At 41.5% G+C, this 72,089-nt stretch overlaps 1 protein-coding gene across 5 annotated transcripts; it reads right to left on the bottom strand.

Moving 5' to 3' along the window:
* Window positions 1-27,945: 27,945 nt before the first annotated feature.
* On the bottom strand, window positions 27,946-69,946 carry ABCB5 (ATP binding cassette subfamily B member 5). 5 transcript variants are annotated; one of them, XM_063324986.1, is made up of 30 exons: window positions 69,816-69,930; window positions 69,576-69,633; window positions 69,064-69,158; window positions 67,595-67,682; window positions 67,434-67,482; window positions 66,137-66,290; window positions 65,618-65,684; window positions 65,205-65,396; window positions 63,940-64,111; window positions 62,833-62,957; window positions 60,281-60,455; window positions 59,230-59,343; window positions 58,265-58,375; window positions 55,753-55,878; window positions 54,333-54,536; window positions 52,915-53,085; window positions 50,165-50,326; window positions 49,437-49,676; window positions 47,819-47,965; window positions 47,281-47,385; window positions 46,424-46,501; window positions 45,230-45,313; window positions 43,152-43,355; window positions 42,246-42,346; window positions 40,745-40,885; window positions 40,101-40,257; window positions 38,271-38,468; window positions 37,179-37,385; window positions 36,028-36,174; window positions 33,156-35,505 (listed from the first exon to the last, which is right to left on the bottom strand). In XM_063324986.1, exons 3-30 carry the CDS (start codon window positions 69,110-69,112, stop codon window positions 35,308-35,310), a joined length of 3,966 nt encoding a protein of 1,321 aa, XP_063181056.1. In that variant the 5' UTR covers window positions 69,113-69,158; window positions 69,576-69,633; window positions 69,816-69,930; the 3' UTR covers window positions 33,156-35,307. The 5 variants fall into 5 exon arrangements, 4 of the variants coding, with proteins under 4 accessions (XP_063181057.1, XP_063181056.1, XP_063181055.1 ...); XM_063324987.1 differs by lacking the exons at window positions 33,156-35,505; window positions 69,576-69,633 and adding an exon at window positions 27,946-33,132 and having other exon boundaries at window positions 69,816-69,946; XM_063324985.1 differs by lacking the exon at window positions 69,576-69,633 and having other exon boundaries at window positions 69,816-69,946.
* Between the last annotated feature and the right edge of the window lie 2,143 nt (window positions 69,947-72,089).

Below are 72,089 nucleotides of genomic sequence, written 5' to 3'. Positions count from 1 at the left end.
ATTTAAAAAAAAAAACGTAAAAAGGAAAGAAAAAATAATACTGATTTAGTAACTCACTAAAGAGTGCTGTAGTTGATGAATTTTATACAGTTCTTAGCCACAGTCTTGAAGGCGGAATAGAGAAGGGAGGAAAATACTATAGGAACAATTATTTCCAGCATGGGAATGAAGGTTCAGTGCAAAATTTTCCAAGGCAGTTGTGTTGTAAGCTCTGTAAAAGCCATTGGGATTTAATGTGCATTTTGAAAGAACACCATCAATGTGACAATATGGACTTTGTTAGTTCCAACTGCAACTGTGGAAATAAATTTGTGTCGAAGACACAGTTTAACTTCACTATAACAAATCACCACTGGGCTGGATAAATATTCATGATATCAAACTGTTCACTGTAATAGGGTCTGGCTGTTCGCTGCATTAGAAAAATGGAGAAACTTGCAATTTGAATTAAACATTTATACGTAGTACTTTTATGGAAATTGTTTCACACAGATCAATATTTAGATGAAATCTTAAAATGAAGCACAAATTAAATGAGAATGGAAATGAAAAGGACTTTTCCAGATCACGTACAACAAGAATTGGGGATTTTCTTTTAAGTTTATATTAACTTGACTTTTTTTCTAAAAGACTGATCAATAAAATAAATTCACTTTTGCTGATAGGAGTATTAAAGCAGGAGGTTCTGAGGAAGTCAGGATGTGGATTTTGGAAACAGATTGTGTTTACATGGAATATTTCCATAGAAAAAAAGTGATAGAAATAAATTATATTTCTTATTTTTTTGTTCAAAAACATGGTCATTATAGGTTTGCTTAGATCTGTCAGGATTATTTCCACTATTCAAATCTAAGTCTAACTTGTGCTTGTCTACACTGAATACATATATTTGAAATGCACCTAGAGGTACGTATTTCAGCCACACATAGAAAAACTGTTTATGCACATATTTTTTTGGAATATGCTTGTACGATTTCTTAACTTTGTCTTTAATTGTCCAATGCAAGACTGGTTTATGGACAGTTTTCAGATTCTGGCTACTGTCTCACCTGTCTTCCTTATTCTATAAGTGCTATTCTATAAGTCCCTGAGAATCCTGGTGGACGACATGGTGGACATGATGAGCAGCGTGTCCTTGCAGCAAAGAAGGACGACACAGCCTGGGGGGCTGTTGGTGAAGGAGTGTAGCCAGCAGGTGGAAGGAAGCAATTATTCTCCTCTATTTAGGAACTGAGACTGTGTCAGGAGTACTGTGCTTTGTGCTACAAAAAGAGATGTTGACGTACTGAAGTGAGTCTGGCAGAAGGCTATGAAGATAAAGGTAGCTTTGGAGCGCACTGTGTATGAGAACCTACTGAGATACTGAGACAAATCAGTTTGGAAAAAAGAACTATAACAATTCATGTCTACAACTATGTACTGGGAAGATACAGACAAGATGAAATCAGATTCTTCTGAGTTGCTGTCACAGTTTGGGCCAAGTTGGCCAATGACAAGACAGACAACAGATGCTCTCCCCCACCTCTTGCTCCAAGGAGAAGAAGAGATATAAAGAGATTTATGAGTTTAGAAAAAACCCTAAGCTACTTTAATGAAATATTAATAATAAAATAAAAAGGATATAATGAAATAGATGCAATATAAATAAATATATACAAAACCAGACCAAGTTCCTAGGAAGACGTCACTGGCAGGCACTGGGAAAGTTCCAGACTGGACTCAGTGACAAATGGGAACTGGAACACACGGACTACAACCAAAAGGCAGGTGAGCTGAGGGGGTCCTCCTCAGATGTCAGCCATTGATGAAAGAGAGCCATTGACAAAAAGCCAACCTGGCCTCTTTGATCCCTCAGCTTTTATACTGAGCATGGCAGATAGGATGGATCACCTGATTGGTCAGTTGGGGTCACCTGGCCTGTCCATTCCTCCCCAGAGGTGTGACCCCTCCATGGGGTACACACCCAGGGCAGTGGACCCTGGTTGTCACAGCAACAGGTAAGAGCAGGAGCCTCTCTCACTGAACAGAAAGTTGGCTCTGCTCCAACCCAAACCAGGACAGTTGCACAGCAGAAGGATGAGGGGTAAAAGACACTAGCTACAGAAAGAAAATTCTGACCACATATTAGGAGTATATTCTTGAGAGTGAGGTGGGAAGCACTAGCACAGGATGCCCAGAGAGGCTGTGGGTTTGCCATCCCTGGGGCTATCCAGGACTTACCTGGACAAGACCCTGGGCAACCTGACCTAGCTTCACAGTTAGCTCTGCTTTGAGGTTGGATCAGAATCACAGAATAGTTTAGGTTGGAGCTATGAATCTATTTCTGTTCAGAAATACTTCAATTTGCACTAGGGGATGATAGAAAAAGACATAACTTAGCGATGTAAACACAAGAATCAGGAGTTAGAGACTTCAAGAATTCACCTATAGGAGTAAATAAAATAAGGAAAAGCCTCATAGGTTTCTGAGGCATAACAAAGTGTACTCCTGGGAAAATTTCTTGACAAATAAATGTACTGTGAATGCTCAGTCATTAATTTTACATGCCTAGCTTTCCAAAGTGTTAGGGATCACATTACTATGGAGAAATTATGTCAAGAACAACTATTTTGAACAGTAGAACTCGGATGCTCTTTACCTGAACCAAGCATGACCGCATTCAGGAACATTTTAGAAACCAAAATATTTGTTAAATTGGGGGGTTAAAGATCAGAGAAGTGATGGCCATAATGGCAATAAAGGATCAGTTTAAGAAACAATTCTAGGTGATGTTTCCTCGTGGTGTGGAGAATCAAAAACTGCCAAAGGTACTGACCAGGTTACTTCAATTAATTTATTTTTACAATAAATTATAGGGAGAAAAATCACTTTGCTTATCCCTACAGTTTCAGCAAGCATGATGTAAAAGAAGGAACCAAGCACTCTTCAAACTGTGGCCCTATAAAACAGAAATAAGAAATCAAAACAATTGAAATTGCAATTGTTTCTGCTTTTTAAAGGAAAACTTCTCTGAATGTTGTCTTCAGCACATACAATGTGCTGATTCTTCTGAATCAAACAGAAGAATCCTGAAACAGCAGAGAACAATATAGTTGGCAAGAGTGAGGAAACGGATCTGAACCGTTCCATAGTACTCCTCCAGCACCACAGGTAACAACAAAAGTCAGCTTAATCACTGTGTTGAATCCATGGCACTAATTTTAGAAGAAGGAAACTGTCCTCCTGACCGCTACAGAAATAGTCTGGTGCATTCTTCTGAAGAAGTGATGTCAATATGAAAGGGGAAGTGATGTGCAAGAGATATCATTAGCTTTCATAGATTCACAGAACCTTATCGGTTGGAAGGGATCTCCAGAGGTCATCGAGTCCAACTTGTGCTCAGAGCCGGCCACTCAGGGCTTTGCTACTTGAGTCTTCATTGACTCCAAGGATGGAGATTCCACAGCTCCACTGTTTGACAAATGTTTTTCCTCTTCATGCTAGGTATTTTAGAATTCAGTGAGAGCCCTGCACCTATTTAGCCAGTGTAAATCAATACCTTTTGAGTGGTTGATTCTTCTTCTTCATCTTCTTATCATGGGGCATGATTTCTGATTTGCTCTATTGGGTTTCAAGCTGTTGATGCTGAATGCGTCCTTAGGACCTTCTGTGGTTATTATTACCTCTACTATCACTCATTCAAACTACATCAAAGAATACAAGACAAGAAAAAAATTTAATCACAAATGTATCATGTTGGTCACTGTGGCTGCAAAAAGTAGAGTAGTTTCTGTTAGTAGTTTCACATAAGTACTCTAGTATTCTGTTTTAGATTTATTCATCTGACAAAATTGACTACATTTCTCAAATCTATTGCTGTGTAAGGTTATAAACATTTCCTGTAGTCATTAGGGAATCTACATATAGTCTACTGTATAATAAAGGGTGAACATGTTATTTCAAGCCCTAGGAAAACTAGACTTGTTTTCCCTCAGAGAGGTTAATTCTTTGCAATTTTGAAAGGTTCCTGCAAGCATCCATTGGCTACAGTGACAGATGTAATTACTCACCATCTCTTCAAATGGCAAAGTTTGCAAGCAAACAATAGATTCCTACATGTACTGACAACTTTTAATTCCATTTTTTGAATACTTTGGCAAACTCTCGAGGAAATGTGTTTGGTGGCTGCTGTAATTTGTGGGTGCATCTTTGTCAGCGTCTACAGTTTAACAAGGCTACCATTAAGGTCAAGAAGGGCAAGATTTCACCCTTAAAATTTTTCAGTCATTTCCTTCGTGAGTCCTTCTAGTTCCAGTCATGTCCTTTCTAAGCAAATAGCTAAGTTAGCTAATTCTAGATAGTATGCCTGAAAGACTCCCTGGCCACAGCATACTGCCAGCCATGGCAGAACCACACCTACCAAATGGCTTACATGGCATTCTTGGGCAGGGTGAGATAAGTTTATATTTCAAAGACATTTTCCAGAACCCAGCTTTTAAACTGTGCTTTAGTAACCCCTGGGAATCCAGTCCCGCTACTTTTACAATCCATTTCAACTTGGTTGTGATAAGGAGTGTCTCAAGTTATACTGCTATGTATGTGAACTGACAATATGCTAGGTCAAGACTTTGTCTCTCCTATCACACTGCCAGCACTTTTCTGCCTGTCAGTGTTGACAATTGCTCCAGCCTGATTAGATGTCATGGTGGAGAACCTGCCCACATCTGGCCTCCCTCTGCCTTTCCTATGCTTTCATTTCTACTTTTCATTTTGCTGATGGACGTAGACCAGCATGGGAAAAATAGCCTGAGCTGTTAATATATCTGCACAAAAAAGTGCTGCCTGGCAGCGTTGGGGATTTGTGTGTCCCCCTATTGCTTTTGTTTTTAGTTTGGCTCCAACAGCACAGGTAGGGTGCAGAGTTACAGCCTAAGCTACCGCTCTTGTCTTTACAGTCCACTCTGAACTGTGGAAACCTTCACCTACACTTCTACCTGGGAATACAGGCATGGGAATACAGGCGTAGTTGCTGCCAGGAGACTGCAGATGAGCAATATGGACAGGTGTGTCCTTTTTTGGAGGTGAGTTGGTTTTGGAGATGTCTCAGTGCCTGGCAGCACTGGCAGCACAGCATCAAAGGGGTTTCCCACTGGAGGCCACAGTCTGGCTCTTAGGTCACTGGGTGCTTCTGCATCTGTACTTAAGCGTTACTTTAAAGCATATGCCAAATCAGGCATGAGTCATGAGCTAAGCTGTCTTTTAAAGATCATCTGAGACATTCACAAATAAACAAACTCATTACGGTGCATAAAATAAACCAGCATTTGTAAAATCGCTGAGTAACAAATGCATCTATGCATGGTCATATTTCCAGCTCTCACCTCTAAAACTATGCTCAGTGGGGATTTGGTCCATGATATATCATCCCGCATACTCTGATTACACTACTAATAATAGCAATAATAATAAACACACCTGTGAGGCTGGAAGTGAATAATATGGCTCCTTTTTCTCCATCAGCTCTGTGTGTGTTCCCATTTCAACCACTGCACTATCCACAATGCCCACTATTACATCTGCAGTCTGAGCAGTGGAAAGCTGATGAGCAATAATAATAGTAGTTTGACCTCGCCTGGCCTGTAAACAAAATACCAAACTGTAATTCATGTCCCCTGTTGCTTGGCCGTTTAGAGTAATTCCTCTAATTTGTCATATTGATACTGCTGTTACATCCCATTGATCTCATTTGCTGAACATCCGTATAATCCATGATTCGCTCACAACTGACTTTGAAACTACAACCTTTTCCTTTCCGCAGCAGGCTGGAGTCATAACCTGCTTTCTGGTTTGGCTTATTTGGCTGCTTCTGCTTTTCTTGGAGTATCTCTTGTTTTTTAAAATGCTATTGAAAAGCCCAGCCATGAAGTACAAAGTTGGGAGCATTTCCACAGAGACTGGTTCACTGGCAGAGGCCACGTGTCTCTGTTTTGCTCCCTGGGTCCCACCAATTCTAACAGCATGACACCAGTGATTTGCTACTGGTAAACGTTGCTCAGCATTGTCTGGCTGAAGGCAATGTGTTTGCCTTAAATAAACAGCTTTGGGCCTCTGTTGCCACACAAAAAACCATAGGGTTTATAATTTGGTAATTTATGGAGGAAAGCTATTCATATCGCCTAAGGGCAGACGCCCGATTTCCAGGAATAAACAAACATACAGTTTAGTACCCGCAGCCTGCCTATATAACCGAAGAAGAGAGACAGAGGCTTCTTCTGAAAAGCCTCTGAATCAGGTTCCTTCTGAGTTAACTGTTGCCGGTCAAACAGCCAGAACAGTTAAGCTGTCTGGAGTGTTACAGCGAGGGCTCGTCTGCTCAGATGGCTATTGCAGGGTGCCAGCCCCCAGCTAGATGAACCAAGCGGAAATCATTGTTTCAGTGGTGGCGAGGCAGAAGATGTGAGAATATTGCCACAGAAAAACAGTGGGCAGCTTTTTGCCATGAATGGGGAAATAGTCCTCCTCCTTGTTACAAATCTGTCATGGAAAATTATAACAGTCACTTGTGCCTGTCTTCTCCCTGAATTTAAATTAAATGCAGGATTCGAGAAAAGAGAAAGGGTTATATCAATGACAAAGCACTTACTTTTCCTAGTCCAAAGTGAACTAGCATCTTGCTTTCTGTGTCTAGAGCCGATGCAGTGTCATCTAATAAGATAATTTTAGGACTGCACTCTACAGCTCAGTCAACAGCCATTCCTGGTTTCTGACCCCGATTTCTGCAGATTTACCCTTTCAACCACATTGGTAGCATTTTTTTTGAAAAGTACAAGATCTATCATTTTTTGCATTGTGAACAAAGAATTTTTAATAGGATCTGACTGAGATAAATGGAAATGAGGTAAATGGAAAGATCCCCTTTGATTTCCGTAGAGTTCAAACTGCAAAGAAACGGGATCTAAAAGTAATGTTTTCTCGCTACATGTCATTTCCTCCTAGAAACTGAGTCCCAGTGCAAATCCACCCGAATTCAGAGTGTTTGCCCACTGGTAAAACTCAACACACGTAAGCAGGTCTCCTGGCGACAGCAGCGACATCATCGATGAGCCTCAAGTCACGCTCGCGTCAAGCATCTTGCCTGAAGCAGGGCGCTGCGCGTAGAAAAACACGGGGCTTGAAAGCTGCAATTTCCATTTGCGACACAAGGTGGCTGCAGAAAATCAGTGTTCGCTTTAAATTTAGTTTCCCCCCCCCACCCCCGCCGCCCATCCACATCCCGGTGTTTTGCTGGTTTTGCAGCGGGGCAGGTGCGACCCATTTGGGACTGGCATATAAAACTCCCCTCCTCCCGCCCCGAGATGTCAGTCCGACTTTTCAGCTGCATTTACATTCACACAGGCACCTTAGAGCTTTCGACCTTGTTCTTTACACTCATTACCCTCTTGAGCTCTAGTTCTCTCTTCTCATTGTTTTTCTGCATAAGGCCTTTGGTTTTCATTTCAGGGAGTTTAGAGATAAATTAAATTTTAGACATAAACAGTTTTATAGGTAAGCACACAAAACTCTGCCACATAGATGAAAAAAGCAGCTTCTATTCAATACTGAACTGTGAATCTATTCATTTCCAAGGAAGAAAGATATTTGAATACCCCAACAGGAAATCCCCTGGGTTAACATACATATTTTCTTCCTTTGTTACAGTTAAAACTTCTTCATTGGTTACATTTTCTTTACTGTATCTTACACCCGTTCTAATTGTCATCCTAAAAGGATGGCTGCCTGGCTGACCGTGCCCACGAATTCTCAGAAACCTCTTAAGTTAAATGATTTTTGCGTCATGTTCTTCCAGGGTGATCTACAGAAAACACCACACCCTCCAGCAGAGTGCATGAGTGTATTTTATGGCCTTTCGTCTCTGCATCAGACTGACATATAGGGCAATCTGATACCAGATTAACGAGGTGGGTGTGCAAAATGTCTGCGGATTCTTTGGGTAACAACTAGAAAGTGATTGTCTACATAAACATACACATACATAGATGTATATGTCAAGTGGTCACAGAGCTGAACACGGCCTCGTGCATTTTCATGGAACAGTACGTGGCGCTGGAGTTTAGGCTTGAGCGTATTTTGCCACTTTATAGATTGATCTGGAGAGAGAATATACATGACTTAATGGCGTCAACTCTATATACTTAATCCCACCTATAGGAGCGTTACCCCAAGTGACAGCATTTTCCATTCTTTCATTTAGCCTTTCTGAAGGCATCTTTGTCTTCCCTCTGTTGATTACAAAGGGAGACTAGATGATTAGCTTAGGCTAGACATTAAAATTTTAGAGGGTTAAAAACGGGTAAAATAATGACCATAAGAAACGTAAAGATAATTAAGTTTAGATTAAGTTTAAACTTAGAATGCTTTAGCGGCTGAAATGTTAGCAACTTATGAATGGGCTGTTCTCAATGTCACTCATCTCCTGTGGAGAAACAATGATTATCACAAAAAGAAAACAACGAGGTATTTCTGAACTATTCATTGGTTTAACATAAGTAGTTATTGTTATATCAAGTTTTACAGAAAACTTGCAGCCTCCTGTAGTCTACGCAGGGAGAAGTTTTTAGCTGGCCACATTGTAAACATCACTATTTCATGTATGATCTTGCGGCGAGTAGCAAATCAAGCTTCATTTATCTCTGTGTATCCAAAATGCTCAGCTCTACCCAGCAGAACGCTGTTCAGAGGAAAGGCAAACTGAACTTTGGTTAGGCTTTAGTAACGACGTGATGTTTAGGTGAGTCGGTATTTTGTGATGAATACTCCGAGAATACTCTCATCTTCTGCTATTGGGATGTCCCTATATAGCTTATGATGTTCTCTATTTAGGTATTTGAAACTAGAAATTAAATTTTCCATGAAGTTACATGATGTAGCCTACGGTCCCCAGTTAAATAAATATCTCACAAGTCATATTTTTGGCTTTAATGGGTCTAGAAAGTGAATTTTACTGTCACCTCTCACACATATTTTAAGCCATTTAAATTCTACTAGCACCATATTTACACCAGACAGGGAAATATACATTTTGGTATGGTTAAGGTTGCTTTTCTTTCCTGTCATACTTCAGTTCTACTTGTTGGCTAACTGAGGTAAGAACAGTTAAAGGTGGTGCCGGTGGGGCCCTTCCCTGATCTCATTTAAACTGGGGATTGAGTAATTCCAGTGGAGTAAATCTGTCTACAGCAGCAGCAAAGAGAACACTAACACCATTAGCCGGTCTCAGTATCGGCTCTGAAGATTTAGGAAGAAAATGTTAGGGAGTGCTTTTCAGACAGGTGAGCTCCTGAAGAAAAAAAGTCAATCAGATCAGGGTAATAATAAACCTACTTACCACAGGCATCCATATGATCCTTGAATATTTTTGTGCTGGTGGTTTTTTTCCCTGTCATCATGTCTATGGACTATTTATTCTGCAAAAATATAGTAATCTTGAGATTATTATTTACTGGAAAATCTTTTAATTGGTAAAGAACACATTTTGTGTTGGTGTGGCAGCTATAAGAAATTATGAAAAGATACAACTTTACATGTAATATCCTACGAGCTTTTCTATTCTGCCAGTTCTGATCCCTATTTCTTATAGTGTCCCTGCTCTCAGCTACACTTGGAGTGAAAGGAACAATTGTTGAAAACCAGGGGATGAGGAAATCTATTACAGAAACAGGTGAAAAAAAGCTTGGGAGTATTTCACCTGGAAGAGACTGGAAAGGGCATGATTTGTATGTAGGGTACACAGAAAAGAGATTGCAAACGTCTTTGTAGCTCTCTGTGCAAGACCAATAGCATAATTTCAATATCTAGAAACAAAATAACTGTCCATCTGGAATGCAACAAGAACATTATATCTGTTTTCAAAAATTGTTCAAAAATACAAGCCTCATGTTCACTACACTAACCTACACTATACCAGGCTGTACGTGTCCTTTTGTTTGACTTTGCCCCCGTTTATCTTTTTAAAACATCCAAGAGAGAAGAATTTACAAGCCTGGATGCAAGTTCCCCGTTTTGGGATGCACTTCCTTTATTTGCTACTCAGAAAGGGGAAATACTATAAATGAGTAATCTGATACAACATGCTCCTTCTACAGCACTCCCATAAAGACAAACGTTTCTTCTGTACCGAAGAGCTACAAGCATGAGAAATCACGCCGCCTCTCCATATATAGGCAGTGCAACACGCAGCTTCAGAGGGTTTTCCAAAGGCGTCCGGAATTGCCTGGGGTGTGTGCAGAAGCTGCGTAGCAAATAGCAGCTCCAGATGATTTCAAGAGAAATATTGGTTCAACTGCAACCAATTTCCTGCCCTTTGCCACGGGAGACTATTTTGCATGAGCCTATTTTTAACTTGGGCTATTATTTCTTAGCTATGTTGTGATAGCTACAGGAGTACTGCTTTCAGTTTATCAAAGCAAATATTAACTTGGAAAACGGACTTATTCAGATACTTTGTAAAGGCAGAAATAATACCTCTGCCCTTTAATTTAGAAGCAAAAATCAGTGCAATAGATCGAAATTTTGAAAATTGATCGAAATATTGAATGCACTGGTGCAAAACTTTATAAAATTAAGGTCTCGGGGACTGATAAGAAAGACATAGAGCAAGCCCATCTGCCTGCCAGCTTCTATGGAAGATGTAGCCTGTTGTGTTAACCACTTCAGGAACTCCCAGCTTAAAGTCCTCCAGCCAAGCCGCTGACTGCATATGGTGGACAAAGGGGCAGTCGCAATGGTTGCTCCTTTGGCCCTGAGCCTCTGCTGCTGACAGCTGTCGAGGGTCTCGCAAGCACCACTGAAGCTGTCCTGTGACATTGTAAGTTTGGGGGTTGAAGTATCGTCTGAAACCAGCCTCTTGAGACCTCTTGCACCTTCAGATCTGCTGTTTCCTACCTCTGTGCTTTGCCTGTAGAAGCAATTAAAACCACAACACAACTACACAGCGTTGTTTTAAAGAGTACGTTTATCGAAACCATGCTAGGAGGCCTGGTGATGCCCCAGCTGGTACAAATGTATGAATGCCTGTAGCAACCATAGCTTTCACAAAGAGCTTCCCAGACTGCTGACAAGAAGAGTCAGAGGTATGGGAGAGGGAAAGGGTAGCAGTATAAAAAAGTAACAAGCAATACAAAGTAAGAAAAACTGGTACACCTATTTGCTTTCAATTATAATGCAGGGAAATGGGGATGGAATGAAATCTCCAAGGCAGTATTTAAAAAGTCGTTGAAGATGTTTTTAAAAATGTATGAGCATAACTAACCTATCAATTTCAGTGTCTAAATACTACAGAACCATCACAACAGAGCAAAGATTTTAGTCTTGAAAAACTTGATTGAACCAATTTTAGGATGGTTGACAACACACAATTAGCAATAGATGGGATATGTTTTTAAAATTGAAAGACAAACAAAACCCTTTACCAGCCATCAGAGTCCATTCTTCCACTGAGTTTGCTACTCATCATGTTAAATGAAAAAGTTTAGTATGAATTTTATTCAGCTGGATTGAATATCCAGTGAAGTCAATTAGGCTGTGAAGCTCAGGGGCTGAATATGGAGGGTGCCTGAAAAGTTCTTCTATTTAGAAGGAGCAAAAGCTACCAAGAATTGAACAGCGTTAGGGCAAATACTCATCTCAGAAAAGATACTACAAATGAGCAAAGAACCTACGAGAAGGGAAAAGTATATTTATCACCAAATTTAGTTGTATTTTACGTGTCAGGAAGCATAAGGATGAAGAGAGAATAACCTCAAATCAAGCAGATTCAGATGCTGCAAAAAATTAAGAATAATATCAGGTAGTTCTCAAGACACATGGATAGAAAATGAAAGAAGCAGCCAGGCCATCGTGTATAATTGCCCCCACCATGACTGCATAATGTAGGCATGACCTAAACCACTAAGTCAACACCTTGTCTCAGCTTTCCAGGAAGCTGATGATGTCATGTATTGTGAAAGGCAGAATCATAATGGGGGCAGACAGCACGGAAATGGAAATGACCACGGTCAGGGAGCTTGTGGGCTCAGCTTGGATAATCTCTGTTCCGGAAAGGAAATGGCATCTGCAGTTCTGCCTGGAGGCAGCCTATCTGAGGCGTTCTGGATGCATCAGAGGCATGTCTCATGCTTTACTTGGAAGAAAAAAACACATTATGAATATTTTTGGATGTGAAGAAACTGGTTAGAAATGACTCTATCGTCTTCTATACTTGTGTGAACAGTTTAGGCCATCTTCACTTTGTTTTACTGAATTGATGGTATGTTTAAGAGAAATCAGGGAAAAGTGTAATTTGTATTTAATTTGATAATTGGTAATTTAATTTAATGAACTCTTCCTATATCAGCAAAAGCTGAATTTTAAACAACCGAGTTAAATAAAGAGAACCTTTCAATATATAACTGAGGACTTATTTAAAGTTTCTAGTGCAAATTTTCCCTGTTACCCCAGAGATTAATATGACCTGCAAATCCAGAAAAAAAATACATTAACTGGTGTAATACAAGGCAAGAGTCACCTCCACCAGAATATTCTATTTACAGGACATTGCAGAATTACATCTGTAACTCTTTAAAATTCTGATAGCATATTACAGTGTACGAAGTTTGTGTTTAAGACTGGTGTTTCACGCCACTACTATTGCATATGAAGCAGAAGCTCAGACCAGAAGTTATTATTTCATTGCTGCCTTTACATGGTATTGGAGCACTTTTGGAACTGCTAATTTATAAATTACACATATGTGAATACATCATCATAAGTGACACAACGGTTACTAAGTGTAGAGCACAGAATCTGATTTGCAAAGGTTGAGCTATGGTTGGAAATATGCTCTTCTGAAAAATGTTTCTGTTTGACATATCTTTCCCTTCACCTTCCTCTGTAGCTCCACTCAGCAGATTTGGTATAATGTATAGATTTTATAAATACTTCTCTAAGGTTAGGATCTGTTGTATTCCTTGCTTTAGGTTCTTACAGCCAAGACGGTTGCTGTCTCCTTTTATTCCAACTAGCAGCGATGTGAGCTGGCCTTGTGCAAAATGCTGCTCGCTGTATTCACAGAGGAAGGGTATGGATGTCCCAGCAGCAAATAAGAGTGGCAATGGCTCTGCAACCTGCGACCTCCCATCCATTCAAACCACTAAAAGACAGCAGTCATCTGAAGCAAGGAAGTTTCTACTGAATTTCTCTTGCAAATGAAACTTTATCCTCCACTGAGGGAGAAGCTGACAGTTAAAAAGATAAACAAGAAACAAGAAAACTGAGAGAAAAAAAAATAAATTGCCTTTTTCCACAAAACATACCAACTATATTCAACTCAAGACCGATGTCTGTCCATTTTATGGGGATTAATGATGCCTTACACAGAGCAAAGTCTGCCATGGGGAGCAAAATTCTGTAAACGACCTTAAAAGTTTCTTTTCAATCGAAGTGATGGACCTACTTACACGGTTTTATAATTTGAAATAAATACTACTACATATTTGTAATATATTTATATATTATATACTTATACCACGTGTAATATATTTGTAATAGATTTGCTGCGGAGACCAGCTTCAGGGCAGGTAAATCTGCTCTGGGGAAGCGATCTGAAGCCAAAAGGGCCGTCAAAAAGCTCTTTTTGGGGCTTTTGAGAAGCCAGGAAAAGCGGTGTGCCTGTGCTGGGGGCTGGCAGCTTGTGAGCGGGCCTGCTGAGCTAGCGTGGGCAGACCCAGCACCACCCACCGTTTATCAGGCTGTAAGATGCCTAATGGCTGCCCACAGAGCACGGGGGGTGGGGGGGCAAGCAAACCAATTGTGGGTGCCCCGGGTGGGGGTGTCCTGGGTGGGGGTGCCGCAGCTGTTTGCAGCTCGTTGGGCAGGACACAAAGTGCTGCACTTCACTCAAGGAGTGATGGTGGCCACTCGGAGGAGGAAGAGTGTGTTCCCCGCACCCACCCGAATGGATATTGGTATTGCCTTTCACTGGCAGCCGGGGACAATGCTGACCATGGCTGTGTGCGGTGTGAGCAGGTTGATGACCTGCTCAGCCGGGTGGCACAGCTCCAAGATGAAGTGATGGAGCTCAGAGAAGAGGTGAGTAGATTGAGGAACATCAGAGAGAGTGAGAGGGAAATTGACCGTTTCCACAATCTAATCTCTACAAAAACGGAATGTGAGGTAACTCTTAGTGGACCAGAGGATTCCATATCCTTTCACCAGCAAGCCCCCGAGCCGTCCTGTAGTAACCCACATGAGCAGGGTCAATGGGAACAGGTCTATGTCTGATGGAACAAAAGAAACAAATGGAGCAAGCGGGTTCCTTTAAGAAGCGCACCACCTACAGTGCCCTTGCAGAACAGGTATGGGACTCTGCCAGAGGAACTGGTCATGAGCAAGGATGAGGGGTCTCAAAGGCCAGAAGAGCCACAAAGGCCAACTCACCTCAGGCCGGCCGTCAAAACTGACCCTGAAAAGAAAAATCGAAGGGTCATTGTTGTAGATGACTCCCTGCTGAGGGGAGCGGAGGGCCCGATACGCAGACCGAACCCGCTGGAGCCCGGGTAAAGGATGTCATAGGTAAACTTCCCACCCTTGTGAGTCCTTCAGATTTTTACCCGCTTCTGGTCTTTTACGTGGGAAGTGATGAGGTAGGAACGAGAGGCTCACAATCATTTAAAAGAGATTTCAGGGCCTTAGGGCAACTGGTAAAGGGATCAGGAGCTCAAGTTGTGTTCTTCTTCATCCCTCTGACATCAGTGATGGACGAGGGCATATATAGAAGGAGTCAACAGGTCAATTCATGGCTCTGGGACTGGTGCCGTCGACAGGGCTTTGGGTTTTACGAGCATGGCTTGGTATATGAGGCCTCAGAGCTGCGAGCAGCTAATGGGATGCACTTATCCCAGAGGGGGAAAAGGATTCTGGGGCAGGAGTTGTCAGGCCTCATTGATAGGGCTTTAAACTAGATTTGAAGGGGGAAGGGGTCAATAATTTCATGCTTGCCTGTGACAAACAGTGGGGCAGCACATCAGGGGCAGAGGGAAGGAGTCCTAGTAAGGGCTCTCAACTTGTTGCCCTGATGCACTGGGACATCCCAAGGGAATCAAGGGGGATTTGCACAAGAGGGTGACACGGCCAGCCCAGCTGAAACGCCTCTATGCGAATGCACGCAGCTTGGGCAATAAACAGGATGAGTTAAGGGCCACTGTGCTGCTGGAAAACCATGACATAGTGGCTATTACTGAAACTTGTTGGGATGATTCCCATGACTGGGATGTAGGGATAGACAGATACAAGCTCTTTAGGAAGGACAGGCAGGGTAGGAGGGGAGTAGGTGTTGCCCTCTACATCAGTGACCAGCTAGAATCGATGGAGCTCCATATGGGGAAGGACAATGAGCTGGTTGAGAGTGTATGGGTTAAGATTAAAGGGAAGACAGGAAGGCGATGTTACAATAGGAGTCTGCTACAGGCCACCTGACCAGCAGAGACAAGCAGATGAGGCCCTCCATAGGCAGATAGAAGTGGCTTCACGTTCACAGGCCCTGGTCCTCGTGGGGGATTTCAGCCACCCTGACATCTGCTGGAGGGACAACACAGCAAGGCACCAGCAATCCAGGATGTTCCTGGAATGCATTGATGACAACTTCCTCCTCCAAATGGTAGAGGAACCAACAAGAAAAGGTGCCATGCTGGACCTTGTTCTCACCAACAGGGAAGGGCTACTGACCAATGTGAGGCTCAGGGATAACCTTGGCTGCAGTGACCACGAAGCAATAGAATTTAAGATCCTCAGGGCAACTAGAAGGATGTATTCCAAGCCTATGACCCTGGACTTTAGGCATGCAGACTTTGGTCGCTTCAGGGATCTGCTGGCCAAAGTGCCGTGGGACAAAGCTCTAGAGGGAAGGGGGGTCCAGTAGATGGTCAGTATTCAAGGATCACCTTCTCCGTGTCCAGGAGCAAACTATACCGACAAAGAGGAAGGCAGGAAAGAATGCTAGGAGACCTGCCTGGATGAACAAGGAGCTCCTGAACACGCTGTCACACAAAAAGAAACTTTATAAGAGAGTGGAAGAAAGGACAGCTGGAATGGGGGACATATAAGGAAGCTGTCTGAGCAGCAAGAGACCTGGTGAGAAATGCTAAAGCTCAGTTAGAATTAAATCTAGCCAAGGAGATCAAGGGAAACAGCAAAAATTCCTATAGGTATATTAATGGTAAGAAGACGACTAGAGAGGGTGTGGGCCCCCTCAGAAAGGAAACGGGGGAGCTGGTGACAAGTGATATGGAGAAGGCCGAGGTTCTCAACGACTTCTTTTCCTCAGTCTTCACTGGCAAGGGCTCCAGCCACACTCCCGGAGTCACAGAAGACAACAGCAGGGGTTGGACAGAACTGCCCATCGTAAGTGAAGATCAGGTTTGTGACCATCTGATGAACCTGAAAGTGAACAAGTCCATGGGACCCGATGGGATACACCCACGGGTACTGAAGGAACTGGCGGATGAGGTTGCTAAACCGCTCTCTATTATATTCCAAAAGTCATGGCAGTCTGGTGAGGTCCCCACTGACTGGAAAAGGGGAAACATAATCTCCATTTTCAAAAAGGGAAAGAAGGATGAACCAGGGAACTATAGGCCAGTCAGTCTCACCTCTGTGCCTGTTAAGATTATGGAGCAGATCCTCCTGGAGGCGCTGCTGAGGCAGAAGAATTACAAAGGGGTGATTGGGTACAATCAACACGGCTTCACCAAGGGCAAATCGTGCCTGACAAACCTGGTGGCCTTCTATGAGAAGGTCACAACATCAATAGACAAGACGAGAGCAACTGACGTCATTTACCTGGACCTGAGCAAAGCCTTTGACACTGTCCCGCATGGCATCCTGGTCTCCAAGCTGGTAAAATATGGGTTTGATGGACTGACAATTCAGTGGATAAAGAACTGGCTTGACGGATGCACCCAAAGAGTGGCTGTCAATGGGTCCATGTCCAAGTGGAGGCCAGTGACAAGTGGAGTCCCTCGAGGATCAGTACTGAGACCAGTCTTCTTTAACATCTTCATCAGTGACATGGACAGTGGCATAGAGTACACCCTCAGCAAGTTTGCCGAGGACACCAAGCTGTGTGGGGCGGCTGACATGCTGGAGGGAAGGGATGCCATCCAGAGGGACCTGGACAGGCTGGAGAGGTGGGCCCGTGGCAACCTCATGAAGTTCAACAAGACCAAGTGCAAGGTCCTCCATCTGGGTTGGGGCAATCCCAAGCACCAATATAGGCTGCACAGTGACTGGCTTGAGAGCAGCCCTGAAGAAAAGGACTTGGGGATGCTGGTAGATGAGAAGCTCAACTTGAGCCATCAGTGTGCACTAGCGGCCCAGAAAGTCAATTGTATCCTGGGCAGGAGAAGCGTGGCCAGCAGGTTGAGGGAGGTGATTCTCCCCCTCTACTCCACTCTCGTGAGACCCCACCTGGAGTACTGCGTCCAATTCTGGAGCCCCTACTACAAGAAAGATATGGACGTGCTGGAATGTGTCCAGAGAAGGGCCACGAGGATGATCAGACGGCTGGAGCACCTCTCCTATGAGGACAGACTGAGAGAGTTGGGGTTGTTCAGTCTGGAGAAAAGAAGGCTCCGAGGAGACCTTATAGTGGCCTACCAGTATCTTAAGGGGGCCTACAAGGAAGCTGGAGAGAGACTTTTTAGGATGTTGGGTAATGGTAGGACCAGAGGGAATGGACTAAAACTAGAGATGGGTCGATTCAGACTGGATGTTAGGAAGAAGTTCTTCACCATGAGCGTGGTGAGACCCTGGAACAGGTTGCCCAGAGAGGTGGTGGAAGCCCCATCCCTGGAAGTTTTTAAGGCCAGGCTGGATGGGGCTCTGAGCAGCCTGATCTAGTGGGAGGTGTCCCTGCCCATGGCAGGGGGGTTGGAACTAGATGATCTTTAAGGTCCCTTCCAACCCTAACGATTCTATGATTCTATATTAAATGTACTAAATGCATCATTGCATCTGATATATACAGTGTGCATGTGTTATAAAATTCATGTTTTCTTCTGGCTGGACATATATGTGTTTCTGTGGAAAGACTACAGAAATTGGGGTTGTATATGGTATTTTCTTCATGAATTAATGAAATCCTTGCTTTTAGAGTATGACGACTTGTTTAAAAAATTGCTGCGATCAGCTTTTCCATGTTGTGTAATTGCATGCTTACAGACCTGCTTTAGGCTTATGAACATTATTGTCTTTTTATATTTTTCCTTTAAAATACCAAAAAAACGATAATTTTTTTCTGAACAGATTCCACCCAGACCTTTCCTTTCTCTGAGATTTACACTCTTGGCTCCTACAGCATTTGAAAATTCTGGCAGCTCCCCAATAGATATGTTGAAAGGCTTTTCTTCTTAGCATTTTATCTGTGTTTCTTGGCTAGATGTTTGGTCCCAAGCATATAATCAATAGTTTGCCAAAACATAAGTTCAGTGGGATAGCTTCTCAATTTTATACAGAAGCTTTTCTGGATTCACACTGTTTTTTTTTCCTGTGACTTAGTGAATTTACAAGAGAATTCTGATGGAAATAAACATCCCCCTGCTGCCAAAAGTGAATATAAAACTTATGGCCATGCACAATAAAAATCAGCTTCCTACTTTAACAAAAAGCTTTAGATGATAAGGAAAATGTGCCTGAGGACAGCATGGAGCTTGGAGCGGGAAGATGTTTGTCTGAAACAGTATAATAATTTATTTTTAAATGACAGGCCTTTTCTCTCCAGAATTATGAAAGTTGTTGTACTTGGATTACGGAAAGATGTGATGCATTTTGGAATAGGCTTTTTATTTAGGGCATTTATTTTGCAATTTGCTTTGATCTCTGCAAAACACATGGGTGAGCACTGCTGGAGGGGGACCTTGTGTTTCAGTCTTATCGAAGTACATTTTTTGTGGAGCATACTGGAAAAAACTAAGGAATTAAAAAAACCCTCCAACAGTGCATGTCTGTCTCTCCTTGCAATAACGTTGTCCGTCTTTAAGACTTGAGTGTCTATGCCAGCTCTCCTAATTCATCACAAGTGTCAGTATCTGCCAGGACTTTGTTTCAGGGACAAAATCACAGGTAAGGATTTCTTCCGCAGTTGAAGCTCAAACCAGTTTTGGTACTCCAGGAAAAGACACGAAGCTGAGTTTGGAACAAAGTAGAAAAGCTGTTGGACTACCCTTTTATTGTGTGTGTTTTGTTTGGGGTTTTTTGTTTTTTTTTTTTTTTTTTTTTTCTTCACCCTCTCCCCCCCCCCCCCCCTTTTTCTCTATGTTAATATTGCTTTAACAGTTCTTTTACTTGCTGGTCCCTCTAATCCATATGCCAGTGAGTGGATGCTTTGGTTGACGTTTCTCCAAGCAATGCTGTGCTGGCCAGCTCTACCAAGGGTGGACACATGTGTAAGAAAGAAGCCAGGGAGGAGACATTCACTGTTTTCCTGAACACCAGCAAATTGTCTCTGCAGCCAGACAGTTGCAGACTTTAAAAAGCCAAGCCTATCTGCAGAACCGATGCAGAAAGTATTGCAATTAGACTGGCATTTTCTACAGAAATGTAGTTCATTTGCAATGTACCCTTCTGACTTTGGCTTCTTCCTTTTGCTTCTTGATGGTTGATCATCTAAGGTGTATGTATCATTTTAGCTCCTAAAACAGTGATTCAGTTTATAATCAGGATCAAGTGTCTCCAGCTTGGAGGTATCTTTTAAACCCAACATGTCTTGATTCACAAATACAGCCAATATATGAGAGCTATAGAAAACACCCAAATAAAAGCGATATTTTAATTTTAAATAGACAAAAAAAGGAAGAAGGTTTTCAATGCTTTGTGTTTTCAAAGCTTTGTGAAAACATCTGTGAATTTGCTTTCCCTTGTCTTCAGCTCTGGCTCCAGGGACTCCTTAGTGAGAATGACACCTAGCAGGATGATTACTGATGAAAAAGGGACAACCTTGTAAACCCCAGGAACATTATCATGTACTGCATGCAGAAACCTGTTCACCCAGGATAGCTCTGATGCCACAGGTTTGCTGACCTGACTGCTCCCTTGGGATTTTCTTGCATTGCTATGTAGGAAAGCTACTCTCTTCTTCTAAAGGCAGAATTTGTCTCTGCTTGTGCTCTGTTTTCTTAGTCATTAGCAGTGAGCGCATCAGCTACCACTTCTCCCTGGGCAATAGCGATGACTATGACCACAAGGGAAACCCAGTTTCCTCACAGTCCCTTCCTTCTCTGCTTTTTTTTACATGAGATTTCATACTGCTCATGATGTGTGATCTTACTCACCTTATGTTTCTTTACAGACAGCTGATTTAGATGTGACAAGGTTTAAAACTCATGAATACAATAAAACTTGACGAGACACCACTTTATTACAAGAAATAGGTAAAATAGAAATTAAAATCCACTTTAAAATCAATTTTATAAGACCTCTTCTGTTTTTTTCCCAGGCTTCTCTGATAGGACAAGGAAAGCAAACCAATGTCTCTTGGTTAAAATACCTCATCCTTTAAGCTGTTCCCTACATCTCTTCAGAACCACATTGTGCTAGGTAAATTGCTCGCAACTGAAATAATCGGAAATAGTTTCACTGAAGGAAGGCTTAAAAAACCTAACAAAACTAACAACACTGGAGATTTAAGTTGGCTTAACAATGCTCCTGCAATACCTGAGCACACTGTATTCCAGGAAACAGGAAAAGATCACCAGGAGTTGATAATAGTTATTGAACCACATACATACTCAGTTAGAAGCATTATTTTGGTGAAGCAATAAGCCGGCAGCTTTAGTTAGAAGCAAACCTCAAAACATTTATACCATGCCACCCCAAATCAGAAAAGGTGAGAAAGCAATGCAATGGTGAATAAAAAAGGATGTAAACTCAGCTGTTTATTGTTCACAGCCAGGCGAGGAGAAGGTGGCAAAGTCTCTAATGCCCACATGTTAATTATTTCCTTGACAGCATCTCACTTACCCTCCCAATACACAGGCTTATTGAAAAATAGATGCGGCAGAGGAACGGACTCTAAAACTCTCTGGGGCTCTGAGGATAATTAGTTATCTTCCTCAGGGAAGTTACTCCTAAGGTCTAAATTTTGTCACATTGAAAGAGATGGGTCTGGCAAGTCAACTGATCTAAAAAAACTAACCCAGGACTTCCAAAATCCATAACTCTGCAATTGCGTCATGGACTGGGAAATCTGGAGCTTGAAGATCCCTGTAGTTCCCTGGGGCCAGACTTAACACACAGCCTCAGGGACTTTACAGCCAAAAAGAATAAACAGTTTTACTAGCAGTCTTGCTTCTACCTGTTTTTTGCCTTGGAGAACGATGGGTTCCCAAGACAGCAGAAATCCTTGCAGTGAATTCTCTTTCCCCTCTTCCCCCAAGCTAACGTCTCAAGACAATGGTTTTGCTGCAAATGAAGGTTTACACAAGTGGAAATGTCTTTAAAAAAAAAGAAAAAAGGGAGTCCACTGTTAATGGGGATTGCAGAAGCATGGCCTACCTGCAGTTTTTACTGTGCAAAGAAAAAAAGGCTGTTCATAGTTGAGACAGACTAAATTTATTTGCATCTTCAGGGCAAGTTATCCAAGAAGCTGTTTACCTACCAGCCCTGCCAGCTTGCAGGGCCTGTGCCCGAGAGCGGAAGGTGCCATCGCAACAGCGTGGGACGCGCGCTCACGGCATTGCTAATGGAGCTAAAAATATTGCAGGAGAATAAACAAGCAGGGATCTGTACGAAGTTTGTGTGCCAATAGGTGTCACTGTTGCATGTCTTATGTGGTTTTATAGTTCTGGCAAATGCTACCCAACCTATCTGTGCCGGAAAAGGTCTGTATATGTGATATATGTGTCCTATTTCATTTCGTAGACTCATGTCTATGCTTTTTTATATATAAGCCTGTCTATATGACAAAGAGCAAGTAAACTGAGGCATCAGCTGGCTCGCGCTTCATCAGTTAGGTAGTTAAAAATAAGTTTTATCTGCCACATAACAGTAACAGCAGACCTTTACTGTTGATCTGTTTGAATTTGCAGGCCTGGCAATTAGCAATACCATCCGCAATACAGTTGATAGTCAGACTTCAGAAAGATAACAGAGGTGAGACCGAGGAGCCTCAGAGCTGCACGTGGCAGCCCACAGCCACTCCGATGCCTCAGTTGGCTCTGAGAGAATATCTGCTCACGTGCCGTGTTCTTGTGGGCACATGTAACTCAGAGCAGGACTTGGCATGGCTTTTTTGGCAACCCCTGTGTCTGACTCATGCTCCGAGAGAAATACCAGAACTCTCCTCTGCTAAAGCACCAGGAAAAGGCGCCTCTTCCACGCCGGACACATCAGCTGGAGACTCCGTTTTGTGGGGAGGAGAAATTTTCAGGGGTTTTTATTCTCTCATGAGGAGTTTGCTTTCCCTGACTTGCCAGATCATTCATCCTGGCCACCTCCTTTCACGCTGCGGCCCTCTCTCATGCTCCTGCGTCTCTGGTTACGTAGCAGGGGAATCACAGAAAATGTTACTATAATTAACATGCCACTGTAGGATCCTGTCCCGCTTGTGCTCTCATTCTTGGCTAATGACTCAGCCCTTCTTTTATTCCCCCTTATGGCAATCAACGTGCATCACTGCCTTTACACCGAATAGCAATGTTTTTATTAAGGACATCGAGCATATCCCCTGCACGGCGATGCCAGGTAGAACACAAGCGGTTTTGATCCTACCAACGTAACCAGAAAAATCCAAAGAGGTTTTTTTGGCCTCATGAATTTCCTGCATCTCATTAGACTGTCCAACGCACATCTGTAACGGCTCACAACCAGGCCTGTCAGCACATGGCTCATTAAAAAGCCATGGCTGCCAGCTTCTTTTGGCCTAAATCCTTCCCTTCGTGGCGTAATACAAATACTGGTCTGTGCACTGAGTACCTTTGTGGGAGTTTGAGGGAAACAAAAGCAATCTCTTATCAAACAGCTCGGTTCCCTGTGGGTGTCAGTGTGTGCTGATGTGCAATAGCCTTTGCAGTCCACAGGATTGTGGAAGTGGAAAATCCCCATGGATGAGACTCTGACCTGAGGAATTTGCCTTGTAAATTACACAGAAAGGTCCAACTGGTGAGAAGGTTTTGGTTTGTCCTCCTGCATTTTTTTTTCATTTCCTCTCCTTCCCCAAGCACTGTATCATATGCAACTTGTAAAGTATATACCTAAAAAAAAAGGGGGGAAATATATGAGGATTTAAATCGGGGATGTTATTTCCAATCCCCTTTTACTCTGTCCTAATTAAAAACCATTTCTGGTAAATTTGTAGAATTTAATTCTTGAAGCATGTGAGCTACTAAACTTATACCAAAAGCCAGAATACCTGAAACGTAAGCTGCCTTGAAACTTTCGTCATCCCAGTAACAAAAGCTGGAGGTACAGCCCAAGTATCATCACCTTGCCCTGCTAATACTGCTCTTCCTCAGGAATCTCAGACATTTCCTGCATTGGGGATCCAGAGAATTTCTCATGAAAACATTGCTCAAGACCTATTTTGGCTAAAACCGTCTTGATTTATGGCAACTTAAAAAAATTAGCGTGTCTGTTGAAGCATTAAAAAGCACTGAAAGTTTTGCAGGCATGTATTAAGGAAGGAGGAAGAGTGGCTTTTTATTTAATACTAGCGAGTTGGGCGTTGGGTCTTTTTTTTAACAGTAAAAAATGTTATAATCAGGTAATCAAACCAAATATGGATGTGAACGTAGGTGACACCTCTCCTTTCTCCTCCAGACCCCATTTGTCCCATGAGTGAGAAGGTCAGAGGGCCGAGGCTTGCTCAGAAGGCCCAAACAGGGCGCGAACAGCATCCCCAGACCCCATCTGTCTCCTGTGGGAGAAGGGGGGTGGAAGAGGGGTCCCACCCGGGACAGGACTTCAGGGGCTGCTGGGGCGGTGCAGGTGGTGGCCATGCTGGGCAGGTGCAGAGTGGCATTGCCATCCTTGTCATGCTGAAACCAGTGTTTGTGTGGCGAGCGCTGGGAGAGGCATAGCGAGGACGGGCAGCAGCCAGAGGTCGGGGTAGTGCTGGACAAAGCATGGGAGAGCAAAAGCTGTGGCTTCCTGTCATTGTCCTCCCTTTCCTCTTCCACACGTCTGTCTCCAGCCATTTTCCATAAATCTTTCTTTCCAGGCCTGCCTCAGCAACCTGGTGAGCGTAGGTGGGGTGACCATCAGGGTGCCAGGCGCTCTGCGGCTCAGCTCGACGAGAAGGGCTCTGCAAAGTGCACAAGCTCTTCCCACGGCCAACTCCAGATGCTGTGGACCCAGCCAGGCCTCCTCAGTGCCAGGAGGCACTTTTCAAGCACTTTCCTCCCTCATCCAGGTTATTAAGCCAAACTCTTTTCCCTGGATGAGGCAGACACAGCTGGGAAGAGAGCTCAGGGTGCGAGATGCCGCTATGCAATGCACTACAGAGTGTAACCAGAACACAAACAGCTTTTGCTTATTTTTGATTAATCTGGTTTTCCTCCCCTCAGCCTCCTTTCCCCAACAGATTCCCCTTGTCACAGATGCCAGAGTTGCATCTCCAGTTTGTTAGCAACAGGACTAGGTGATAGTCTTTGGATATATACTTTATCTAGTAAAAAGGGCAGCAGAGGTTACGTAAAACTAACTATTCACAGCGAAATATGGAAAATGGTTTTAGCCATTTAGCTCTTCATCTCAACAAAACCAGCAAAAGACAAAAGGACAACAAAAAAAGAGTTTTATCTTCAGAAAGTGTTTCTAATCAAGAATTTTAAAAACAGAAACAAAACTTAAAGTTTCTGCTCGAACAGAATGTTCAAAATATTTGGTTCAGCTGAAATTATTCTTTAGTGAATGCATTTTCATTCTGACTTCTCCCAAAACAATCTGGAGTAGAATGTCTTTGCAATGGCTTTGCAATTGCAATTTGCTAGGGAAGAACTTGCCACGGCAGAATTAATGGTGTCAAGTAAGACCCTGAGCTGGTTTTGAAAACCGTCTGATACACATCCCATCACTGATTCTGGCATATCTAACAAAGTAACTGGTCCTGCAGACGTAGCCCCTCCCTGTTGTCTCCTCAAGGCTCTCTTGGTACTGTCTTGGGGGCTGTGACAGACCCTTGTGCTCTGAAACCTGTGACTGAGTGGACACATTGCTCATCTTGTTTGTCACTGAATGGAGAAAATCCCCTGTCTCGAGATCTGAGCATAATGAGGCTTCTTAGAAAAATATGACCTTTTGAAATCTCTACTACTAACCACCCAGAGAGCAGCCATACCCGACAGAAATCCTCTGTCTTTTGTTATTTTCCTGTAGCATCATTACTCACCCCTTCTGGAGTCTGCTTACCCTTTTCATGTGTGGGACTTCTTTGTTTGAGACACTTTATTATTGTTTCATGTGCTTGAAAGTATTCAGGCAGGACCGGAGCTGAACAGTGCTAGTCGTTTCATAAACAACTTGGGGAAATACCTCCCCCTCCCTTGACAGATTTGCCATTTGATCTGAAGCAAGATAGGACAAGTGAATGCGATGAGCTGAAAGAGGGAAGGCCGCATGAAAGATGTATGGCTAATGTCCTTGTAGAACATCACTTACCCCTCGAACCTCAGGAAATATTTCCAGAAAACACACACAACTAGCATTCAATTCAACCTTTAATGGTTGCCAAGTGTTTTGGAAGGTTTAAATAGTGCAGAGTCCCGAGGAAGGCTTTGGAGATGTTTCTGCTTCTGTGTATTCACCAAACCCTGCACTTCGAGGTTAAGGTTAAAGGTTTGGGGTTTTTTCCTGTTTTTTTTTTTTTTTTTTTTTTTTTTCCTAGACTGATCTACTGATCTCATTTGGGGACATGATTCTCCCTGCCTTGTCAGAAAGCAGCTGGCACATTTTAGAGGCAATTGTCTAAATAATAAGTATGGTAACAGTAATAGTAAAGCCCCTTCTGAATTTGACTTGCCATCAAAGAGGTTAAATGAAGTATCTGCCTCAGTGCTTGAAGTTCCTGGACATTTCCAGTTCCAGCAGTCGATCTGGCCATTATCTCCCGCCTCTTACTCCCTCTGCCAGTAAATGAAACACAGCAAGCCACTTTTTGTGTACCTCTGTTTCCAGGGAAACATTATCTCGAGTGACACGGTCTCACCAAGCCTAGTGAAGGACAGAGCTACCGGGGTAACTTAGTTTTGTCCTCTGTGACAGTGTTTGTAGCTGAGACATGGACTAATACGTGGGTCAATCTGAGAAGGAATGAGGGGGGATGACGGAAATTCCATCAGATTTTGGGGAATACAAATAGAACTACTGATGTTAAAAGGTATATATGTTATGCAGTAGGTAGTTTTTAACAATATTCTGGTCTTCACAAATCACACATAATCAAATAACACAACCCGTTATATGCAACATTAAAAAACATTTATCAGTGCCTGTTTTCTTTTTCTTGTGCTTTTGGGTTTTTTTTTTTATTTGTTAAAAAAACCTGAGACAGCTTAAATATGACTTGTCTTAGCACAAGCTTATTATTAACACATGTGAGTGCGCCAGTCCTGGTGGCATTATGATTGAGTGTACGTAACAGGAGAGAGGATAAAATACATTTTTAGATGTATTATACTCCCCATAAAGATGAAACCAAGCTGAAGACGTCATGGCAAAAGCTGAACTTTAACGACATGTTCTTTAAATGCTACTCACGTAATCCAGTTCTTTACTGATGCTCAGCAGTAACTATGTAATGATGACCAGGGTGGGGTAAGCAGTGCTCCTGTTGGTTTGAGATAGTTTTTAAGGACACTCAGTGTGGGGGTGTTGGCCCATGGTGGGTGGCACTTCTAGGCTCCTTCTGTGCTGAGCGTTTTCTTAGGGCTAACTGGGGTTCAGGGCAGCAGCGGGGCACCGCTGCCCCTGTGTTTTTCTGAGAACGGTGGGCAGCTGTGGGATGGGTAGGGGGGAGAATGAAAATAGGAAGCCTTCACAGGAAAGCTATACTTTCTGGAAGAAAGCAAGCCTCTGGGAAAGCAGAGAGATGAGGAGAGGTTTATATTTGCGGTAAGAAGCGTTTTCAGGGAAGCTGGTTCAGGTTGTGTAGCTTTTCATACACCATCTCTCATAGAAGCCAGGAGGCAGCTTCTGGGGTCCGGACAGACCTGCTGTTGCTTTCATAGCATGAGCTGTCTGGGTTTTTCAAGTGCAAGGAGTTTAATTGCTTTCCCAGGACATATGGCTAAAAAGGCCTAAACATAAAAGCTAACAAAGGTTTATCTACTGAAAAATAGAATAAATCTGCGTGAGTAACTAACATCATGTGGGCAAGTGCAGTATGTGAGTCAAGAGTGATGGGTTATGTGTCTGACTAAGCTGAACAGAGAAATTGCATCATCAAAGCCTGATGACTGTGAGAAAAAAAAAGCTACTTTTGACTCCGCAGGACTGAACTAAAATGCTGAAAGCAAATGAAATTTTCCCATGATTCAGTTGATTTTTTACTTGCATTCTTTCCAAACTTCTCAGCATGAAGCACTCTAATGTATTTGAATATATACATAGTTATATATTTTAGAAATTTAAAACTATATATCCGTTTAAGTATACTCATACATATTGCAAAGTGTATGCTTTCCTCTCTTCCATAAGTGGGGCAGATTAGACATTTTCTCTTAGAAAAATCACATCGATAACTGTTCATTTGTGAGATACAATTAAGAACTGATAGATGCAAAAGTTATTTAATGATGGTGGATGCAGACCAATTTATCAGAATCAATACACATTACCACACTGTGTGACTAAACATATCAGTGGGAAATAATTATAGCAAGGTACTAAGATATACCAAAAAAAAAAAAAAAAGAGACAAGGAAAACATTAAAATATAATAGTGGAAGAGTCCCAAAAGTATTGGGTATTGGCATAAATTCATGGAAAAAGTTGCTCCAGGTCTTAAAGTATGTGTGAAATAAGAAATTGAAGAAAATAGTCATGTGAGTCTTTATTGGGAACCCTATTTATTCCAACTAAAACTACATTACTGAATATTAAAAAGTAAATCACATTACAGATGTCTCTTCACATTGCTCTAGCATCATAAAAGTGGTCCATTAAAATTTCATTTTCGTATTCAGTGTTGCTGATATACACTTCATTTACAGTAAATAAAACATATGTACTGGGTTTATAACTAAGACCATTAGTGCTGATAAAGTGATAGTTGTTTGGTTGAGTTTCCACTGAAACTACACATATACTACATTGCCAGGTGTCTGTTCATACGAATAGCAGATGTGAAAATGGGAACTCCACGTACCATTTGTAGTGTGGTTTTATAAAAACCAGGCGATGCATGGGATTGTCAGAGACACCATTTATTTTGATCCCTGAAAACGTTAACTCCCTGTTTAGAATTCCCCTCATGCCATCCAGAGGGAAAAAAATAATCCAGATTCTGCTAATTCGCTCATTATTATAAGCCATTTTGGATGCTTTTGCAATCTGTAATTCTCTTTTCCATCTTACACATTCAGGATAAATAATTCCTGTCTCCTGAATGTTGGTCCTTTGCTCCAACCTTCCTGCACTGCTAAGAACTAGATGAAGAAATTTCACCCTCCTGCACTGCAGATGCCCTTCCCCTTCCTCGAAGTACTCCTTGTCTGCAGAGTGCGCTCCCCAGTGCCTTCCTGGTTAGGACCTCCAAAACGTCTTTGCGGACTGGTAAGTTAACCTAGCTGTCTCTTTAAGAAAGATCAAACATTCAGAGCGGAACTCCCTTCACCTAAGATAAATGTATAATCTGAACAAAACCTGAGACTCCCCATTTAGATTTATGGTAAGAAATAGGCACTTCCCTGGTGTAGTTCACGGTATGCTCAGACAGATATGTGGAAACAGATGAGTCACATCCTAGAGGAGCTTTAAAGGCAATCATCTGATTGATTGCTTCAGCCCTAAATGTCTGCAGTTGAGTGGTAAGTGTCCCACGGTAGTGCCTGTTTCCCCCTTGTTTCCCTCTTGGTAGAATACCATGTGCATTCTCTGCGAATGCTGCCCGTGGTGGATCAAAGGTGGAGGATAGCCTTTTGCAACCAGGGGTGAGCTTCAACAATTATTTCCACAAAAATGGCCATATTCAGGTCATTCTTGCAAACCTCAAGGACCGTAACAAAAGGAACTATTCCAGTGGTGATTGATTAACTGCAAGGTGTTTTTGCTTTGGACTGCATAGGAGAAGGCAGTAGTCACAGATGACGTTCATAACGATTAGAAAGAAATGAGGATGTTACTCCTGTGGCAACAGCACAGCAAGGAAATATACAATGGTCAATTCAAACAAGTCCACAAAATCTATTTGTTGAGCTAACACGACTTTAGAATATCTTTCTGAGAAAGCATTCAGTAAAATAAAGGTTGGCATCTTCAGGAGAATTGCAGGAAGGCTTAGCGAGTTTGCTTTGGAGCATGTGATACCGGTGTCGTTGGACAGGCTGGGGATAACTCAAGCGGATGTGTGAGCTTCCCTAAGGGCACGGCAAATTATTATTTCCAGATGGAAAGTCATGCTTCAGAAAATAGTTCCTGGCCATAACTGCTGATGAGCCAGGTAGGCAAGAAATGCTAAAATGAGAAGATGACTGCTAGGGTCTCAGGTAGACAAGAGCTGCTTCCAGTCTAGATGACAAAGCGCAGAGGCAGATGGAAGCAATCCAGTGTAAATGATTCACTTACTGAGAGCAATGACCGGTCTTCTGCTGAGAAACTTTTGTTAATTTTAGAAAGTAATCCTTTTGCACCGCTATTGCTTTTGGCACTTCCCCTCTCATCTCTGTTGGTCCTTTTGCATCGGACCACATGGTGCAGCATCTGCTGTGTGGGCAAGGGAAGGTGCTTGAGGAGGAAAAGCAGCCCAGGCAACTGGAAGAGAACAGTCAGGGAGAGCTATAACCCTGGAAAATGTCAGGGTGATGGGCAATCTGTGGTAAGGCTTATATATAGGGCAGCTGGAGGTTGGTAAAGAATAGCGAGGCAACTGCATTCTTCTACCTTTGCATAGAAAACTATCAGTCCTTTACAAATACCTAAGGGTCAGGACTTAGCAAAAGCAGCCCCTCAGGTATATTTTATGAGAAGAAAATACATTTATGCTGTTTGTAGCCTTGTTGCCTAGCTATTTCTTTTCTTGCCTAACTATTTTGAAGATATTAGACACACATTAATGTCTCAGACGTGGAGAAGATGTTTTACGATGTCAAATTTTCCCTACATGCAGCAGTATGGATACAGAGAAAGAAGTCATGTGGTGACTTTCATCCACTGTCTTGACTGGTTCACGTACTGTTTGGGTACAGCTGTAGCAACTGCCAAACCACATTTCTCCAGTATAATCCAAGCCCATTTGCAAACAGAAGAGCTTGGAAATACCTTGAAAAAGCTGTCACTTTATTTTCTTCTTCAGCAAGACACAACGACGGCTCCAGATAAACTGTATGAAAAGCTTCTGCTTTTGGTTGTTTCTCCTTAGAAAAAATGAGTTCCCTGGGTAGAGTGCCCCTGGAAGCAGGCGGTGGGAGAGCCCTAAATGGAGGCAGAGCTGGGGCACTGCTGTAACAAAACGCTTCTTCGTGGAAGGGGAGGCATGAGCCTCATCCAGAGAAGACATTTAACCCTTGAAACCCAAACTCCATCGGCAATAGGTTATTAGCTCTTTTGCTGATATCTATATGGTAGGAACTAGCAGATCAAGATCTGTTTTGTTTATTTTTTTTTTTTTTAACTGGTGTTACAAGGGCAGCTATTTTCCTAGAGCAGACACAGTCCAGGAGAGCAGTTTCACTTCAAACCCCCCAGCAATGTCAGGTGAGCAGACCTTAACGATCCCACATATTTTCTTAGCATTTCCCTTACTAATTAGATGAAGTCACTGACCATTAACATTCAAATAGGCCCGCTCCCAGGTGTGATAGGAATTTTCCTACAGCTCAGTATGACAAGAGCTCTATGACACATCCCTGCTTGCAAACACGTAAGTGAAAAGTCAGCGGTACACCGTGTGTTGATGGTAGCCAAGAAAGTACAGGTTAGGTATTGCCTGCCACAGATTGTTTAGCGGAATTTTGCAAACTCTGCAAATCTTAATTAAACTCATAAACCTAATCCAGGTACACATTGATGTACTAGTATTTCAGCTGACCCTAAAAATACTCCAATTGTTCTTTCCTCCCCACTCCTTAAATAGAAGATAGTTGCTAAAAGTACAAGGGCTGCAAATTGCAATTTTAATGGAAGCTTTCCTTCCAGCCATACAACCAGCGTTATTTAATAACTTCTCTATGATGGTGCGTACTTCACAGGCTTTAGATGAATATAAATTGAAATTTTATAGGCTGCAGAGGAAAGTAGACATTTAGGAAAAAGCACGTGATGATAAACATTATATTAATTTACTGTTTTGCAAACACCGTTATTCCTGAATTGCCGACAGGTATTTCAGACTGAAATAGCACATTCAGGAATGGGAAACATCCACACCCACTGGGATTAGTGCGCTCCAATGCTCATAAAAACAAGAGGACAATTAACTCTTTGAGGCCATAAAGAGAATCGGGTCCTGTGCCCTCTAGTTCACACACTTCTGTCAACTACTTATCCCATCTCTGGGGCTTCAGTCTGCGTTAGTAATTAACATTGTAACTAGACTAACGATTGCAAAGTTTTAGCCAAATCTAACAGCTACGTATGGTACTACAATGGAGTCAAGTGGTTAAGAAACACTCAGTTCTTTCTCCAAAAATCCCTTATGAATGCCTTCTCTGACATCTTCGCTCTCTTTTTTCAGACATCATACCTTAATAATTCCACAGGAGGCTTGGATCAGTGCTGGCATAAAGCACATGTCTGAGCTTGTCATGAATGAGGCCTTTGGCGTTCCTTGACGAGCATGGGCTGATGTGTTTCCTTCATCACTGTCCTTGTGGCAGTCATTTTAGGGGTGAAGTCCTCAGTGACACGAGCAGTGACTTGTTATATTGTGGGCATGTTTGGAGAACACCAGCCCCTGCTTGGGCAGGGATAAGGGAAATCTTTTTTTAACTCCGACATCTGGGGTAGATGGCAGCACAGGACAGAGAGTGATGGGGCCAACAAATCCTCTGCTCTTAAGACGGGTCCTTATAGGTTTTTCTTTTCTGTCAGGGCTAATTCTTTTGATCTCTGTATCAGTCTACGGTTTGGTGCTGAAAGTGTGCTTTTAACATCCATTTATCTCTGAATTTAGGTCTGCTTTTAGTCGGAGACAGCCTACAAGCTGTATGGGCACATCTAGCTGGGAAGGTGACTTAGATGGTCTGAACTAAACCATCGGAGTTTGTTATTAGTGCCTACAAGCTGAGTGTATTAATCTATTTATATCTCATGGAGTCATCCGTCTCAGTCTGTCTTTAAGCAGGCAGGCATGGCAGTGTGCTTTTTTGGTCATTCTTACGGGTGGCTGGGATTTTACTGTTTCCTTGCTCACCATCTCTTTTGTGTTGGGTAGGACTTGCTTTTGTCTGGTGTTTTTCTCAGATCTGCAGATGATCTTTTGAACTGGGCTGTGATATGAGTGGCTTTTAGTATGTTTGTATTGAGATAAATCAGTGTGTTCTTATGGTACATAACATCTCACTTGTAAACTTAAGTAAAACAACGCTATTTACTTGCGTTTCCTATTTCCCCTTTTTAATCAGGTAAGAGCAGAGGATGCTCCCAGGGCACAGCCGTCAGGCACTGCTCTTTCCCCACGCGGCTGCCGCAACCCAGAGCGGTGCACACACGCTCTCTCCGTCACATCGGCGCCTCCTCCTTCTGGTCCCAACCGAAACCCATGCCTGCCTTTCCATAAGGAACGACGTGACACAGTGCTGCCAAGCATCTTACTTCAAGACCTTTATCTGTTTATCCTTAACATACGTAGCTGCTACTGGGTCTGTCCAGCTATTGCAGCGTGAGAATGCTCTACGTAAGCAAGTGCGAGGAACGTGCCAAAAGGGATGCAAGTGCAGACACTTTTCTTTCCATGATAGGTGATGGTGACCTCTGAAAGTGCAAATAAGGGGAAACACAAGTCACAGAACTTATTTTTCTAGGCCGACTGTGCTGCAGCAGTTTCAGTGCCTTCCAGGTCAAACAGGGCATATTACCTCACTCCTCTTGCCCCTGTGCTAGTAAATAATTCCAAGCTGCTGGGAAGGAAGCACGTTTTGGATTCTTTTCTCCGTAATCTTCATGGATGTGAATGCAGTATTTTCCACAAAGATGGTCCACAAACTAGCCCCAGATGTTAGATGACTCATTATGTTACCGAGCCTTAGTTTAGTGACTATTATCTCCTCTATTTATATATTTAAATTAATTTCCCATTTTTACTTCATCTTACTTAATTGTTACTGCAATAGATCATAATGAATTGTAATATCACAAAAATTTATTATTCATTACAATTGTAATGAAAACCACATATACATCTAAACCAAAAGTACAAAATCAACTCTTTTCTTTCCACAAAAGATTTCTGGATTAAGAAGGAAGATATTTTATTTTTAAAACTGAGAATCAAATTTTACTGCTTGTAATTTTAACTCTAGTGCAGAAACAAAATGGGGAAAATGGAATTAATTGGAGCCCACGTGGGATAATTGGGAATGTAATGAGGGCAGCAGCTCATGTAGTATCTGCCTATCACAAGAAAGTGAAGAGGTCACACAAGAGGGGTGCCTGAATGAGTGATAACTCCTCTTATAACAATCCCTGAGAAAAAATGTGTGAGGGAGAGCCACTGTATTTATTTTGGCAAAGCTGAGACCAGAACTTGTTTTCTTTTGTGTGTTTTATTCCCCTCATGGATCCTGATACCGGAAAACAATTGAAATGAGCGAAGGACATAGTCATTACTGTAAAGTTTTGTCTGCTACAATTGAGCAGAGTTATCTGGAAATTAGAAATTACTGGAGGTTGTTCCAGGCCATAAATCCTAACCCAAAGCCACGTGCAAAGCCTTGGAAAATTAAAATGCTGCAATCGGGTTTAACCAGCCAAAAAACCCCAGCTGCTGAGTCACTTTGACTACGCAGTACATATTCTTCAGCTGTTGAAGGATGTATTGCAGCACCCTGAGGAACATAGCAGGGGAATAACCAATAATTAAAGCATATGTGTAAATGAGTCTTCCCAACTCTTCAAACAATCTTTAAAATTATTCATAGAATCATAGAATCATTTAGGTTGGGAAAGATCCTTAACATCATCAAATCCAACCATTAACCTAACACTACCAAGGCCACCACTAAACCATGTCCCTAAGAGCTGTGTCTATTCAAAATAAAGGATCTCATATTGAAAACCACTTTTAATTTTATTTTCTTTTTTTAAAAGAAAAGTTATTTACATGGCTGACATGAGTCCACTCCAAAAGAAGCCATCCTAGCTCCCCTGCAAGACTTTTGAAATTACCCTGATGGATGCAAAGAGCGATTAAATGTTGTTAGGTCAGCGATTGAAAGATACTAAACAAAACAATGGTATCTTTTATGTCAGTTTATCTCTAGATGGAAAGCTTGTAACTATTACAATTACTGTCTGAAATAGAATATTGAATCTCCAAGAAGTGTTTGAAGAACGGTAATATTAGAAATGTGTCATAAAGTGAGGGAAAAACACCAAACCCATGCATCCAGCCCCTTCTCTCTAAATTTAATACAAATGCCTTTATTTGGAATCTCAGCAGTCAGAAAGTCATCTTTAATTAAGATGGCCTATGGCTGCATCTGATTGGTGAAGAAACCCAAGGGTCAAGCACAAGACCTAGCTCCCTGCCCATCCGTCATGCTTAACCACCGTCATACTCTGGTACTGCCTTGGTCGATGGCACCTGCTATGGGCCAGGGTTGGGGGGGACAGCGGGAGCAGGATGCCTCACCTAAGCCATGGTGGGGATGAGATGACTCCAGGTCTGTCTCCCTCCAGATCACGCGATCCCCACAACTGCTCTGCAGATTCAGCCCCTGGGACTCCTCCTTGCACCTTCCATGACCCACCCCAGGGCTTTGATGTGCCCTGAGTGTGTGGGGCAAGGGCTACACTGGGTACAGCAACCAGGCTGCAACGTACGGTCCCTGCTCTGTTAGCATAGCCAGAGCCAACGTTAATTCTCTGTAAGCTTTTCGTGTCTTCCCAGAAAAAAAAAATAATTAAAAAACCCCCCTGCAAACAGTACTAATTAGAGACTTGTGCATTTACAAGGGCATAGTAGTGTCCTTCCTTTGCCAGCAACTGGCTGTGGGTGCCTTGCTCAACCACCCTGCCGTTCTGGATCACCGCAATGATGTCTGCGGTCTGTACGGTCGTCAGGCGGTGAGCAATGACGATGCAGGTTCGACCTTGCCGGGCGTTATCAAGAGCTTTCTGGACGACCTGCACACAGATGTCGTGAAATTGCTGTTAGCACCTGGAAAGCCTTCGCTTGTCATGGGAACCACATTTGTTTTCTTAGTCTTTGTTATCACCTGAATATATCTCCCATAGGTGTACAAGTCAGTGCATACACGAGACCCCTACTCAACAGGGTTTCTCACTGAGGGCAGTGAAGACTGTTCAAATGAGCAGGAGACACTGAGAAGTGGGTTCTTGGGCATCCAGTTAGGGTCAGAACACAAATTCGGTATTTACCATCAAATACAGCTAATGGGAAGACAGCTGAGGAGTATCAGCTCCCCATGGTGTTTTCTCCTTAAAGTTTTGGGGTTTTCTACTTGTTTATTTGCACAGCTTCCTCCTGTCATTCAATTCACAGTTTACAGCTGGAAGAGCTACCATAATAGACCTGCCCTGTTGTTTCACAGCTGAACATTTGCAACATGTTTGCGTTGATTTTATTCTACAGAAAGCAGCTAGCCGTATACATATACATATGTATTTCACGTAATCATTACTGACCTTTTCACTTTCTGTGTCAAGAGCAGATGTAGCTTCGTCCAGAAGCAGAATGGCAGGATTACGAACCAGAGCACGGGCAATTGCGATTCTTTGTTTTTGACCTCCGGAAAGCTGTGTTCCTTTCTCACCCACCCGGGTATTATACTTCTGAGTGTTAAAAATGAAAAAGAAGGCCTGTGAATACTCTTAGAGAAGGAAGACTAGAAAAGTTAAGTTTTATATGCCGCTATAAAAATCATTAGGTATTTCCATCTTGAAAGAAAAGAATAGTGTCAAGTGGTTTTAATAAAGCTAAGCTTTTATAAACACCTCTAGTATAAACAGTTATATATGCAGCCACACATATTTATACCTGGTCTGAAAATTTACTTCCCCAAATACTGAAATAGGTCTTGAATGGTACCACCAGCGATATAGCAGTAAGGCGTCCACAGACATCTGCCCATGAGCAAATGGTCGTAAGAGTAACTAGAGATTTAATGCTTACTGACTTATGCAAGAAGAACCCGATCCTGCATTATTTGTGAATAAAGAATCCCAAATGTCATAAGTAGTTACGAAGATGATATATTTTTCAGCATCATTACATCATTTTCAAGTTACACAGAGCTACAATGAAAACAAACTATCAAAGCATTTTTCCTTCTTAGAGCCAAATTCTTGGCAGGCATGAAGGTCAAATGCCGTCATTCACTTTTGATTTATTGCCCCTTTGTATTTATTAAGAAATACTCCCCGTGCATGCCCATCCAATTAGAAATAGAACATTTAGCTTTACTGAATTATTTAAAAAAAACCCCATCATCTTTCTCAGAGTAACCTGAGAAGTTTCGGCTGTCAAAGGAAAAAACATCAAAAAAAATATTATGAGGACTTATTTGTACATAGAGTGTCCTCCTATTTCCCCCCCTCGTATTCTGCTTTGTCTACCACTATATTCATTGGAACATGGGTCTTCTTTTGAACAAAATAAGAAGGATTTTAAGCTTAAAACATGCTGAGATTTTTAAATAAATTCTATACTTTTTCCTATTAAGGGAAACAAAAATGTTTAGTTTTAATTTGATCTGTGTAAATGAGCATTACCTAGATTTCTCCATATCATTCCAAATATCTAATGTCACTGGGAAGAGAAGACCACCACGTCTTACCTCTGGCAGTTTTTCAATGAAGGCATGAATGTTTGCTGCTTTAGCTGCTGCTTCAATTTCCTCCTGACTAACAACCCTACTGTTGTCTCCATATCGAATATTTTCAGCAATGCTGCAGTCAAACAAAATGGGCTCCTGTGACACCAGGCCCAGCCTGGACCTCAGCCATTGTAAATGCAAAGATCGGGTATCAAATCCATCTGCTAACTAGAAAATCAACAGAAAAAATGATGCCAAGTTGACTACAGAGCTCATCCACAGACACACACTGTAAACAGGAAACAACGAGTTGGAAGAGGAAGCCTGTTACGTTTTAGATTCCCTGCTGAAATCAAGTAAATTTTGCATGCAAAATGGAAAAGAACCCGCAGTATAGATGAAATATTTCCTTTCATCAGTTTTCAATTTTGTGTGTGTTTTTTTCCCAGCAGACAGAAACCCTGAGAGCAGATCACAGGCTGTTCCTGCAGTTCTTCCTACTGACCACAAGAATCACCGTGAACCTCATGGGAAAGCCTATCCCTAAGGAGCGGAACACAACAATAAATATCTACAGCTGTAGGCCTTTAACTCAATTGTAAAACCTCCAAGGAGGTTTCTTTGGGCTTTCTATACCCATTAGTGGGGACTGCATCAAAAAGCCCATTACAACCTTCCGAAGGTGACGCAGTAGCATCCCTGTGGGATTACATTTGTATTATCTGATGCATGTATGTGTCTCTAATGTATGAATTCATATTAATGGGATGACTTACACACTGACAAGCAAGTGACATGAACATTATGCCCCTGCGTGACCAGGCCATGAGCAGCTTTGGGGAGACAACAGTCTGATATAGTCATTCTCTTCCCCAGTGAGATCTGTGCCCTGAGCCAGCACACCGTGCCAACACGGGTGCCAGTGCTGGCACATATGACGAACACATGGGGTCCCAAGGCTGTCTGCAGGAACCACAACCTCAGTAACCCACACCTCTGGAAAAAGGCATCTCACCAGAGATATTGACAGGATTGTTTAAAGCCTCTGAAACCTTGAAAGACAGAGTTCTGTAGATTTAATTGTTAGTAACAGCCACAGAAGTCTATTTTTACCACTTGTCCTCCCATGGGGTCATAAAATCTCTCCAAGAGCTGAATGGATGTGCTTTTGCCACAGCCGCTGCTTCCTACTAACGCCAGGGTCTGTCCTTTGTTAACCTTCACATTGAGTCCTTGCAAAACTTGAACTTCTGGCCTTGTTGGATATACGAAATGGACGTTTCTGAATTCAATGTTTCCTTCAAAATTGCTCTGAAAAGTAATGGAGAGTTCACATGCTCATATTAGCATTTATTAGCTTTAACTATAATAACACTCGTAAGACTTTATTAAAGTGAGAGAACTGACAAGAAAGTTTGGGAAGATGTTTTCAAAACTGCTTTTGAAGTTCTTTTAAATTACATATTGGATTGAGCGTAGTGTCCTTATTTATGGGATGATCTGCAGATGTAAGTCACTAGATCTTTCTGGAGAAACAGTTTTCTGCATCTCTTGTATCTATTTTTCACTTCACCTTTGAAAAGAATATCTTTAGACAAGTAAAAAACATTAAGATTTTTCGTTTCTGACACATGTAATTGAGGCACTTCTACTTTGACGTAACCTATAGCATTTGCTTTCCTGGTCTCGCACTGCAGGTAGCACAATCTGAACGAACGCAACACAAGGTCAAGATCAGCTATTAAGATAGGAGAGCTAAATTCTTTGGTAGGTAGCTGTGTAGGACAAACCATGTTGTAAACAGCAATGTTGGCTGTTAATTAGCCATTCCAGGCTGGCTGGATTTCTAAGCACAAGTGGAAGAACGGGGACACACACTAAGGCTATTGCCTCTCCTGTCCTTGAGGGCGGGAGCCAGCCCTACCTACCTACTAGCAGCACCACCGAGTACAATGCTCTCACAGCAGCTGGTGATCTAATTTAATGGGCTCAAAGCTTTGCTGTGCAGAAGTCACAGGCCTCACTGGTATTCGAGTCCAGTCTACACTAGAAATATTTTCATTTAAATTCTATTTCACCAGGGACATTGTGCCAAATCTTTCAATGCCTGTGCTGGAGGGCCCTGGTTCAAGAAGATGTGTAAAGTGTGCTCATATCTTTAAGGGCTGAAAATCCTATGTATAAACTTATAGAAACTGGATCATGGTTTCCTGGGTAGGTGCTACCACCTAAAACCTACTGTTTTAAACTTAGATGGATGTAGAAAAGTAATCCTTCCAGATCACGCAAACTGAAAGCATTTCATGGAGAAATTTGACAAGTGCTGATGTCAGTTTCCTTAATGATAATTTGGGTTTAGAGGTGATTTTGGGGGGATTTTTTTCGTGTGTTTTAATTCGGGTTTTTTTTTTTTTCCTCCCCCTCTCCCCTCCCCCCCCGCAACTTTAGAGCAAAACAGATTATTCACTAAGTTAGTTTTGACTTCACAAGAGCACACTTATACTTGTAAGAGTTTCCACAGTTGTAAGAGGGTGGATTTCGGCAAAACTGCTCTGTCTCTGAAGGAACTACTCTCTCTTATCTACAAAAACAGCAGGAAAATCCACTTGTATTTTACTTCTCCTGTAAACTCTTAAAAAGGCAATGCAACTGTGAGTGGAACCACCATTGTCAGTGTTTTCCTGAAGCCATTTAAGATGTGGGGCAGTAGAACAAAAAGTAATATTTTTTTTTAGCTCAGAGCAAAACTACATTTAAGGGTGCACAGTTTTGACCGAAAAACCAAAGTAACATGGCCCATTAAAAATAATGAATCAGTACCACTATTTTATATAATGCCTGTCTTTTGTGACACCCTAAAAAAGAGAAACTATGAATACAGTTTTAGACAATAAAACATTAGTAATTTAGTTTGTTTCGTGTTTTTACTGCAAAAAGCCTTACCAATTTTTCACCTTCTTCACTATAGCTGTCAATTAGAGGTTTTCTGTCCAGAAGCTGAAAGATTCTTTGAGCTGACATTTTAGCTTTGCCGTAATCTGGTGCCAGGGAAGAAGACTGACCAACATTCATAGCGGCAAATATGACGGAAGAGAAGACTCTAAAACCCAAGAGATAAAGCATCATTCATTTCGGAGAGAACAATGCATTTCTTTCCTCATGTGTAAAACAAATCCTCAGAATAAGGTTTTTTAGCGTCTTTAGATTATGAGATTTCTGGAGTTTCTCACCCCTCAAAATGACATCCGGTATTAGAAAGTTCTGGTTATTCCTATAACTACTTTATAGATGAGCAGTGGTGTCACAGGACTTCTCTAGGCAATACCCTCTATCTGGAAAGGATGCCAGAGACTCCTCCAGTGAAGGCGCACTGAGCACGGCCACACGCTTCCTGCTTCACTGCCTGAATACACACCTTTCCCCAAAACAGCCGTTCTGCCCAAACTGCACTCCCAACCAGACTGAATTCTTTAATATCTATGCCCCATTACCTCTCTAATTAGATAAAATAATTTGCATGCATTGAAATCCCTATCACATGTCTAGATGATTATTTTTTTTTCCTACATTTTAGAAAGTATACTCACATAAATACATTTTCAAAGTTGCTCAGACAATGGGCAATGAGCCATGCCCCAAATCTGAAGACTGCTGCATTAATGAAGTAATTTGCACACTGAGCTACTCCGTAGGTAAATCCATAGAAGGGGGCTTTTGTCAGAGAATCTCTGTTAAAGGAAGAGACTTTTTGTAAATAACTTGTAAAACAGAAACAGCAGACACCGGCTGGGGGATGGCCAGATGTCTGGGTTAAAGCTTTCAAGCAATACACCTCACCCCCTGAAAACACAACAAATCGGCTCAGAATATGTGCACACTCACAAACAGCCCCTGCTGGACCCTAAAAGCATCCTGCATCCTGCCATGGAACTGCCCCTAGGACAGAAAGTTAGAGCAATGAGATCCTTCGTTCTTAGTTATGCTATCTTGAATCTCTTCCTTTGCTTTTCTATAGCAAGGCAGGCCACTAAAGCAGTTTAAAAAATAATACAATTTAATAACTACCACTTACAAGCCACTTTATTAAAAAAACAAGCAGGCTCCAGCCCAGGCTAAGAGCCCCTGCGGGCTTCCGCCAGGTCTTCCCGTCCAAGCAGAGACCTCTCATCCCGTTTCGGAGCAGGGACCTATTGCTGGGTATCCCCGCAGGGATTTAGGCTAAGCCTCTATTTCTCAATCCGTCCTTCTGGAGAAGTTTCATTTTGTGTAGCTAATTGAATGCACACTGAATCAGAGTCTGGAGGACTCTCTGCCCTCGTGGTTTATGATGCTCTCTGAGGAAAAGGAAGTCTCCTTTCTAGTCCGAGCTGTAAATCAGAGACCTTTGACAGTCCAGGAGAGCATCCTGCCCGTATCAGTTCACCAGACACTGAATTTTAGCACTGTTTTGGCTGAGGACAGATTATACAATGCATCATTTTCAATTCCTTATTTTACACTAGTTACCTTGAAGGAGGAAAGAAACAAATGAAATTTTGGGCTATTTTGTTTAAATAAAATGGAGCTAGAAAAGTCTGGCATCCCCGATGGTCCAAATGCATTTCAGTGGAGACAAGTCAGTGGGATGTAGCAGGTCAAAAAAAGGGAAACATATGAAGTTTATTTCGAGGTTTCAAAGTCATCTAAGGGGGATAAAACTGGGTTTCGTTATAAAGGGTGCGGTATGGGAATTAACAGTCAGTTCCTGAGTTAACTAGTGTCAATCCGATATACAGAAATGGAGTGAACGTATGTCTTATATTCTAGGCATACACAAGAAAACACAATATTCTGTAATACGTATGGAGAAAATGCAGTTTATAAAGCGTTTGCATAATGAAAAGGCAAATCCTGCAAATATCTTTTCACTCTGCATTTAAGAATGTATGTTAAAATATACCAAGTGAACAAATCTCAAAACTATGTAAACGGCTATTGATATCCTTCCCCAATCTTTTGGGTATTGGATAGCTTGCAAGAAATGTATTTACAATAAATCTGAAAGACTAAAGTGTACAAAGAAAGAATGATTAAAGAAAATGATCCCACCTATATGGACCATTCAAACTTGTAACGTATCTTTCATAAAATGCTTCTTCCCTGGTCAGTGAAGCTACAGTTCGTATGTTTTCAACGGATTCTGTTGAAATCTAAATTGGGAGATAAAACAAATAAGAGGTAATTCCTCACAACTGCAATCTACAACATGTCTCCCTAAACACTCGATCTCTTCTCTAGCATTTATTATTTTAGATCACAAAGTGCTTGCTTAAGAGAGGACATCGAGGTCTATTACCAGGTGAAGGAAAGCCCAGAGCAACGAGATTATTCACCCCACGGTCACAAGACAAGGAGGGGGCTGAAGCCAACAATGTATTTGGGTTCAGAACCTTGGGCCAGCAGGCAGGAAACCCCAGTAGCCCCTCCCCTAACCCGTGGGTTGTGATCCCGATGATTTAAACCCTATTGCATCACATAGGAACAAACCGCGGTAATCTGGACACAGCTTGCACTTTCGTATGGGCTGCTTCTGTCTCCTGGAAGAACGCTGTCAGGTGAATGAGGGCAGTACCCCGAAACTCTTGAGCACATTCATGGTCTGCGTTTTACGATGGAATAAGAAAGTAGCAACAGCAGTGCTCGGTGGCTCAGCCCTGCACTGCTCCTGGCCACCGCAGAGAGCAGCGCAGGGCTCCGCTGCTCGCCCTCGGCACAGGGCACGCCACTGCCCGGGCTGCTGCTGCTACAGCTGTCCCTGCCCAGAAACCCGCTATGGAGGCTTTCAAATGCATTTTTATGGCCTAATTTACAGATGTTTTGTGTTATCTATGTTTTGCTTGTCTTGCGGATATATAAACATTCACTTTGTCTCCCACCCTGCCCCGTCCTCTCCTTTCCCCCCTTTCATTTAGCTTGGATAATTGCGTCAGCTGTAGTTAAAATTGGGGAACTTACTCGTCCAGCCTCTTCCAAAGCCTTTTGATCTTTTGCGGCATGACCAGACACAGAGCTAACTCTCGCAGCATTTGTAGCAATAACGAAAGGAATGCAGGCCAGGATAAGCAAAGTTAACTGCCAGCCGTATACAAAAGCAATAATGATGGCAGTCAGAAGGGTAAAGACAGTCATAGTCATCAGTCCAAGTCGGCTTCCAGTTGCCTAAGAAAACCCCAGAAACCCCCAAATATCCATCATTAGATTTTCTTTTTGTTACTTATATCACCGCTTGGCCATGTGTTCAGCTGGAAGCAAAACCCTGCGTGGTGACGTGCCTGGACATTATGCACCTACTTATGTTACAGTTCCTAGATGTTCCTCTTACCTGCCAGCATTCAGGCCTTCAAGTGAGGTTAAAGGAGTCTAAACGATTGGTCACGGCTGTTGTTTAATGAAATGTCTGGGACTTCCAGCACTACCTGAGGCACAGAAGACTGTGGCCAGTGTCACAGTACGGCAGGTTGGCTGTTGGGTGCCCAGCATTAGGCAAGAGGGGCTTCTTTCTAACAACAGTCATCCATTGACCCGTCCCACTAACAGTGGTGGAAACATTCTCAGGTTCTTGCACTGCTGTGCCTGGGGCCGAGTTCTCACAAAAAAACCTGAATTTGGCCGCCCTGCACAAATGCGTTATCTCGCGGGGATAACGAGTGGGAAAGATGAACTCATACTGAAGAACTCCTGTCTCCTCCCAGCCTGTGTAACCTTTCATCAAGAAGTTTTAAAATGAGAGATGATTAGCATCCAGCATCCGGGTGGGCTCTGATCTGTAGAAAAAAGGTCTGAAAACAGCCCTGTGGAAATAGTTCATCTTCCAAAGTTTGGCTTGATGGAAAAAACAAAAATCCTTGGGCGGGAAGCAAAAATTCTCTCTTTTGCCAAAGACTTTGCTGCCCTTAAAAGACTTTTCTTGTTCAATAAAATTTAAAAAAGTAATAATTAAACCAACGCCAAGGTGAATTGTTGCCATATGTTCTAGGGGCTGCACATAAATATGGATTTGGAAACTTCAGCCAGTGCAGCGTGAGGCACGGTACTTACTGACATTCTGTAGCGCTCCAGAGAACACAATAGCTTTGGAGAGCAATTCATGCCCTTAGTTGCCTTTTGTAGTTAGGGGACTCTGTGTACCCCTCCTTTCTACTGCCCCGACAGAGTGACCTAGTTCAATGCCACTGAAACAAACTGAATCTTTAAAAGATGAAAATGACGAAGTTTTGTCACTACTAGCCTATAAGGAAGGAGGACAGAAGAGAGAAATAAAAGTCTACTGAGACTGAAAAATGTAGGGATTAAAGAATTCTTGATGTACAAATTTGAAGAAAAAAAAGACATCTTAGAACAAACCAGTAAACTTTTCCCCCACAAGTTCTACAGTGATTTATTTTCTTTTTTTCCCCCCAGGGAGAAGGGAAGAAACAGAGATACATTTGGCAGATTATCCAGGACTGCTGATGAGGTGAGCAGTTGTAGGAATTGTGCTGAATTTGCCATATTCTCCTGCCAGTGTCCAGCAGCCACCTCTCCCATACCAGCACCTTGAGTCATTCCCTCCCTTGGCCATCGGCCTCCCGGGTGTTCTGTATTAGTGCCAGGACATTCCTAAATGTTTGGTCTGCTTGTGTGTCAAACACATTTGGTGGGGGTGGGAAGAAGAATTCTCTTCATTAAGGTCAGTAAGGGTTTGTATCATCTGCAGATGCAACCTCTTCATGGTACTCAGGGGACACCCATCATAGGGTCCACTGGTTCTGGTCCCCAGCACATATGCATATTTCACTTTGCATGGTGAAGTGGTCTACAGTTATTATATACTTAGCTTAAAGACTTGCTGCATTTTTGATAGCTCTCATAAATTATCAGCTGGGAAGCCATTTCCAAGGTGTCAACAGCATGCTATGTAAATGCATCTGCCAGTTTGTGGGTTAACTTTAATACCTTGTGTTCTGAAATAATTTCAGCGTCCCTTGCCAATTGCAATTAATATTTGTAAGGAAAAAATTATTTAAAAAGCATGCAAAAAAGAATCAGCATACCCCTTTGACTTGGGAAGCATCTGTAGCAAGCCGAGTTAGCAGAACACCAACAGCATTTTTCTGGTCATCGTACCATCCAACCTCCTGCAAAAAAGCACAGTAATTTTTGTTTCAAGTAATTAGAGGTTCTTACCGTATTTCAGATTTATCAGGATAACCAGTAAAATGAACAAGCTCAAAATTTCCAGCTCAAGTAACGTATGGGGAAATGGAAGTACAAGTCATGATGGCTAACTGTAATATTCTTCCTTTGTAGTCAGCATTTTCCAAATAAACCAAAAAAAAAGCTTAAAAAGTATTATTTTGTTTTGAACATCTAATTGTTCACAATCAAAGCTGTGATGTTCTTCTGAATGTGCCTATTTAGAAACTTTTATTATAAACTCCTTTTACTCATTTCTTCTTTGGGCCTGAAGAGGTTACCTATTCTCTTCTTACAAGTTACCTATTCCATTAACTATAGAAGAGCAATTGCTCATCTATATTTGTACATACAGAAAGGAAATGAGGCCCTTTTACCTCCAAAGGCTATGGCAGGTTTTTTTAATCACTAATTTTGCCCTCTCCTAGTTCCTTTCATGTGTTTCTAAGAACACAAAGGTTCTTGTCCCCAGTGGGTGTGTGGAGTGCCAAGTTACGAACTCTCAAAACTCCTATGTAAGTAACATGAAATCGCACAAATTAGCAGAAAGGGTTTAATATAAGTAACTTTATTCTTCTCATGGGTAATTCTTGATGCAATAGGGCAATTTGATTTTTTTTCAGTAAAAAGTTATCAGATTGTCTATTTGCTATGGATTGCAGTATCTAGATTTAAATCTACAGAAATCTAAACAGATTAGACAAATCTATATATTACGTACTTGCATCATGACCACCCAAGCAAGGGAAAAATTGGTCTTCCTTGCACACACAGACAGCTGCAAAGTGTGTGCATATTATAACATGCCAGAAATATGCATATTTGCAATGACACTCCTTCAAAATGAGACTATTTGCAGTAGCAGCACGGAGCCAAATTGCACATGTATTAGGAGATTTTCGGAAAAGTTATACTTTTTCCTAAGCTAGTGGTAGAAGAGACATATTTTGTTTTCTTTTCTCCAGACCACACAATTAAAACTCAGTGTGTACCTTGTAACAGTCTGCAAAAGCCATCTGGCTCTCGTGATACCCTAGCCGCATAATTCATACCTGCTGAAGCAATGCTCTGAAGGACAAAGAGCGCAGTCTCATTGTTAGTATTTCCCCAGACTTCCCAAACATGAATCCCTGGGAGAGGAAAGAGAGTCACATTTTCTCATCTGATGCTTTAACTCTGTTTATAAAGCTGCACAACGAAAGCAATGACACCAAAAAGTCTCCTGTAACCCCCCTGTGCATATATAAATCTTGGGAAAAGGGCCGTTCTCATTCCTGGAACCTGAAGCTCCATTTTCCCACAGAAAGGAAGCAACATAGCAAAGAAGGCGGGAGCTTCGTTGCAGTGCTTTATTCGTATGCCTCAGCAGCACTAGAAGATAAATCAGCCTATCTAGTCATTGGCCTCCCTATTCTGACTGCTACCAGCGACATCCCTCACAGCAGTCACCCCAAGGGATTTCATGATAGGACAATGTGCAGTGACTGTTTCCTGCCAGCTTTGAAGCAGTCATAAGAGGACAGCAAATGATGGAGTCTGCTTGATGGTATGAAAAACACCATCTGCTGTGGAAAGAGTCTATTTTATACTTACTTTGGCAAGAGCCTATAGACCATCAATGAGAAATGTCAGTCTTTGACTTTCAAGGCCAGACCCTCAACTTTGATTTCAATCATGCTGAATCCACGTTGCCTTCAGTGGCTTATTTAAACCAACAGCAAATACGGACACATGTCTTTAAGCAAAAACATCCATAAACCCAACATATCTCAGGAAGAACCCTGGCACTTCTGCGTGTTTTTGTAAGCTCTGATTGGTGTTTTGCTTCTCAGACTGCATTGATACAAGTTGTACCTGCAGCCTGCTGGGGAGTTAAGAACTTCTAACATTTCAGTGTAGTGACACTTACTTGGATTATGTATGCTGCTAAGGTAATCACTCCAAGTAAAAGAAACATTAAAGAAAGCACCAAAGTGTTTTTACTCCTCTTTTCTGGATCGGTTTCTTGAAAAGCCTACGGCAAGAAAAAACACAAAAATGAGTACATAGACAATGAATGCCAGTTACATAAACCAGCCTTCATCTCAAGAAGCTTGTCTACTTCAATTTCTCTTAGCAAGCATCCTGGATCCTGAAACAAATCTGCAGTCAACTTTCTGTTGAGGGCCAGACAACAGTCCAGCTTTCCATTAAACCTACATCTTGCTAATTTGTTCCTCCAGCTCCAACTATCGTTCCTTCTTTCCTCTGCTGGTCAAATGCAATTCCACGAGGCTCTGCCTATAGAGGGTCACTTCACCAACACTTATCCATTTTTCATTGGATCCATTTATACAAGTGAATCCCACCCAGAGTCTTACATAGGGAGAACTGGCCGAGCATGAGAGAGGCTCAGGACTGCAATGTCCATTTGCCAAAAAAACCCCACCCCAAACAAAACACCTTACCCCAATGATTTTTCCAAATATAACAGCGAATGCAGGATGGACCCCACCTGAGACGGCAGCAGCAATGACTCCCAGCAGTACATACATCCACTCAGGTTTGTTCAGAGCCAAGATTCTTGAGTAAGGCACAGCAGGGAGATTTTCTTCCTACAGGAAAGGGAAAACTGCAAGTTTTCCTTGGAAAGTTGCAGAGCATGAAATTCCCCAGACAGTGGGTGTTCATTAGGCTTTGAGTAGTCATCTGTCTTGGTAAACTACTGAAAGCCCTCTCTGTGCTTTCACATGGAGTGAGCAAACGTGCTGGATATCTGCAGCTTTGATGTTTCATATCCTAGAACTTCAACTGCGCTGTAAAAGTTTGGAGGCAGAAAACTTAACAAAAGGCTAAGTCATGAGAGGAGAAGGGCCAGGACAGTTCATTGAAAGTCAGATAGGACTGGTCACCATGAATGGCAACTAACACTTGAATCTTTATAAAGAACTAAAAGTCTCACTGTTCGGAGCACAGAAAAGATCCCTTCGGTTCAGCTAAATGCTAGTGGGCTGGCAGTAACACAATTGGGTAGAGAGGTCGTCTTTCTCTTTTGCAAACTATAGCCTATGCATCATTACCAAAAGCATGAAAGAGGCATATGTAACAGTCAGTTAGCCTGTATCTCCTTTGAAAGTAGAAAAAATTGCCCTGTTCTGCTTATTCAAGTGCCTATGCCTCCATAGGGAGAGTTCTGGAAAAGCAAAAAATAAAAACATTGGAAATGAGACAAAATATTAGGCAGTGTTTTGAGTAAGTTGCTTTTGCTTCCTGGTTATTTTATCCCATGTTTTGGATGCTGAATGAGGGTGGCTAAGCCTCAACCATAAAAGTGGGCTGAGCTTTCTGAAATAACTACAACCGCTGGATGCTTTATTGCCTAATTTTTTGTGGATGTAATGAATACTGAAGTCTTGAGCATGAACACACACTAGTTCCTCTGAGGTCTTAAGCAGTATTAATACACAGACAGAAAGTATCTTTTGTAGTTGCATAACTTTTTTGTGATAATAGGAACGCATCCAGCTCTTTTGTGCTATTTCAAATACGTATTAGCTGGAAGCTATATTTTAGTGAGAAGGAATATCAATAGATACAAATTACACTAAGGCTTCCATAAGTAGTTTGAATAATCTGATGCTGTATTACAGATGAGATCCTAGTTTCCATAGATTTAAAAGGATCCACGGTTTTACTTCAGAATTTACATTTTATTTCTTCACGTCAAGGGTCCTGAAATCAGGTTTAAAAAAACCCACAACAAAACGAGCCCGCAAAATGCCAAACAACTCTTCCAATACATTTCATGCAAAAAAATGCTGTAGTTCAAGCAGTACAAAATAGGAAATCAACAGCACAAGTTTTTTCCAGCTCCACACTAAGTCAATAGTGTTAAAATGAAGTTTTTTTGGTAAGATGTACGCGGTTGTCCCCATATTCCTAGGACAAATACTCAGGCTGGTGAGTACTGACTGTAATAGCACCAGAGTAAAGGTTGCATGGCAGCCAGCTATAGAAAAGTAATTAAAATTTTGTGCTTTGTGTTTATGTTACCATTAAAATTCTAAACTAAAGTTTAATACCGACCTCAAGCTCTTTTTTTTTCTTTTTCCCAGAGAACTTTTTCTTAGAAGAGCACCTCTTGCTCTTGTATCTGCTGGATCTTCTTCGAATGCTGCCTCTCCCAGAGATCGCCGATTCTTCAAAATGATCTTGAAGAGTCAGGTCCTCCACACGATCATTTCTGCCATTTTCCTCATATTCTTCAGCCCCTGTGTCTTCACTTTCTTCTGAAGTCCCATCACCTTGAAGATTATTGCTGCAACCCTAGTGAGAATTCAGGATACGCAATCACGAGGCCTTTTGAGCAGGGAGAAGTAAGTTTTTCTTTTTTTCCTCATGAGTGTTGCTCTTTCAATCATGTGATCACTGCTGCCTATAGGCCACTTATATTTTAGTCTGTAATGGCAGAGCAGTAGACTATTTGGTCCTGATTCTGCCCCCCGCTTTTCTCTTTTTCTTTAAGCAGTCTATGGAATCCACCTGGAACCTAACAATTCTGTGGCTATGCCATAATTATGTAGTCTGTGCCTTAAACTCACTTATGTTTTTGACATACTGGATTGTGCAAAGATGAAACACTTCCATGGGTAAAACCCCCAAGAATTCCAAGCCCGTGTCCGTGCCCAGACTAGAGTGACTGAGCAGCCGCCAGCTGGACAACAGGCAGGAACTACAGAGAGAAAATCACTCCACATCCCAGCATCTCACAACTTTGTGAAATGGAGAAAGAAAATAAACAAATTTGCTCTTACCTGCTGCATTACAAGAGAATAGTAGACTCCCTTCTGCAACATGAGTTCACTGTGTGTTCCTTGTTCAACCACGATGCCTTTCTCAAATCCAGCAATGGTGTCAGCACTCCTGATGGTAGACAGTCTGTGAGCAATCACAATGGTGGTACGGCCAGCCCGAGCCTTACAGAATAAACAACAAAAGCAGTTTACATTAAAATGGGCAACAAAAGAGCACAGAAATAAAACGAAGTTATTTTAGGCATTTATAATGTGAAATAAATCCAAACTTTAAAAAGAATTCTTTCTTCTAAGGCCAAGACTTTTTTTCCTGCTTTCAGGTCTCCTGTTTACCAGTCTAAGGACACTTTCACTTGTGTAATTTAGGCAGAGAATACCACATTAACTTTATTAGACAGACAATACATGTATTAAAGGTTATAATTAAGGCTACTTGACATTTTACGAAAGTTGAACTGTTTGAGCTTAAGTTGCCCAGAAAATGTTTCCATGTGTATCCACGCACAGGAGGGAAATGCAGAGAGCACAGTTAGATCTCTCTCAAAATAAAGCTAGGACAGCTTGTAAATAAAGAAAGGATATTTTCTTTATGTGCTGTCCATGCATATTTTTGGAAGTACAACATTAACATGACTTCTCACAAGACTTAGCAGGAAAACGTAGAGGAATGGAGCACATCTGGGGTCAGAAATGGGTTTTAGCCACTCCCTAAAGCTCTCTCCCAGTCTTTTGAAATCAGCTACAACTCAAATTGTCAACTAATACATTCCTTGCAGGGGCCTGCTGGGATTTGGCAGCGAGAGCCGCCGAAGCCTTGGTCCGCAGGTTACATGCTCCAACACTCTCCAGCTCCCACACACAGACCAGTGGCGTGTGCAGCAAATGAGCGCAGGCCAGCTTGCGGCTGCTGGAGAGAGCGGCTTGCCTCCTTGCTGACGCCTGGAGCGGACAGTGGCTTGGGGGCAGGAGGAGAAATCCAAGGGGACCTCACACAGCAAATACGTTCTGCAGTCAAGGAGCCTGCTGGAAGTTACTTGCTGCAGAAGTGGTACATCATATGGGCACAGGAACAGGGGTGTGGAGAAGATGAGGACAGTTTCAGTAGATGAATGCTTCCATGGAGGTTTGGATTCTTCCCCCACACCTGCCATCAAGTTCTCACAGATCAGAGTCACTCAAAGCCTGTCACAGGAGATCTGTCTTGGTGCCATTTTCACGCCTGTGCCCTGTTGCGCAGAGGTGCAGAGCCTTCACCGCTGCAGCTGGGAGCTGAGATCAGAACAAGCCGAATGCTTTACAAGATGCAAAGTTATCTGAAAAACAGCAGACTACAAGCATCTGCATATGGCTGCTCAGAAACGGCGTGCCTTTGTGAGGTTAATATCTCGGGTCCTCAGCTGTGAAAATAATGAGCGATATTAGCACCACTTTTTCCACTCGGGGATGTTGAGAAGAAATTTGTAAATCCCATTTGGGGACTACATTGGTGGACATCAAAAAACTGTGAAAAGATGAATAAATTACGATTCAGGGCTCATTTTGGTGTGTTCTGGGAACGTGCTGAAAGATGAGGAAGAGTATATAGAACAGTCCCCTTAATTGAGTGATCTCCCTCTATGTTATGCACTAAATGAAGCAATAAGCTTCTGGAAAACGTTAGCATTTGATCATGGAATTAAAGAACATGCAGAAGAAGGCTAAATTATGGCTGAAGTGGCAATCTTTTAGTGCTTAAGTTTGCAGCAATAATATAATTTATACACAAATTAGATTAGATGAATATTATTTTTGCATCCACATGTTACCTCGATACTAATAATATCGGTATAGTCATGTGAATATAACCGACAGCTACATTTTACCTCAGATTCAAACTGACTGGCAATGAAGGAGGTAAATTCTGTATTTCTCTTGAGCCATACTTGTAACTCATATCTCTCTGTGCATAACTACTGAAATGAAAGGCAGGATTTTTCACTTAGCTTTTAAAAATACATTAAAATAAATATTAGATAAATGAAAAAAACATTCCGGCCCAAACATGAATTTCTTTTTTAATCAAAGCCTCCAGGCTCCACTATATCTTGGTGGAAACTGCTGACGAAGGAGGGCTGTGAGGAAGGGTCTGTAAGCTGATGGGACAGAGACACGGGGTATGAGCTCTGACAGCTCTGGTCCTCTGCAGAGCCTACCCTAAAGCTGCGGGGCTGATAAAAAAGACATGAGACGGGCAGAGACTCAATATTTGTAACCGGCTCTGCTTTTGTTCTGTGATTTGCATTCAGTCTCTGTAAAGAAAGAAAAAGGATAAATCCCAAGAGCTTTCTGAAAATTATGAAGCAAGTGTTCAACGAATGACTACTAAGAATATTATACTATACATTTCTATTAATCTACCTGAAAAAGGCCATTCAGTCTGCACACCTTGCCTTAATAAGATGCCATCAAAATTTCACCAGCAAATGAACAATTGTGATTTGAGGAAGGGAGTGCAGGAGACCCAAGTTACAGTTACACGTGAGTGTAAGTGTCTTGGTATTTAGCAATAACACTAAAAAAACCAAATAGACATAATTCCTAAGTAAAATTTTGAACATTTAAACTCCCTGTTAAAACACTGATATTGAAACATCCATCCAAATTTTATTTTCCTGTGCTCTTTATTCCAATAGAAAATTGTATGTTAATTTTTCTTAAGTGCTGTTGCACCTTTTTATGGTGATTGGTAGCTACAATAACATGACTCCTACCTTATCGAGAGCTGCTTGCACTATGGATTCACTCTGAGTATCAAGTGCAGATGTAGCTTCATCCAGAAGAAGAATTTTGGGATTTCGTGCCAGGGCACGGGCAATAGCTATTCGCTGCTTCTGTCCCCCGCTCAGCTGAGCCCCTCTTTCACCTACCATCGTGTTAAATTTCTGAGAAAGGAGAAAATAAAACAGAAGTTGTGGAATGACTTAAGTGAAATCTTTGCTTCACCATGCGATTGTAAGCACTCAGCTTCTGGACAAGAGGTGGATTTGTCTGGCTGACTTTAGCATGGGCAGAGCAAACATGCAACTACATCCATCCATCTAGCCCTCAGCTAAGCCCTCCTACCCCCATTACATACTTTGAAGAACTGTAAATTCAAAGTTAGGCATGCAAAGTCCTGATCTTTACAGCTTGCTCAGAGAGTGCTCCAAACCCTGGGTTTTCTAAAGACAAGCCCGTAAAAGACATCACTTTATTTACTGATGACTACCTAGCTGTCCAACAGGGTTAGGATCACAGGGACCCACCAGGACCTCTAACGTTGCCTCCTCTAAACCAGAGACACCCCCCCTTGGAGACAAGGCTTGGTTCCTACTGACTGTGTCACTCACTCCGAAGTGGCAAGTCTCAAAGTCTATGGTAGTCTTTTATTATATAGCTATTTAAGAGTAAATATGATCAAATAACTCTTCCTGACAAGAAAAAACCTTGGAGCAGACTAACATGGCTAGAAATGGCATATGTTTGAGAGATGGAGGTTGAGGTCTCTGCAGTAGTAGAAGAATTTGAAATCAAATCCCAGGTGGGCACTTTGTCCACACCTTTTTAACTGCAGAACCAAAAGGAAGGACGTATCATCATCCATTCGTGAGGATGTGTTTTGAATGACTGATCTCGCTTCCTGCCCTCACCCTGAAAGGAGTGAGGTACCTATTGCTAGGAGAGGGCTCAAAGCTGTGAATCTCAGGAAGAGGGAGAGCTCAAGCTCCCAGCTACTGAAAATGGCCTTGGTTCAGGGCATACTTATTTACTTCCACTCTCCATTACCTCTTGAATGTACAGACAGCTCCTGAAAAAGGATTTTGAATTTCTGCATCTTCTCTTTAAAAGCCCAACTCTTCCCATGCCTCATAAGATGGGTAGGGATGGTAATACAGCTGTGAAGCTTCCTTTCGCCTGAGTTAAGGCATTGACATTTTTTCCAGACTTAGGCACAAATCCTTTGAGGGCAACCAAACAAAGGCACAATATCTAGTCCAGAAAGTCCCTGAACTGAAAGCTGCTGGAGGCTATAAGAGTATTTTGGGAAGTTATATTACAACTTGAATTCCCATGCTCTCCCTCTAAGAAACAGGACACCAGCCTAAATGGACCTTTCATTCTTACACTTAAAAGAAGTTCATGAACTCACATCAGGCAGCCTAGATATGAAGTCAAAAGCATTGGCTTCCTTGGCTGCTTGCTCAATTTCAGCATCAGAAATATCTTCTCGGCCGTAGCGAATGTTCTCAGCTATTGTTGTTGCAAACAAAACAGGCTCCTGGCTCACAACACCAATATTTTCTCTTAGCCACTTTACATTAAGCGTCCGAATATCCTGACCATCTAAGGTAATCTGAGAGGAAAAGTGCATGTCAAAGTTGAGGAAATGCATTCTGTTAGTAATAAGTCAATTAATTACTATTACTTGACTTAAGCATCAGCTACAAGGACAAAAAAAAAGAAAAAAAATATTGTTGTTAGTAGAAAGCTATGTTGAGGGAGAAGTTACAACTGTAGTTTTTCCATCCACTGCATAAGCTAGAAAACGATGAGAAGCAGCATAAGCAGAGAAGATATCAGGGGAGCTTTTTGTTGACTTTTTTTTCCCTTTCAATAACCATGCGTACTTTTTACCCTGTTCTCATGCCCCTGTGCCAGTTTGCTGCCCTCACAGTTGTGGCTACACAATTGCTTCTATGGCTGTGCTTTACACTAGATCAAAGAAATAATCCAAGATGACTAAAAAGGAAGGGAAAGTTATTTTTAACCTAGATCATTTGCACTGTGGTCCTATGGACACTGACAGGAGAGGAACAGCAAACTGATGAACAGGGATGAACAGCCACAGAAACAATAAGTTTAAGAAACAACTGTGTTGATAATAGATAGCCACCTCGATACATTCTTTAGTGATAGTTCAGTGTTTAATATTTGAAATGCTTATCTAGTTCCAACTAGCAGTAACAACTACTAAGTAGCAGTCTTCAAATATTAAGTACAAAAAGAACATTTTCCTTAAAAACATATTGTTTATTTTCCTCCTTTATTCCTTAGGAAATTTCTTATGAAAAGTATTTACCATTTACTGACTGGATCAAATGTTTAGTGGTAGAGCAGATGTACAACATGTAACAACGGAAACTTTGACTGTGGGTTAGCAAATAAAGAAAAATGAGCCAAGAAAACAGCCATTAAAATAGGTAAACTCTCTCCAGATTTTAGTTTACATTCAATTAAAAGGATGCAAAATACAGCAGAGCACTGTTTGATTAAAAAAGTTTTCAGAACCTTAAAAGCCAATTGTTGGTGAAAATAATTTTAAATTCAGATCTTGCATCTATTCAAAGATGTGTGGTATTTACTACTTCCGGCATAATACTGCAAGGAGAATAATGAAGTCAAGCCAACAGAAGAAGATAGTTCATTTTAAATTTAAATTGTGGAAATACTGAACTATACAGAGATATGCCCAAATTCAATGAAAATGAAAATAAAGGTTCAGTCAATATGGGAAACTCATGCTTATCCTAATAGCTCTCAGTTTCTACAGTATGCTTGCAGGCACTCACGTCTCCCTGGACAGGATCGTAGAATCTCTGCAGCAACTGAACAGTAGTGCTTTTTCCACAGCCACTGGCACCAACTAAAGCAATGGTCTTCCCAGTTTGAACTCTTAAATTTAGACCTTTGAGGATCTGTGAAGAAAACAAACACGTAAATAAATAATATTATTTTGACAAGTTTGAGAAGTTTGACTAGAGAACAGCCTGTCAAGGTAACTGTAGCAATAATCAAGACAGTAATAAGGGGCACAGTCTGAAGGTATGGCAATTTTAGTAAGTTAATTTTACCTGGGAACATTCTGGGTCACTGATATGAAAGAGCCTGCATCTATCCTTGTGAAGTGTGTCAGCCTCCAAAACAGGATGGCTACATGTAACCTGCCTTTTGGGAATGGTTCCTGGATCCTTCTGTCTACCAAACCAAGCCTGGGAATTATTTGAGAAGATTGATAACTGGAACAGGCCAAGTTCATGCCAAGAAACATTTTAAGAGTTCCCTTGCATAGACCACTGCATTCCAGTGCCTGGGAAAATTCCCCAGCACACTCAAATCAACTAATATAGACACAGCCACAGTACTCTCAACTTGATAGCTCGTTTTCTCCAATTTGTGTGATCTGGTAGCAGGCTCGGGATCTTATGTTCTCCTGCTGTCCTGTTTTCCAATGCTTAGATAGTAGCATAACACTTAGTTATGAATCTCACAGAAAAATACTTCTAAGGTGCTAAATATTATTGCTGAAAAAAAAGCCTGCTTTCTTCTGTTTTTAGAATATAAATAGCTGTTTTGACAAGGTAACTGCTGGAGAGGCCTTAATAAATCCCAATCCTTATTGTTAACAGCCTCAGCAACCTGGGGAATAATTACAGATTAATGGTATCTTTGTTGCCATTTTCACATTTAGGAACATTTTACCTCAAAAGATGTCCGTGTCATATACAAGTAATGCTGTGTAATTGCCAAAATATTTGGCTGCTATGGGAACTCTTCTTGTTTATACCAGGCTGATTTATAATTTTGCCTACACATGTTTTTTCAATGAGAGATTAAAATAGTTGCAATACTGCTCTCCTCTCCCTGTGCTACATCCAGCAGGGTTTGTATCTCCAAGAAGCTGATATCATGGTGCCTGCATTATCAAGTAAGAACTATATTCTGGATACCACGATTTCTCCAGATGCAAATAGTCACAACCACCTAATAGGCTATTTCTGACTCTCTTTTATCGGGCAAGGTGTTGTCAAGATTAAAATTGACAATAACTAGACTCCTTAGATCTCTTTGATTTGGTTTAGGCTAGACAGAGGAGATTACACCGTGTTATACGAATTGCTTGAGAGATTGCGGTTAACTTCTACATATCTTTGCTGATTCCTTTTGGCTTTATAAAATAGCATTGATACTCCTAGAAGGAAGAGCTGCTGACTCAGTAGATTTGGGAAGGATGACAAAATATTTCTTATTTCCCTCCCATTTGGCATGCAGACCCATAACATAGCTTATCGGCCTGAATAACATTTTTAGGAAGAAGAAGGAAGAGCCTGCTTTGTCACTTCTGGTTTCTGAGCCAAGAGTGAAAGAAGATGCATTGCGCTGACTTCAGTTAGGCAGAAAGCATAGCTCTGGGGTTGTCCTTCAGCAACCCTGATGTCCTGGAAACAGCTTTGATGCACGGTGGGACAGACCTCAGACGAGTGAGGTGGGAACAGCCATCTGAAGAAATAGCTACAGTGATATGAACTTTCCCATTCTCACCACTTAATCGGCATGTCCAGCTTTTAATTGTTGACATTTGAAATCTCTATTTCTACCTTTTTCTTCATCAAGGAACAACAGCAGCATTTCCTTTTGCCTTTATCAAGGTCTTCAAAGGATTATGAACTGTTGAATATGGTAGAGAGGTCAAACCAACTGTATCGCCACAAAAGTAATCACCATGACATGACGTACAGAGCACCGCACAATAACGATACTAAGGGACATTCAAATGGCAAAGAATAGGGACATCTGTTTATTGAACAGCAGTTTTAACATCTGCCCAAAATAACATTTGGCTTCCAAATGTATATTTAAGATGTTTCAATCCATTTGATGTCATATTGTTGTAAAGCCCATCTCACAGGTCATTTTTCACATGGCATATCACAGCAACTCAGAACAACCAAGGGGCTGGAAAGAGCAGCTTCCTGGTTTAACTGTGTAAAGTCTGGAAGTTTTAATGACAGATCTTAAAGAAAAAAAAAATCTTGTTTGGTTTATCAGAGCTCTTGTTCGCAGAAATTCAGACTAGGAGCAACACGTAATCTTCTTAGATGTGTCCAGCAGAGGAGAATGGTGAGCAAGTAGCCAGTGGCAGTGGTTCTAGAGCTTTGCCTTTGCACAATATTGGGGGAAAAAATGTCTTGTCTCCCAAGACAGGAATGCATTTTGCATTCAAGAACAACAAGATCAGACAAATAATACAGACATAGGCTGCAGAATTTCAGTACAGTAGATAAATCTAAAATGAACACTTACTTTAACGTCAGGTCTGGATGGGTAACTGAAATGGATGTTTCTGAATTCAATTTCTCCTACGAGTTTGTCTGGTTTGTAGCCTTCCTTAGAACTGCTATCTATGAGCCGTTTCTGGAAAGAGGTTTTTAAAATATACTGCTGGTTATTACACTTTTGGGACTGTTGTTTCAGCTGGATACTTTGTTCTCTCCTTTACTTTCTCAGCTGCTGGTTTACACCGCAGTACACCATTGCAGAGCTGCTGCGTTTTACTTGCAGGATGCTGAACGCAGGGGAACATCTAACTGTCAATTCTACTTTGACAAATATAGTACATTTTCAAATGCAAAAAAAATCCACAGGAGAAAATCTGTAATTGCAGAGCTTAGTTGTACTATCTGGCAGCCAAAATATGGCCCTCGGTTATCCATATAGGAGGATTTTATATTCACATCAACAACGATGTAACCATTTCTGCGAGATCTTTCTAGTCCTACTTGTTTAAAATATTTTATATACAGAGATATCCAATTGCTGCATAACACAGCAAGACTAAGATAATAACAATGTGGGATTTATATTATTATAGCTTTCAATAGCACTTTTAATCCCCTCCTCACCAACTCCCCCCACCTCAAAAAAACCAGCTCAGCTCAAATTGTGCATATATTCATTTTTTTAAAAATAGTATAATGCCTTGCTTCTTTCCCTCTGGAGTTGCAAGTCTAATATTAGAGAAAGACTCAACCCATAAATCTCAGGTACACATGCCAGGTTTCCCAACATTCATCATAACAAATAAAGAGGCACTTTTCTCGATATGAATGGAAATATTATGGGTTTCAGTGGTAGGCTTCTATAGATTTTATGATTTAGGGCCTTTTGAGTGCTTTTGTGACATCTCTCAAGGAAAAAAAAAAGGTGGTGGTGGGGTCAGAAATTAAGTGTGGTGGAAAGCCTTCTTTTCTACTTACTTAGATACTTACCTTATTGATAATCTGATATACTTCATAGGCAGCCCCACGTGCATTAGCCACGCTCTCCAGGTTGGGAGCCGCCTGGCCCAGGGAGAAGGCTCCGATGAGCACAGAGAAGAACACCTGTGGGAGACGGAAGGAAGCATCGCAGTCAATGGTGATTACAGAGCCACCAGTAATACAAAAGTGAAAGGTGCATTTCCAAGTCGCTCCTGTCCATTTCCCATTTTCCTGAAGTGAATGGTAACTACTGACAAATGCTTTTGTGGCATGAATGGCTTTTCTTTATGATGTTTTTTGCATTTTCTATTGCCTATAAATAGAACAAAAGGCTTTTGCTGTTGCTTTCCAGATGTTCCCAAAGTCAAGAGGCTTACAAAACTTAGTCCAAAGTTTCTTAAATGAAATCCCACCCATGGGACCAACATACAATTAACTTAACATGCTGTGAGGAACCATACTGAGGAGTCAAACGTCAGAAGACATTTGAGTGCAAAAGTTAAGCATGTAGCCAAACTTTTGACAGGAAGAAGACAGCAAAAAATCCTCAAACCAATACCAACTTAGACATATTGGTAATGTACAGTAAATGCTTGCAAGTAAACAACAAAATGCAGAGAAGACATTGTGGCTAAATGAGATGATGAGGACTTCCCAGTACATATTCAGCACACCAGTGGGACTCATTAACCCTAGTGGCTAGCTGGAATTTTGCTGGTAGTTCAGTTTACTTGTCTTTGCACCCTAAGCTCCAGCTCTAGGTTGTTCATCCTGCCCAAAAATAGGGTCCAAGGCAAGTGAGAAAAATAATCCCTTGCAGATATACTTTTGCCTCTGCACTGTGAATTCAAGAGTGGGAATTCAAGGTGCCCTGTTCAAACGTTATATCAAAAGCTAGGTAAGAAAAATGCCTCCTTTTCAGTTCCTTTATAGCAAGTGAGTCTTTAACAGCTAATTTAACAAGCACTGGGCTGAAAATAGAGATAATTTTATTATTATTTACATAACTTATTTTCTTGGAATTACAGAGCATTTTTCAAAGCTGCTTTGCTGTACTTACAATTAACACACGGCCAATGTCATAATCTTCCTCCTCGGCAGTGAGCTTGGTTCCATACCAAAATGCAAGTGCATAGGATCCAAAGATAAGAAACTGTGAAACACCTAGAGATGTGTTGGTCGTAATGGATTTTTTCACTCCAACACTTCTAGCCATTTCTAAGTTAGCATCATATCTGAAAGTGGATAAGGAAACCATTAATTTGACAGGTACCACATGCCATTCTGATGGATATTTCCCAGTGCCCTTTTTTAATTAAAAGTTTTTTTGCCATAAAATCTATTAAAGTCTCACAAAGAAAATACAGATTTTTTTTTTTTTTGACAGATGACCAGTTAGGATATAATTTTTTTGGATAAATTTTCTCTCACATATGCTGACAATATTCTCATACCACTATGGAAGACGTATTTAGAAAACAATTGAGAAGCATGACTTCGTTATCATGATGGAAGACAAGATACCACTCTTGAGCCATTTGTTTGCATTAGTCCTGAAAGGAAACCTTGAAAAGGTTTTATCGACATTACCTATCGAAGGTAAGGTTTAGTTTTCCACATTTTAAAAAAGGCAAAACCAAAACCAAATTCCAGGCACTATGAATGAAGGCAGGTAAATGAATAGAAGTCAGAGCTACCTCTAACACTGGAGTTGTTCTCTAACTGGCCATTCAGGGAAGCCAGGAAACTTTCCCTTAGGCTAGTTCACTGATTAATACGGCAATATAGCAAACAAGTGGACATGGAAGACTAGTATAAGAACTGACAAGTTCAAGGAGAAAATTATTCCTTCTAAGGATAGTTCACATTCATTCATCTATAGTTTCCAGTTAACAGCTTTCACTTACTCAAGCTCATTATGGAAAGTATAGTCTAGGAATAGTATATCTTTTCACTTGTTAGCGACATGCTCAGCAGCTTGCACTTTTTTACTAATACATATTTTCTATACAAAGGGTCCCCAAAGTAGGAAGACGTGAAATTCAGTCAGCCAGGAAGGAATCTTAAAACAATGTGCATTAATTTTGTTCATGTAAATTGCTTACATGCTATTAATGCTGTATTTGTTACTCAGATATATTTAAATGTTTTGGCTTGGTTGTGTTCTTAAAACTAAGCCCTACCTTCAAGTCAGCAGCATCACAGGACCACCAGGGAGATGAGAACTGGGTTTAAGCATTGTACCAAGTACACATGATCACTCGACTACAGAGGAAGAGCCAAGCCACTGCCAGAAGCCCGTGACCCAAGGTCCCTTGCAAGTGTAAACACTTGGGGTCAGTGGATGCACTGTGCAGTGAAAGGTTGCTTATCCTAACTCTGGAGCCATATAGCTGAGTAGGAGTCACAATCCATGCTTAGCAAAATGCCCTAGTCAGTCCCTGGTAGCAGTTTGTCCCTATCAGAAGATGTTCCTAGGAGAACCAACAGTTCCATGCTTTTTTTACATTAAATGGAGGTGGAGCTGTGGAAGAGGCTGACTGCTCAACTGTGGAGGAAAGAAAATGTCTTACTGGCATGGAGTTACCTGGGTATGAGTTACTTTATCTCTAGACCTCAAAAAAAAAAAAAAAAAAAAGAAGTAAAAGTAGTTTGAAGCAGCTCCTACTATTGGATTTTCAGACATCGGAATTTGTGGGGACCAAGAGGAAGATGGGGAGAGGAGGAACAACTGATTTAGTCCATCTTAGGACTTTTTTTACCTTTACTGTGTGAGCAGAAAGGGTCTTAATATGGTTGTAACTTAAAGAAAAATCCCAAGCAGAATACAGTGCTATAAGATAGTCATAGCTCATCCCTTGGAAGATGATAAATGAAGGAGCAGGCTATAGGACCCCAAGCTAAGGCTAACATCACCTTAGAAAACTTGCGCAAGACTTGGGCAAACATAAGAGTTGAAAAACAGAAGAAATTAATGGATCATATGGATCAGGTCTTCTGGCTTGCCTTTCCCAACTGCATAGTATTGGTGATGCCCTGTATTTGTATACTGAATGTCATTGTTTATGATATGTGAATAAATTTGTGGTCAGCCATATCCACCTCACCTTTTCCATGTGACTAGGGCCAACACTGCATTAGGCCATCTACTAATGTTATGTGCAAATCACTAGAGCAATAAAAGCCAGTGAAGTGATTTTACTTAAGGCTGTTATCCAGTGAAGCTTAAATATAAACTCGTTAATCAAAGATCAGAACAGCAGTGCACATGTTCTAGAAGTTAAGCAATTAATCACATGCTTTGCTGCATTTGACTGCTAGGTAAAGATAACCTTCTCACCACTTTCACTTTAAATTCAACTCCAGATCTCAATTGGAGGAGAAATTTGAGTGTGTGCTGCAGTGATAACACAAAATAGGCTGTATTCACTGACTGGGTCTATTTACAGATCTTTGTAAGTAGACAGCTAACCTAATAGAAGGATAAAATAACACTAAGGAGAATCCCATTCCTCTGCCTCTCCAAAAAAACCCAGCAAACAAACCACCCCACAAACCCAACCCAAACTCCTTTTCCATATTTTAAATATAATTATTATTTCAAAAACTTACTTTGCCAGTGCCTTTTGCTGTCCATTGAAAGCTACAACAGTCCTGATTGCTGTCAAAATTTCTTCTGCCACAGCTCCTGCTTTGGCATAAGCAGACAGCTCTTTAGCAGTAAGGGATGCCAGGAGCTGCAAAGTTGAAAAACAGATGTTATTGCAGCCTGCTGAAAGGGTATGCACACTGTATTGCGGTGAATAAGAATGATGAATGTTCAAGGCACAAGGCGAGGTTTTAGAAAAGAGAGGGTCAACTGTGCCCTGAATTTCCCCCAAATTCAGCTCAGTCTCTCACTGTGTACTCATTGAAGTGAAAGACTACATCAGACGAGCTTCACGACTGACCCACTTTCCTCTCAAGCTGAGGATACCCCTGTGCACTGCACTGTGATGCCTGTGGGGTCAGGGAGATGAGCCGTGGTTGCTCTGGGGGGTGTCTGAGGTGTTCAGAAGCTAGAGCAAGAGTAGACATTACAGCTTCTTACGCTCTTCTTCCTAGCTTAAGTAAAATGCTTTAAGTAGAAAAAACCCCTTATATGTAAGTAACCACCCAGGAATACAAGCAGTACCCATTAACATGGCTACAACAAATCACAAGGGGAAAATATTTTCCTATCTGATCTCCAGATACTTCTTTAGCTTGTATCACTCCAGTCTGCATTAGCTGTAGATGTGTCCTGGTACCTACTCTGTGCACAGCATGAAACTGAGTAAATTATTTCCAAGAGACGTGGTATCATATATGTGCAGACGGAAAGAGCTTGAAAGGCATTTGTGTTAAGAGTGAAGGGTGAGGGTCGTTAGCGTGTGCCTGGGCTTCCCCAGCGCTCTGCATGAGGAAAGTGCTGTGCAAGGAAAGATGGTCTGGTGCAGATTATCCTCTGCCGCATGGCACGAGGACAGAGTATGTGGACAGAAGGAATACCACATGCAAGTACGTGCTTGGGAACCCAAAGAAAAGCTACAGGAGGAGTGGAAATAAAGTAAGCATGGGGCCAACCTCCCAACTTAGAAACCACACTAGGTTTCTCCCATTCTCTGCTCCTTTCCTGTACATAAGACTTGTAACCTTTTTTTTCTGGTTTGCTTTGTTTATTAATCCCCACACACTTACAGTTGACCAAACTGCTGCTGACGCAGCAAGCAGAGGGCTGACTGACAAAATCACCAGTGTCAGCTTCCACCCGTGGATGAATCCTATAATAATCCCTGCCAGAAATGTGGCAAAAAACTGTACAAATATACAGATCTTGTCTCCGATGCCTTCGTGGATGGTGTTGATGTCACTTTAAATAACAATAATAATAAAAAAGATTTGTTAGCTTTGAATGCTTTTCATTCTAACTCCCTCCCCCTCCGTCTCATGCTGTGTGGCCTCATGTCAGAAGCTTTGCCATTTCCTAACTGGCAGAGTGAAATTTCTAACCACAGCTACTGAACGGTACCATTAGTCTCTTGTGTGGCCAAAACACAGCAGAAACCTCCTAGGACTCATTTTCTGTATTTTCCGTCATTCTCTGCTGTTTCTGCGCCCTGTCACTAGGTCACAAATGACCTAGTTTCCTTATCCAGCATCCAAATGGAGCCATACAAATAAAGAGCCAAACAGCCTCCTCACCTCCCGTGACCATCTACAAATTATTCCTCCCCCTCAGCTTTCTGAAGCATTTTATGTTCTTAATTTTGGCTACAGGCTCAGATCAAGGGTTATCTCCATTCTGTGAGAACAAACATTATTTGGAAAAACCTCTGTTTTTCATACAACTTTCCTTCTCAGCACATACAGATGCTAGAGCTGAGAGTGGTTTCATTTCAGCTTCTCTTATACCTTTCAGGACACAGCTCTGTCCAAATAATTAAAAAAAAAATAAATTAAATATCTGTGTTCATGCATATAGTCCCATTGCATTTTGGAGCACACGGTCCTCATCCCTAAATCTATTTAAGTCTATGGAAAAGCTCCAAAGATTTTAACTGACTGGACAGAGTCCAGTCTGAGATCCGGGTGGATGTAAATGCAAGTTTATTTCCATTCAATAAAGTGTCAGAGCTTGCAGTGTTTGTAAACTAGCTGGAGACAGCAGAGCTGTTTATCTAGTACTGTCTGCCATATAATTCATGGACATTTGAAAGCCAATGTCAGGCATTTTACAGCAAAAACCCTTTCCAATGCATGTATCACAGAAACTGCACAAATGAAGCTGAAAAGGATGATGAATTTCTCCCTCGGAGCTGTAATATTTCACACTTTAGGTTTGGATTTGTTTGCGTGTTTTTGTTTTGTTTTTAACTCTCTATAGGCTATTCCATAAAAGATAAACGGCAGTTTTCTTTTAAATGTCATACTTAGAGGGGGTAAAAAATGAACAGAGCCCTCACTCTGTCAGCCTGGTGTTCAGCGTTCCTATCTGGGTAGTGTCAAACCAAGCCATCTCCTGATGGAGCACTGCAAAAAAGAACTTCTGCCGGATCCTGGCTGTCTGCCTCGTAGCAGCAATCAAAAACGTCCACACTTGGATGGTGCTCAGGATCAACACAGCACAGCCAATTCCCACGTAGTAGTAAGCAAACCTGTGATAAAGGCAACAAAAGGCTACAGGATCCTCACTGCATCTTGTGAGAGCAACAACTTGTCTTCAATTTACCCCATCAAAGTAAATCCTGAAGCCTGCAATACATTATTGGGAAGCCTTTTCGAGAAGGCAAACATTTGGCTTCTGCTCAAAAGGCATAAAACAGTGAAAGAAAATCCTTCAATACTCTGTTAACAGAATAACTACAAAGACTCTTACTTTGTCATTTCAGCTTCTATATCTACGCCTGGAATTGATGGACAGCTGGAACTATTTACTGAAGTATCTGTGAAGGGGGAAAAAAAAAGTAGCAATATTTGTGGAAAGTATTATATGTAGAAGACAAATCATGGCAATCTAGGGTCATCAGTTTTTGAATGTTTTGTATTTTGCAAGAGGGGTTTTGCAAAATGGTTTGTCAAATACACATTTAGTTTTTCTGAACTTCTAGTAATTGTGGTGCCTGATGACTGATGATACAGAAGGCAGTCATGCTCCTCACTATCTCACCAAAGTTGAAGTTCATTCATAAAGAACATAGCCAATTCACTGCTTTTGTCCTGCTCAAGCCATTAAAGATCGATAAAAACAATTGTCTAATTTGCAGCAGGATGAATTTTCCTCATTATATACTTCTTCAGACGTGAACCAGTGCCTAGTCTGGGGGAAAAACCCCAATCTTGGCTCCTGTAGCAAAACATAACTGGTATTTAGAGAAGTCCAATTTTAACTTTTTACCTTCTGACATGTTTGATTTCACGCCGCTTAGCACGAAGCTGTTTGTCATCTCTCCAAAGACAATGATCATAAGTGGCAATCCAGTACCATTTGCAGCAGCTGCGATCAAACCAACTACCATCAAAAGGACATCCACCCAATCAGCGTAGCAAAACTACGCGAACATTAAAAAACAGAGAGAAAAAAAAAAAAGGAATGAAGTTATGCCAGACAGTTCAAGTATTTGCTGCAGTACAGCAGACTTACAGAACCCACTTTGTTTCTACCTACATATTCTAAGTAGCGACAACAGTCTAACTGAAGGTAAACTCAGAAAATAAGAATTTTGTAGTAGGTCCTGCACGTTGTTAAATCAGTTCTCACTAAGGCTGCTAAGGGAATATTGGCAGGACAAACAGTTCTTCCTCAACTCAGCAGGAAAAAACCCCAAAGCGTTATATCCTACATGTTTCTAAGTGATGATCTTCTCTGTACAATATATTGCATTTTCTGTTCCAGTAAGTTACATATTTACTAAGATAATGCCTTTGAAATGTAAACAATAGTGAGTTATTGACCAGCACCTGGGTTATATCTACTAGTAGAAAATGTTTGCAGCAGAGATTGTATCTTATGGCTTGTCCACTCTTGAACATTTGTTTGCTTTAAAGAAGGATGTGGATTTAAACTGCCATAGCTATTCCTGGATGTGGTTGATCTGAAATCAGAACATTTTATTCCTGACTGTCCTAACCCTCTTCCAAAGTGTAAATGGACATCGAATAAACCAGAGAAGAAAAAAAGTTCTCATTCCAGAATAAACAAGTCCCCGTGTAAAGAGTTATTTGAGAATAGCTGTTGTGTAGAAAACTAACACAAAACCATGCCGCTGGTTCTCTCAGACAGCAGATCCCTCAGAGGTCAAAGACAGGATAAATTCATTATAAGTAGAGCCAAGGCAAGGGCCTGTCCTAGATCAGCCCCAGCAGGGGTGAGCGTCAGCCTCTAATGAAGGTCGAAGATGTCCCTGCTTACTGCAGGGGGATTGGACTAGATGACCTTTAAAGTCCCTTCCAACCCAACACATTCTACGATTCTAATGGCACTAAGGTTGGACTACTTTAAGTGCTACCAATACACTGAGGTGGCAATCTGACCTAACAGGCCAAATTTTAAAGAGGCCTAACACCAGCAATAGTATTTCATAGGTCACAGGCTTCTTCTCCAGTTTTGATTGCCTATTATTCATAAATAAATAACTCTCAATGCCAAATAAGGAAAAGGAAATATAAAGCCGACCTTCAAACTGGACACTAACCAATTCAAAAATGCCAACCACCTTTTTCTCTGCCTTCTCATTTTCCTTCCTAGAGGAAAATACAAGAGACTAATTAAGATGAGGTTTTTCTACCAAAGCTGTATTAACTTCCCCCCCCTCCACTTCCCCCAGTGGCCAATGTGTTAAGTTCAAATACCTACCTTTTTTTTCTGGGCTTTAACTGGTCACTTTGTTCAAGATTTTCATCATGTTGGAAAGAAGGGTTGTCGTACCCTTTTCTTGCAGATTCTGTGAAATAAACCCCAGACTTTTTAAGCATAATATCCCATGTTTTTACCAGTTTCATGCAACTCTCACTGCTGATTATTTTGCATTAAATCTTAAAGACTAGTTTTTCCTCATGTTTGTGGAGCACCCTGGTGAATTTTTCTTGAAACTTCCTTTCAATTCAATTAATCTCCTCTACTCCAGAAAAAACTTCCAGCTCCATTTCTGAGATGGAAACAAACTTCATTTTTACAATTAAAATATATTTATCCAGAAAGGTTATCAAAAACTGAAAGCAAGAATTAATTAATTCTGCAAACGCCTACAGAACTGAATGCAAACAAGGAGAAGCCCTACTGAAATAGATGGAATTGCTTATAGTGAAGGTACTTTTCAGTACCTGAAGGGGGACTACAGGAGAGATGGGAAGGAACTTATTATGAGGGAGTGTAGTGATAGGATGAGGGGCAACGGTTTTAAACTGAAAGAGGGTAGATTTAGATTACATATTAGGAAGAAATTTACTGAGAGGGTGGTGAAACACTAAAACAGATTGCCCAGAGAAGCTGTGGATGCCCCTTGGAAGTGTTCAAGGCCAGGCTGGATGGGACTTTGAGCAACCTGGTCTAGTGGGTGGTGTCCCTGCCCATGGCAGGAGGGTTGGAACTAGATGGTCTTTAAGGTCCCTTCCAACCTAAACTCTTTTATGATTCTATAATTGCTGTAGGTAATACAGAATAGATGCAGGTTAACTGAAGAATCATGTCTTTGCCTGTAATAACCATCTTCATTATTTCTTTGTATGGCAGTAGTTGCCATGCATCCCACTTCCTTTGTGCTAGAGGCTTTAGAAATCTAGACAAGAGAGGAATCATACCCCAGAAAGGCTATGATTCCAAACCCATAAAACGAGATGTAACAGATGGATAAAGAAACTGATGAGGAACCACAGTAGGGAGCCAGCTGTGAATTGCATGGGTACAAAAGGGCTCCACACACCAGCCATCCCCAATTTACATTTACATTAGCTGCTGACTCACTGTGAATAGAATTATCTGCACACTGCTTTTAATGTCAGTCAGTCTACAAAGACTGGTTTAGACAACCGTTTGAAGTCAATAACGTGCTTCCACCTTACTGAGCTTATTTTAGGAGCATTTTCATGCTGAGGTTAGGACCCACCTAAATAGTTTTACCCACATGAATTAATTTTGTTGAACTTGGTGGAATGATTCATGTATAAATATTTTCTAGGTAGTAGCTCTATCTGACTGTAAACTCACTGTGGTATCTCCTATAAAACCACTACGGCAATTAGAAAAGACTTATAATGCACCTTTAGAATTGGAGCTGTGGAATATATTCCTCAAACATATACACCGCTTTCATGCCTTTGGCTTACCAGCATCGGAGAGGTCCTTTTCTGTGGAATTTACAAAGCAATCCTTCATTGTTCTTTGTTGTATGCTTATGAGATAAAGTCACATTAATCAAAACCTACATTAAAAAAGCAAAAAAACATTCAGAAATAGTTGATATTTAAAGAGTTCACATTAAAATATTTGTGGGTTTTTCCATGACTCATTATGTTACGTTTTTGATCTCAGCATTGTCTCACTTATATATAATGTCTAAAAGAAATGCATAACAGTATGATAAAGAACTACTTTCAATGAAATATTAAGAATGGTGCAAACTAGAACAATGGAACCTAACTCAGTAGCCTGTTTCAGTAGTCATTTCTGATAAATCCCTAGATCATTCAGACGCAAACTGTTACGGATGACCTATTACAGAATAGAGGATTTCCCTTGTGATTTTGCGTTTATTAAAACTTATTGAACAGTTGTAAGAGAATCGTGATTATAATGATAAAGTCTAAAGGTACACGTACGCATTATGCCAGACACTTACAGAGGAAGATTTAGAGGCAGTAAATGAATGATGCTCCAAGTTTCCCTAGGCTCTTCCTCTTGATGTATCACATACATAGATTTTAAGAAAAAAAGGGGAAAAATTTTGATATAGGCTAAAATAATAATCTTAAGTGCATAGTCGACTTGAACACAAAAAAAAAATATTTTTCTTTTGAAGCGTCCTTTTTGATAGGTTTCTGGCTGTGTTCCCCCCTCTGCTCCCGTTGTTTCAGCTTACCTTTCCACCCCACGCTGTGCCCACACGCGTGGGTGACTACGGCCCCTTACGGTCGCCGGGCGCGGTGTCCCCCGATCCGCCGCGGCGACCCCGGCCCCGGCCCGGTCCCTGCGGGGCGGGCTGCCCGCGCCCCAGACACCGCCTTTATAGCGGCGGGCACCTCCCGCCCTCCTTCCATCCCTCCCTCCCGCGGCTCGGGTTTCAGGTGAAGGTCGGTGCCGCAGCCGGGCAGGAGCGGAGGGACCCGGAGAGACCCCGGTGGGCGATTTCGGGCGGTGGGTTCCCACTCCCCCCGCAGCCCCATCGGAAACCACACACGGCAAGCCACCCTTATCGGAGCCCCGCATTCCACCTTGAGTCTCACTGTTACTGAAAAACCAGAATTTTAGTTCGGAAAGCTCCGCTGATAAGCAGAGGTGGTGGGGGAATTTGAAGAAGAGTCACTTGTCCGGTGGAAAAAGGCAGGTTGGTGAAAGCTACCTGCGAGGTCAGAGCAACTTTGGGGAATGCCTTCACCGCGTTTGGTGAATTTCAACTAAAAGTAAAGATATGAGGGTGAATTTAAACTAAGAAATGTTATTAAAAGACTTTACGCTTCTAAATGACATGAAGCTCAAGGCTGGCTAAATTCACTATTTTTATTACAGAAGCTCAGCATCACAGTTTGCTCATTTATTTCCCACGTCCTCCCCACAATTTGTGTAGAGTTTTGATTTGGCAACAGGTAAGACTGTTCTTGTTTTGAGTTAGCTCAGAGGGTGTTGGATTTTTTTTGTTTCATTGTTTTTTTTGGTGTTTTTTTTTTTTTCTGTTTTAAAGGAATCAGGTAAACAAATTAGATTTTCTGCACAACCCTAAAAATCAGAGTTCTTCAGCTTCCCCACCCACACATATTGGCATCTGTATCATTTGCTTCCAGTAATACCTTTATTAAACACTTTAAAAGTGTTTGTGAAAAATAAACTCCTAGTTATTTTCCTGTCCGCTCAAACAGCATTATTCCAAAGCTCAGCCCCAGAGAATTGAACAGGTTACTCGGCTGAAGTTATGCTCAAGTAACAAGTTCAAGACTCAGCCTAATCTAAGCTTCCCTTCTGTGCCTTCCCCAGAGAATTCAAATTACATTTTACATATTGGTTATGATGCCCTGAAAGAGTCTCAGAAGAAAAGATGTTATTTAGGAGCATCATCTCCTGCCCACTGGGACCCTGTATGTTCACTTAGATTCAAACTCCTACATGTCAGACCTATTTTTTTTTTTTTTGGTACTTTCTTATCTCGTTAGCATTAGCCAGGATTTATATTACAGACACAGCATTAACCCTGCATAACACACATTAGCTGCTGCGTTCTCTGTTCCAGAAAATTTATGAAAAGATTTGGCTTCTCCAGCCATGAAGAATCTGCATTTATAGGTTTTGGCAGAAGAGACAGCGTAGCAAGCTGAACTACTTCATTGCCCCAGCCACAAGGTTCACAGCTGTATGCAGTATTTCCTTCACTGAAGGCAACAGGTTTTTATTCTTATTCATCTCAATGGGAGCAAGAACAACTCTTCATCATGTCTCAGTTTTTGCTAAAACAGGTGAATAACTGTTATTTTCAAAAGAAACTATCATTGCATATAAAGTTTTAAACATAGGAACATCCCACTTAGAAAGCAAATGCCTGGATTTTATGATAGGTGTGGGACCAACAGAGCACAGAGATAGCAAAGTAGAGGAATGAAGGCAGTATGAGCCAAAGAACCTCTTGGACTAGTTTTCAGAGCTGCTAAATATTCCAGCATCTTAATTAGGATCACTGTCAGCTTAGGGAGTGTTTGATACCTCTGAAACACGTACACTTTCACTTTTCAAAGCTTCATTAACAGTTATTCATACACAGCAGCAATAAAATATCAATAAGGATTGAGATCCATTGCTCTATGTGCTGCCTGCCTGGTAAGAAAAACCCTCAGAGTTCCCCTGCATAGAAAAGACAGTCCAAAAAGGATGAGCAAGCAACTGATAGAGCAGAAAAGAGAAGCATGGAACGTTGAGAAGAAAGTCACACCAGCACCACTCCCCCCCGGCTTTCTTCCTTTGGGAGTGATGTTATACTCTATGTAGGCTAATGAGCATCGCCAAGTGGGGGGAATGAAAACCATAAACAAACAGATTAAAAAAGAAAATGAACAAAAGGAGGAGTGAGAAGTAGTTTCCTAGAAAAAGATTCCTGATCTAACTTAGTGAGAAACATGCACTTGCAGTCTAATTACAGATAACTACTCTG

The sequence above is a fragment of the Chroicocephalus ridibundus genome, chromosome 2, assembly GCF_963924245.1.
Source record: "Chroicocephalus ridibundus chromosome 2, bChrRid1.1, whole genome shotgun sequence".
NCBI classification, from domain to species: domain Eukaryota; kingdom Metazoa; phylum Chordata; class Aves; order Charadriiformes; family Laridae; genus Chroicocephalus; species Chroicocephalus ridibundus.
This window is presented reverse-complemented; position numbering and strand designations above follow the sequence as displayed.

Bases quoted from the DNA above. Each gene is read 5' to 3' on its own strand.
- ABCB5 (XM_063324985.1), bottom strand. From the start codon at position 69,112: ATGAAGGATTGCTTTGTAAATTCCACAGAAAAGGACCTCTCCGATGCT. The intron at 59,344-60,280 runs GTAAGTACAGCA...CGTCTCCCACAG, and splicing joins ACATTGGCCGTGTGTTAATT to GTGTTCTTCTCTGTGCTCAT. The intron at 36,175-37,178 runs GTAAGACGTGGT...TTTAACACTCAG, and splicing joins TCATTGAAAAACTGCCAGAG to AAGTATAATACCCGGGTGGG.